General features: G+C 44.2%; 2 protein-coding genes across 3 annotated transcripts; both read left to right on the top strand.

The window, feature by feature from the left end:
• Positions 1-9,929: 9,929 nt before the first annotated feature.
• LOC133423541 (guanine nucleotide-binding protein G(olf) subunit alpha-like) lies at positions 9,930-46,807 on the top strand. Its single transcript, XM_061713751.1, has 13 exons — positions 9,930-10,158; positions 27,555-27,704; positions 27,829-27,901; positions 28,107-28,161; positions 31,229-31,348; positions 37,407-37,504; positions 37,721-37,775; positions 39,116-39,189; positions 41,902-41,960; positions 42,051-42,171; positions 42,267-42,397; positions 42,484-42,551; positions 46,451-46,807. The coding sequence occupies exons 2-13, from the start codon at positions 27,569-27,571 to the stop codon at positions 46,595-46,597; spliced, it is 1,137 nt and encodes a 378-aa protein (XP_061569735.1). The 5' UTR covers positions 9,930-10,158; positions 27,555-27,568; the 3' UTR covers positions 46,598-46,807.
• A 2,440-nt stretch (positions 46,808-49,247) lies between these two features.
• On the top strand, positions 49,248-65,305 carry zbtb14 (zinc finger and BTB domain containing 14). Of its 2 annotated transcripts, none has more exons than XM_061713748.1 (10): positions 49,248-49,465; positions 52,838-53,026; positions 53,105-53,275; positions 53,951-54,046; positions 55,865-56,008; positions 58,268-58,512; positions 59,588-59,673; positions 59,805-59,944; positions 60,362-60,457; positions 64,683-65,305. In XM_061713748.1, exons 1-10 carry the CDS (start codon positions 49,262-49,264, stop codon positions 64,821-64,823), a joined length of 1,512 nt encoding a protein of 503 aa, XP_061569732.1. In that variant the 5' UTR covers positions 49,248-49,261; the 3' UTR covers positions 64,824-65,305. The 2 variants fall into 2 exon arrangements, with proteins under 2 accessions (XP_061569732.1, XP_061569733.1); XM_061713749.1 differs by having other exon boundaries at positions 49,336-49,465; positions 52,831-53,026.
• The last annotated feature ends 700 nt before the right edge of the window (positions 65,306-66,005 follow it).

Genomic DNA, 66,005 nt, shown 5'->3' with positions numbered 1-66,005 from the left:
CTCAAAAGTAAAGATACCATTTGATTCTAGACAACCTCAGGTTTCCAATGAGACCAACCATGTCATGTTACCTCATTGGAAAGGGGGCTACATACCTAATTATTCAAAGTTAAGACGATTTTTTGGGGAGGGAAATATGGCCATCACCATTTTTCAAATGGTCCCTTGGCCTTCTACCTCAATATATGTTAATGGAAATGGGTTACATGGGTACCTACAAGCCTCCCCTATACAGACATACCAAATTTATGTTAAGCCCATGTAGTTTTGTGCAAGAATCATGTAGTGTTTTGTATGCTGTACAAATATGTAATTTCCGCCTATTATAAAAACTGTGTATTTGCCCATTTCTGCATACTGGCAGTCAGGAATGTCATTGCATAAATTGGTATTTCTTGACAGCTGAGACTCTTGTGCATCCAATGAGCCCAGATGTAAGCTATTCATTTGTGCAGCTTTACTGGAAATTTTATGAACCCAAAAATGGTCATCAATATAAACTAATGATAGGAATGTTAATTATTACATTCACTCTCACCACCATCGGAAAAGCTGCAGAGGTATAGATGTGAGGTAACATTAACTCTCAAAAATAAAGATAATAATCAGATGTAGATTTTCCTTTCATTTTAAATTTACTATACACAGGAATTATATACTTTGTTTCACACAGTACTGTATTGCTTTATGGCTGTGGCTGCTTTCCATGCCTGCCTGTGCAGAAGTCAACCAGGCAATGAAAGCACTCACAGGGGTCAACTTTAATACTGGAGAGCAGAACCGAGACATGACCGAAGCAAGGCAAGCCCGTGACTGGAAGGATACACTGAGCGTTCTTGCCATTGCAACTGCAACATAACAAGATCAAGATGGCTGACATGTAAACCATCCCAACAGCTTTGAAATATTTATCCATTTCCTATAAAGTCAGAGACCCTTGCAGGTAAAAAAAAATATATATATATACATCAAGTAACATATAATAAGCATTATAGATGTGAACATTTCAAAGTATTGTTTAATATAAGATTTAGTCAGTTAGCTATTAACCATGCTAGCTAACATTACTGTGATAGTTATTGCAATGTACAGAATAGCTTAAATAATGTTGATGACTGTGTGTACTGAACTGTGTCAGTATCACTCTTGACTCTTGACTCTCTTGACTTGTAGTAAATGTTACATTAACCACTTAAACCCCAGATGGGTAACCGGACTCAGGGCTGAATGCTAGTGTTGTTTCTGTTTTCTGTAATTGTGGGGAAAGCTTCCACTGACAATAGCTAATGGTGATCATCCCGGAAAGTCGAGCGTTATGTTCCTGCCCATGATTGATCTGAATCCTGGGGATAGAAGATGCATCTTCTCCACTCTGACCTATATTTGTGACCATGCGAGACGTCACAACGTCACTCCGATAATCACCTTTGATCAGCCACTCTGGTGGAAGGCCCTTGGGATTGTCAACTCCCAACCCAAGGACAGTGAACTGAGACAAATAGTCTTACGTTTGGGTGGCTTCCATGCAGAGATGAGCTTCCTCGGTTGCATCGGACACCTGATGGCCTCATCTGGCCTCCAAGAAGTGCTGGAGTTGATCTACGCTCCAAACGCTGTTATCCACATGATGTCTGGCAAGGCTGTTGCAAGAGCGGTTCGTGGACACTCAATCGTTGATGCAGCCTTGAATGGACTGATGCTGGCCGATATGTTCAATGTCCATCTACCAACGAAAACTGGAGTTCCAGACAACAGAGTGGAGGGAGACTCTGCCACATCGATGGATACAAATCCTCAGGTGACTGATGTGAGCAGTGTTACTGACCTAGACAAAGCTATGGAGATCTATGAGCAAGTAATGGATGGGACTATATCTTCTGAAGAGGCCTCTCAGTCTGATGTTCTAGTCAGGATCAAAGACTGCCTTAAGAAGCACATCACGTCCACCAAGATGACCTCCAGAACTTCAGCCCTCTGGTATCAATACATGGATATGCAAGACATCCTGCGAAAGTACATCTGTGCAGAATGCACCGGAAACTGGTCTTTACATTTGCAGGCTATACAGGACATGCTCCCTTATCTGGCAGCATCAGGACATAACTTGTACACCAAATCTGCCAGACTTTATCTTCAGCAGATGCTCAACCTCAGGACTGAACATCCAGATGTACATCAACACTTCGAAGAAGGGTTCCATGTCATCCGGCGGAGTGATCGCTTGTGGGCAGGTCTCTCAGCTGACCTTGTCATCGAGCAGGTTCTGATGAGAAGCATGAAAACCAGTGGTGGGCTTACCCGGGGGCGAGGGATGACTGAGCAACAACGTCTGCTGTGGCTGCTTTCCATGTCTGCCTGTGCAGAAGTCAACCAGGCAATGGAAGCACTCACAGGGGTCAACTTTAATACTGGAGAGCAGAACCGAGACATGACCGAAGCAAGGCAAGCCCGTGACTGGAAGGATACACTGAGCGTTCTCACATATCTACAGGAGCGAAATCCCTTTGACAAGGACCCAAGTCTTCGCAATATAGCCACTGGAGAGCATGCCCTTTCCATTGTCAATGTAGATACTGCACAGGCTGTCTGCACATCAATCCTGAGCTCTATGGATGGTCACACACCTGCAGAGTACACTTTCAAGAGGAAAGATCAAGCTGTCACTCTCGGCATGAAGTCATCTGTAAAAATAGATGGAGATCAAATCCAAGTTGATCCGCAGCTCCTCTTCCAGAGACTGATGATAGTGGCACAGAAGTGTGATGAACTGGAGTCAGCCCTGAAGTATGAGCTCTGTAGCTATCCGCCAGCTCTTTTTGATTCCTCTCTGCTCCTTCGAGAAGCAAAAAAGCCTGCCCTTGCTGATGCCATCAGGAAACACATTGGGCCAGATGTTCCAGCAGACAATGTGGTTGATGGCAGCCAGTACGTCCTGGATGGGGGAGCACTCCTACAATGTATCCCGTGGTCCATTGGATCCACTTACACATACATATTCCACCAATACACACAGTATGTGGTAAAGAAGTATTGAAAGGCCATAGTGGTGTTTGATGGATATCGATCTAACAACACAAAGGATATGACACACCAGAGACGTTCTAAAGGAAGGATCGGAGCCACAGTGACGTTTACAGCTGATATGACACTTACCATGAAGAAAGACGAGTTCTTGACCAACAGAGATAACAAGCAGAATTTCATTTTCATGCTAAGTGCAGAGCTACAGAAGGCAAACTGTGAAACCTACCATGCCTCAGGAGATGCTGACCTGCTGATTGTGCAGAAAGCTGTGCAGTGTGCTACCACCAACAAGACCGTGCTCATAGGAGATGACACAGACCTGTTGGTGCTTCTATGCCACCATGCCAGTCTGAAGTCTTGTGATCTATTCTTCTGTTCTGAAACAAGACAGAACACAAAAAAGACCCACATGTGGAACATCAAGGCCACAAAACGACTGCTCGGCCCAGATATATGTAAGCACATCTTGTTCTTACATGCAGTTCTCGGATGTGACACAACATCTCGTCTTCATGGGGTCGGGAAGGGAACCTCCTTAAAAAAATTCAAGGAGAGTGCCCTGTTTCGAGAGCAAGCCAACATCTTCTTTGACAGTTCATCTTCTAAAGATGATGTAGCAAGGGCAGGAGAGAAAGCCTTGGTGATACTGTACAATGGCAAGCCAGCAGACACCCTGGACTCCCTCCGATACCATCGGTTCTGTGAGAAAGTGGCATCAAGCTCCACTCATATTGAGCCACAGGCCTTACCACCTACATCAGGGGCAGCAAAATACCACAGCCTGAGAGTGTACCTACAAGTACAGGAATGGAAGGCATCAGCCTCCGGTACATTTGCATTTTTACTGTTCTTGCACTGATCATGTATATACCTACATTTAAGTGTGTCAATATAACAATAATCTTGTTTCTCATTCCTGCTCGGACAGTACCAAATACTCATGATGAATGACAAAGTGCATCTTTTCTTACAGACGAACGTAGTCCGACGGACTGGGGTTGGCTCAAGTCTGGCGAGGGATTTGTGCCAGTCAAGACCACCCTACCCCCTGCACCTGAGAAGCTCTTGAGGGTCATAAGATGCAACTGCCAGTCTGACTGCAGCACCCTAAGATGCAGTTGCAAAAGAAACACCATGGAGTTCAGTCCGGCCTGTGGACACTGCAGAGGATCCAGCTGCATGAACTCAAAACAGATGGCCTGTGATGAGGATGAAGATTAGATTGTGTAGTGTTGTATTGTGTAAGTGATTTAATTATTTGACCAGTCTAGCCATTTTTGTACTTTACCTTATTTTTTTCTCTGTCCTTACTAACCGTCTCCTGTTCATCCCTCAGCCTTATCTCCTGCCCTGCCAAGACACCAGAGCCCCCATCTCCATGGACCTATCCCCACGGACATAAACCCTTGAGCCCCATCCCTTGTGGACTGAGCTCCACAGAGCCTATCTACTAATATTCCAAGAAGAAAAAAATGTCTTTATCAAATGTTTTGATTATTTCTGGCGTGTATGCTAATTGGTGCATATCAAATAAGATAATGTGTGATTTGCATGAGTAAACAGAATAATTCAATTAAGTTGTGATTTACTTTTTTCCTTGTCTTTGTGTGTGTAATCAGCCTGTGAGTTTTTATAGTGATATCTAAAAGTAAAATTTTGAACCCCATTCACAACTATGTTATAACAGGCATTTTTCGATATGAATATATATAGGTCGTTTTCAAAACTTTCCCATGATGGGATTCCTTGGGACTTTTTTTCCCTCACTAAGGACATAATGAGGATACAAAATCAGTTGAGTTTGCTACTGTTGCAATTTGTCCTAGGTTTTTTCATATAATGACTGGACTAGTATCGGGATATTGGATTATTAATATTAATAGCCTATATTGTGTTGACTAGCTACGCACATCCGACCACGCGTGCCGACCACGCCTCGACCCGCGGACCAAAATCTTCCTCCGCTCAGAAGAAACTAGTACCGTTTTGGTCCCGATCACGGGACTCTTGCAGGGTTTTGAGCTCTGAACTTTTACTTATGTAAGGCTGGTGTAGAGTTAAGCCTTACCTTATTAAATTAAACCTTTTTGGGGTGGTGAGTAGGATAAACACGGGGACAACTTCTGCTGAGTTCCAGTGTACTTTAATGTCCCTCAACAGTGTAGGATTTTAGAACATCAACACAGCACCTAGTGCCGTACTGTGGCGTATCACTCCGCCCAATCTAAAACAGACTAATCACTACAGATAAACTGACTAGTGTCATTATAGTCCCTGATTTACATCACAATATAAAGAATATATTTATACAATAATGAACCCTGAATTACCAAAATAACCTTCTTAACAAAAATAAATCTCCTCTTACACTTATAAGGTGAGCATGAATCAATCTTTTTATGATGTAAAATTGTATGGATTTATTTACTTTTATTTATTTATTTAATTTTAGTTGTTACATTTCTGGAAAAGAAAAAAGTCAAATCTTACATGAGAGAAACTATTCAGTTTGTGGCTAAATATTTGTACTTGTATGAAACTGAAGATGCATAATGCAAACCTGACATTTACTTTTAGTTCAGTTTGTGGAAAATGGTTGGCCTGGCTTTCTCTTTAAAACTTAAACAGTTATAAAGCATTACAAACTGTAACAATAGGGCAAACGCACAGCATTTTGTATTTTGTGTCTATCAAATAAAAGACAATTTTTTCCAGTCATATGTTCTTCATTCAAGGTTATTAAAAAAATACTGCTATAATATCGTATCGTATCGTTATCGTGACCTCAATATCGTATCGTACCGTATCGTGAGATTAGTGTTTCGTTACACCCCTACTATTTACTGATACTTGTACTACTAAAGTGATGCTCAAATACTACAGGAAGTACAAATTATTTTTTACATAAACTTCACTACATCTACACCTGTAAACCTAACCCGGCTCCAGGACTCACATCTAATCCAGTTTCAGGTTTCTAACTCAGGACCGTGTCTGCTTTTCTTCCAGAGCTTCTTCCAAGTGACGACACAGCAACTGGGCTCCATCTGTGAGGAACACCTGCAGAAGTCAGTCTGGTTTGATTCACACCTGTTATTAATTAGGTTAGAAGACCTGGTTGTCATGGGATTTTTCATTGCCCTGTTTAAACTATTTAATCGCTCAGGGTCTGGTTTGGTTCTGTTTAAGATATGACCTTCAGAATCTGTTTCTTCAGGGTCCGGTTGTAGACTTGTCCAGAACCTCAGGGTCCGGTTGTAGACTTGTCCAGAACTTTAGGGTCCGGTTGTAGACTTGTCCAGAACTTTAGGGTCCGGTTGTAGACTTGTCCAGAACTTCAGGGTCCGGTTGTAGACTTGTCCAGAACTTTAGGGTCCGGTTGTAGACTTGTCCAGAACTTTAGGGTCCGGTTGTAGACTTGTCCAGAACTTCAGGGTCCGGTTGTAGACTTGTTCAGAACTTCAGGGTCCGGTTGTAGACTTGTCCAGAACTTCAGGGTCCGGTTGTAGACTTGTCCAGAACTTCAGGGTCCGGTTGTAGACTTGTCCAGAACTTCAGGGTCCGGTTGTAGACTTGTCCAGAACTTCAGGGTCCGAGACTTAAGATCTGGTTTAGACATTTCTGCTTTTCTGTTCTGGACATGCAGGATCGGTTCTGAATGTCGTTTGAACACGCGCAGCAGACATTCAGGATCTCTGCTTTTGTCACCTCAGGTTGAAGTCTTTGGAGCCCGGACAATCGGACTATCCCTCTAGCCAATGAAGAACAAGTAAAGAACCATCACATCTCTAACAGCATCTGGACCCAACCCACCCACAACCAGCTGCTGTTGTCTTCATTTAACTTTCAGGGAGTTTTGATTCCACTTTTTCAGTTTATAGGGGCATTTTCTAAATCAAACCAATAAAAGAAGCAGACAGAAAAGGTTCTGAACCGAGTTTGTCATTATTGTTGTCTATAGCTCATTACTGTGGAGACAGGGCTGCAGTAATTGAAGACGGCCACCAGATGGAGATGGATCCACGGTTGGTCACAATACAAAAATGTGAAGATCCTTAACCCAGATTGGAACCAACTTCCAATCTGGGTTAAGGGGGCTGACACCACCTCCACCTTTTAAAACTAAACTTAAAACCTTTCTGTTTAGTAAAGCCTATAGTTAGTGTTAGTAAACCTCTAGCTGGTGTTGGTAAATCTCTAGGTAGTGTAAACCCTAGTGTGTTAGAGTCAGTAGTCATAGTTGCAGCTATAGAACAAGACTATAATAGTTAGTCTCAAATATAGCTTGGTGGTAGATATGCTGCTATAGGCTTATGCTGCAGGGGGGACCGACATGATCCACTGGGCGGTGCCTCTCACCCTTCTTCTCCTCTCCTCTTCCCTTCCTCTCTTCTCCATTTCCATTTTTATTTAATATAAATATCTCATAGCTATCGTTTTTGTCCATCATTCCTGTAGTTTCTTGTGCTGGCCCCCCTTTTTTCTCTTTTGTGCATGTTTGCAGGCCGGAGCTTCGGGAGCTGCGTGCTGGCCTGCAGAGGTGGAAAAAGTACAAAAATATTGTACTTAAGTAAAAGTACAAATTTTCTGCTTGAAAATTACTTAAGTAAAAGTAAAAAGTACCCATTAAGAAAATTACTTAAGTAAAAGTATAAAAGTACCTCAAATTAAATATAATAAAGTAGGCCTACCAAAAGTACATGGTGTAAAATGTACTTAAGTACAAAAGTAAAAAGTACAAAGTACAAAATTCAAAGTACAAAATTATTTTCAAAAGGATTGCAAAGAAATGAAGAATCCAAGAATTTGCTTACAACTCTAAATAATGGTGATATTATTCTGACCCCTTTAGCGTTTGTTTCCATTTACCCATTTTAATTTCGTCGGCTTGAGCGTCGGCTGCCGCTCAAGGCTGATTTATGGTTCCGCGTTACACCAACGCAGAGCCTGCTGCGTAGGGTACGCGGCGACACGCACCGTACGGTGCGCTTCGCCGCGTACCCTACGCCGTACCTTACGGCGTAGGCTCTGCGTCGATTTAACGCGGACCGATAATTCAGGCTTCAGTCTTCATCGGTACTCGACGCGACGGCGGTTCCTCCGGCCTTTCCGGCCCGCCTCTGCGGCGCAACTCTCCCGGGGGCTGCGGCTCCTTCTCGGGGAGGCCGAGTCTCCCCGTCTGCCCCAGGTGTCTCGCATGGATCTTTAATATTAACGGTATTAAAGGTGTCTCGTCACGGGCAATTCACTCGCCCCCCTTCCTTCCCGTCCGCTTATGGTTCCGCGTTAAATCGACGCACACCTACGCCGTAGGCTACGGCGTAGGGTGTGCGTCGCCGCGTACCCTACGCCGTAGCTCTGCGCCGGTGTAACGCGGAACCATAAATCAGCCCCTGCTGTGCTGTTCTCATGGCTTTAATTTGTAGCGAGTAACGACGTGTCCAATTTTAAATGTAGCGGATTAAAAGTACGATTTTTTTCCTTGAAAATGTAACGAAGTAAAAGTAAAAGTACAGAAAAATGAAAGTATCAATAAAAGTACAAATTCTCAAAAATCTTACTTAAGTACAATAACGAAGTACTTGTACTTCGTTACTTTACACCACTGCTGGCCTGCGACCCCCCCACCTCCCCCCACCCTCCTTTGGTCATCCCGCTGCTGCTGCTTCCACCTGCCTGTTTGAAGACGAGGTGACTAAAGGCTGATTTATGGTTCCGCGTTACACCAACGCAGAGACTACGGCGTAGGGTACGTGTCGATTTAACGCAGAACCGTGGACACGCTTTGCTACGCAGCCGCTGCTCTTCTGCCCGGAGCAACGCTTTGTCTCCTCCCCTGCTACACGTCATTCAAGCAGCCAATCAGCGCCTTTAGGAATGGGACAGCCCTGAACCCTTAACGACTTTAGGAATGGAGAACGTGCCCCAAAAGTCATCAAATTTTGCATGCAAGCCAAGCCTGGCAAAAATTTTTATATTTAATGGTTTGTATTAATGGGCGTGGCAAAATGGCTCAACAGCGCCCCCTAGACCACAATACAGTTTGACGTGCATGCACGAAAATCGCTACACACCTGTATCATGTCGCAACTTAAAAAAAAATGTTGGCGCCATGGCCGAAACCCAACAGGAAGTCGGCCATTTTGAATTAATCGTGTAATTTTGGCGAAAGTTATGCCATTCCTTCGGCAGTTAATACGGCCTGACCATAACGCGCACCCAGGTGTGTTATACATCAAAATGTGCGTCTCCATCCTGCGACGACGCGCATTACTTTTCTCTTTCAAAAGCGTAACCGTGGCGCGCCCCCCCCCCCCCCCCCCCTTCATCTGATTGGTCCATATCTGATAGTTCCTACTTTCTGCCATAACTTTTGAATGGTTTGATATAGAGAGTCGTGGGTGGTGTCATCTGCTAAATGTCATGGCCTGAAGAATCTACATGAAGTCATACAAGCTTGCACTGCAGCCTGAACATGCACAAGGGTGGAGGACCGTTCATCGCTGCTTGCAGCTTAAATTTTAGTTGTTTTTGCACAAAAAAGACCAACACACACAAACCCACCCGTCTTGATTTTGTCTTTGTCCGGTGGAAGTGACACGGAGGAGTCTGGTTGGTTTCAGTTCCACTCTGACTTGCTCTGCTGATTTGGGTTTTGGACCCGGTTCTGGTCCAGCAGGGTTCTGAAACCAGGACGACGCCTGTTTGTTTGTGAAGCAGGCGGCTGCCGGTTGTCAGGCAGCAGAGTGACACGAGAGAAAAACCGAGGAATCCCCTGAAGAAAAGGAGTGGGAGGAAGACGACTAATGAGGTGCCGTTAGAGACCGGGGAGGGGAGGGGAGGGGGGACAGGTGGGAGACGGAGCTGCTCAGGTGTGTCTCTGATCCACAACAGGAAACGTCCGGAAACCAGCAGGAGCCCCACTCCTGTCCTCCTGAACCGCTGCCGGAGCCTCCGTACGGGGACTGAACCGGGACGGATTTGGACTAGGATTGGGCTGCAGGCGGGGGATGCTGATTGGCTGAGGAGCCTCTGATCCTGGTTTTTACGTGTGTTTGGACTTTGATGGACGTCAGGACGGACTGATCTGGACCTGCTGGGAGGTGACGGGTCTGCGGTCTCCAACAGCTTCAGGTCAGTGAACCGGACCGGGGCCGGGACTGGGGCCGGGGCCGGGGCCGGGGCCGGGGCCGGGGCCGGGGGGGGCCGGGGCCGGGGCCGGGGCCGGGGCCGGGGCCGGCTGGTGTTACTGCAGCCTCGCTGGTTTCAGGAGCGGTTCAGGGAGACACAGAGGTGTCTTCAGTATTCACAATCATTACTCAGGTAGAAGTATAGATACTAGAGTTTAAAAATACTCCTGTACAAGTTGAAGTATCAACTCCAGTTTTTTACTCAAGTAAAAGTATAAAAGTACTGGTTTCAAAACTACTTAAAGTATAAAATTAAAAGTAATGTAAGGGGGAAAAAAGCCATTGACCAGTTTTTGGGTCAAAATGACCTAATTCTCCTGTCCTTTCCTCCTACTCTCTCCTTCCTTCCTTCCTTCCTTCCTTCCTTCCTTCCTTCCGTTCTTCCTTCCTTATTCCCTTCCTCTTTTCTTCCTTCCTTCCTTCCTTCCTTCCTTCTTCCCTTCCTCTTTTCTCCCTTCCTTCCTTCCTTCTTTCCTCCTGCTCTCTCCTTCCTTCCTTCCTTCCGTTCTTCCTTCCTTCTTCTCTTCCTCTTTTCTCCCTTCCTTCCTTCCTTCTTTCCTTCCTTTCTTCCTTCCTTCTTCCCTTCCTCTTTTCTCCCTTCCTTCCTTCCTTCCTTCTTTCCTCCTGCTCTCTCCTTCCTTCCTCCCTTCCTTCCTTCCTTCCATTCTTCCTTCCTTCTTCTCTTCCTCTTTTCTCCCTTCCTTCTTTCCTTCCTTTCTTCCTTCCTTCTTCCCTTCCTCTTTTCTTCCTTCCTTCCTTCCTTCCTTCCTTCCTTCCTTCTTCCCTTCCTCTTTTCTCCCTTCCTTCCATTCTTCCTTCCTTCCTTCCTTCTTTTCACCCTTCCTTCTATCCTTCTTTCCTCCCTTCTTCTTCTCTTCCTTCCTTGACCTGAAGACAGCACAAGGGTTAAGGACAAACGCCATTGAAAATGAATGTATCTTAGTATAATGTAAATATATTAAAGAACCATATATGTGTACTATTGAGCATTAACGTGTGTTTCAGAGAGCAGCAGATATGATGACTAGTTGCCTATAAGTATTGTAATGGTGCAAAAAGTCAAACTTCAGAGGCATGTTATCATTTATCCTAACCTTTATTGGAATGTACATCCAAGTTTAGTTGCAGGAATCTGAGGGAACGGATGTAAGAACAAAACTGGACAAGAACATCTGAAACAACCACAACCAAATTCACTCTATCCGGATGGAGCAATTTAACTGGATAGTTTTTTTTTAAAGGCTGAAATGAAATAGAGTAACGAGGCTGTTTTTAAAATGTAAGGAGTAAAAAGTACAGATAATTGCGTGAAAATGGAAGGGGTAAAAGTAAAAAGTCGTCTGAAAAATAATTACTCCAGTGAAGTATAGATAACCAAAATTTCTACTTAAGTAAGGTAACGAAGTATTTGTACTTTGTTACTTGACACCTCTGGGGATACAGGTGAACGTGTGTGAAAGTGCACGGCTGGCTGGAGCCCACGTTTGTTTCTGAACCTGCAAACACGATTCTTCTTCTTCGTGTCTGGCCATCTTCTATATCATGTCCTCCCAGTGGGGGGCGCAGGCGAGTGCAGCGGCGTTGGGTTTGGCCAGGTCATCTCCAGTGCATTGTGGGGCAGATATGCATCTCATTATTGGTCCATTGTTTGTGGTTCCCCACACACGCATGCATCAGGAGCCGCAAAAAATGAAAAGTCTTGTATCAGCCTTAGAATGAAGGCAAACACATGCTGCATGTTTCTATATTAGTTAGAACTGGGGGAAGATTTTTTTTTTCATTATGCACTTCGAGAAAAAAGTCGAAATGTCCAGAAAAAAGTTGAAATGTCAAGATTAATGTTGAAGTACAATCTCGAGAAAAAAGTCGAAATGTCGAGAAAAAAGTCAAAATTTCGAGAAAAAAGTTGAAATGTCGAGATTAAAAAAGGAAGAAAAAAAGGAAAAAGAAGAGAAAAAAAGAAAGAAGAAAAAAAGGAAAAGCTCTGGGGAGCCACTAGGGCGGCGCTAAAGAGCGGGTTGCCGACCCCTGGTTTAGGGTTTTCCAGATAGCCCATGGTTGGTCATGGCCAGTTGCAAGACATTCATCTGGGATGATGCCTTTCTCTGTCCATTGGCTGTCCAGACAAACACGCTGAATCTGTCTTTTCCCGCTGCGTCTCAGGTTTCGTCCTTGAACCCTTCTTGCTTTTCCAACTCAGTCCTCTGTCAAGCTTTACTACTGAAGTCTATAGGGGGAGTGGTAGCCTAGTGGTTACAGAGGTGGGCTTAGGTCTGGAGGACCCCGGTTCAAGCCCCCAGGATGGCAACCAAGATGATCCACCGTGGGCCCCTGAGCAAGGCCCTTCACCCTAATTGCTCCCCGGACGCCAGAATAATGGCAGCTCACTGCTAGCGCACTGCAAAAACTCAAAATCTTAACAAAAATATTTGTCTTATTTCTAGTTAAAATGTCTCATTTTTAGTAAAAAAAACTCATTACACTTAAAACAAGACTCATCACTGAAGATAAATCTTGTCCCACTGGCAGATTTTTCTACTTATTTCAAGTGAAAATTTACTTGAAACAGGTGAAAATGGTCAAATAACAAGTTATTTTTCTGGCAATGACTCTTGTTTTAAGTGTAATGAGATTTTTTTGACTAAAAATTAGACATTTTAACTAGAAATTAAAGCTGCAAGCAGCGATGAACGGGCCCTCGCACTCACGGCCACCGCCCACCATAAGCATATCAGAAATGACACCACCCACGACTTCCTATGTCAAACCATTCAAAAGTTATAGCAGAAAAAAGGGACAACCAATCAGAAGAAGGGGCGGGGCTAATTCAGGCCAATGAAGCTCAAGGACTCATTACAGAATCCCATGACACCACCCACGACTCTTTATGTCAAAACATTCAAATGTTATAGCAGGAAATAGGGACAACCAATCAGAAGAAGGGGCGGGGCTAATTTTCGCCAATTATGGTCAAGGACTCAATACCGAGTCCGATGACACCACCCACGACTCTGTATGTCAAACCTTTCAAAAGTTATGGGAGAGAAAGGTATTCTAGTGGGCGCTGTTGAGCCGTTAGGCCACGCCCATTAATGCAAACCATGAAATATCAAATGTATCGACAGGCCTGGCTTTTCTTTAAGTTGCGACATGATACAGGTGTGTACCGATTTTCGTTCATGTACGTCAAACCGTATTATGGGGCTTGAGGCGCAAAGTTTTTTCTGTCTGAACCAATCAGATGAAGGGTGGGTGCGCTTTTTGCCGTCTAGCGTCGCCACGGTAACGCTTTTGAAAGAGAAAAGTAATGCGTGGTGTCGGAGGATGGAGACGCACGTTTTGATGTATAACACACCTGGGTGCACGTTATGGTTCGGGCTGAATTAATGACCGAAGAAAGGGCATAAATTGCGCCAAAATTACACGATTAATTCAAAATGTTCAAAATGGCTGACTTCCTGTTCGGTTTCGGCCATGGCGCCAAGAAACTTTCCTTTAAGTTGCGACATGATACAGGTGTGTACCGATTTTTGTGCATGTACGTCAAACCGTATTGTGGGGCTTGAGGCACAAAGTTTTATCTGTATGGACCAATCAGATGAATTGGGGGCGCGCTTTTTGGCGTCTATCATCGCCACGGTAACGCTTTTGACTGAGAAAAGTTATGCACGTTATTGCAGGATGGAGACGCACATTTTGATGTATAACACACCTGGGTGCACGTTACGGTTCTGGCGAAGAAGCGGCTGAAGGAATGGCATAAATTGCGCCAAAATTACATGATTAATTCAAACTGGCCGACTTCCTGTTGGGTTTCGGCCATGGCGCCAGGAGACTTTTCTTTAAGTTGTGCTATGATACAGGTGTGTAACGATAAAGGAAGCTCTGAAAACCTTAACAAACCATGGTTTACTATAGAACTTAGGAAATCTGCAAATTCAAAATTTAATGTCTATGAGTTTTGGTTCAAATATAAATCATTGGTATAGTATGCATAAATGGCTTTATGAGGGTGACACTTCCATTATACATAAAATGTATTTCAAAATGGTTTTCAAAAATGAAAGGACACATGAGTCTATCTTTCTTGAAAAGTTAATTTAATTACTGATACTTATTAAAATATACATTTTGTTAAGGAAATCTATTAATTTTGAGATAAATAACGGTCGCCCCCAATTACTTTTTTAAGGTCGTTGCCCTATTAATGTAGGTTTAAAAACACTAAAATACCTTTGTTTTAAGTTTTCACATATATGCACACTACATTCCAAATGTTTGGAAAATGGCCAAATACATCTTTATTTTAAGTATTTTAAAAATAGGCCTCTCAAAGGCCTTATACATCATTGACCCACAATTGTGATTCAGGCTTAAAGCTCCCCTGCTACACGTCATTCAGGCAGCCAATCAGCACAGAGCCTCATTAACATAGCCCCCCCTCCCCTCAGAATCCCTCATAGACCAGGTTAGAAACGGTAAAAATAAAGACATGGCCCAGAGGCTGAATTTCTCATTTATGTAGAAAAAACCTTCAAAAGCTTGTTTTTAAGACATTCAATGCCTGTTTAAAATATACATTAAATGCCATAATAGGTCACCTTTAAATAATTTTTAAGCAAATGAAGCAACGGTAAATTCTCGCCAAATACAGTAAATTCCAGTTGTCCCTGAACGCACCAGGAGGATAATCGGCTTTTTAGAATTCCGACCGGTCCCTGAATGCACCTCCTCCGCGGCGCGGCGCGGTCCCGACCAGATCTCGGCTGAGGGCCGATAATAATATAATAAAATTGCAAAGCTGCTGTGAAATAAGGTGTAATACATGCACTGTAATTATTTTCTGTATAAAAATTGAATGTAAAAAGACGGGTTTGACTCAAAATCAGTGTGGTTTTATTTAAGTGGTCTCTGTCTCGGTAGAAGACAGAGACATGAAAGACATGAAAAAGCGAGCTGCATTACAGACATGCGCCGCCGAAATACATCGGTGAAAACTATTCCACAGGAATATTTCACCATAGATGTCTTAAGACGACTCTACAATTATGCACACAATAAAAAAATACTTACAGATTAGGTTGGGACTCGTGTGAAAACACTGGAGGACTCATGTCGTGTGAGGAACGTCAATACGGTGCGCACGCAACGTTCCCCCGCTCCCCCCCTCCTCCCTCCCCCTCGGCCTCCGCTCCGCTGCAGGAGCCAGCTTGCTTTAAATCCAATGGATTTAAATAAATATTCATTACCAATCGTGCGTTTTACGCACCTTAATGCCAAAAATATATTTTCACATTACAGTAAACAATATTTTTACGAAGTTTACGAAGTTAATTGGACATGGCATGACAAAAATATGATTTAATTGTATATGAATACATTTTTGGAAAAAGAGAGTTACAAAGTTCTTCAAAAGCGATATGTACCAGCGTATGATTTTTTAGTCATGTCGAAATGTATCTAAATCTGACATTTTATTGTCTTAAGACCAAGCCTATGATTTTAAATTATTATTTTACCAAAAAATTCAGAGTGACGTAAAATGGCAGTTCCCTTCAAGTTATGACCACGATACTCAACACAGTTAATAAGGACGCTTATGACAATAATATGTGTCGATTTCATTGTGATTGGATGAATGAAACAGCAATGACAGCACATAATTTGATGAAAAATGTATACCTGACCAAAAGGTGGCGCTATGGAATTCATCCAAGATTGTCATATCCACTTGTTCAGAATGGAAGCCTGATTACATGTATTGATTTTGGGTCAATTTGGACCAAGTATGTTTAAGTTACAACAACTTTTATGTTCATGGCGAGACACAGAAATTTGACAACCTCTAACGGCCACGCCCTTCGATAAGAACGTACAGTTTTCTCTGTCAGTCATCGTCAATGTCTTACCTATTATCTGACCAACTTTGAGATCATTAAACTGATCTCGCTTGGAGCACAGATGCAAACTAGAAGACATGACAATTCCTGGTGCCAACAGGTGGCGCTACAACCGATCCTGAATATTCCACCATAGATGTCTTCAGGCTCAGCCTACAATCATGCACATACGTTTTCAACCACATCAAATCATGTATTGCTGAATTACAGCCAATTGATGTTTGATGGCGAGGCTTAAAAATGACCTCAAACTTCGCCGAATCACTACGGTCAAGCCCTCTGGCAGAAACTTAAAAGCTTCGCAATTTAGCGTCGGCCATGTGTCTAGATTGTACAAACCAAGTTGTGAGCCAATCTGATAAAATCTCTAGGAGGAGTTCGTTAAAGTACGAGGCCTAGAAATGATCAGAATTCATCAAAAATGACATTTTCTATTCAAAATGACGGACTTCCTGTGTAACTTAGAACATGGGTCCAAGAGACTTTTTTGTAGGGCTTTGTCCGATATAATAGACACATAAAGGACATTGCTGTAAGTCAAACCATATTATGGGGCTCGTCGAAAAACATAAAATAGGTGGCGCTATAGAGCCCATTCTTGTGGACCCATGCCTGTCGCCCATAAAATACGTAATTTTACGCGACTCTGGAAGCGTGTGCAAAATTTGGTGAGTTTTTGAGCATTTTAAGGCCTCCAAAAAGGCAATTCATTTACGGCGAGAATAATAATAATAATAATAATAATAATAATAATAATAATAATAATAAACATCACAGATACAATAGGGTCCTCGCACTTTCAGTGCTCGGGCCCTAATAAGACAAATATTGCTGGTAAGATTTTGAGTTTTTGCTGTGTGTAACTAGTGATGGGTTAAAAGCAGAGGACAAATTTTGGTGTATTTCCATGAATACTGAAAAATAAAGAGATTATTATCTCACTGAGAGACACCCTAACCCTCCCAACGAAGCCTCCGTAAATACAGACGTGATGGAGGTGCACGGATCAGAGAGGACACCCAGCTCAGACGGCTGTGGAATCACACACGTTCAATTAATGATGTATAACAGCCGTCCTCCCCGGGTCGGGCGAGAGACCAGACCCGGAGAAACCAGGGCTGTCTCTGCTATGACAGGAGTTAGTGGTTTGAATCTTCTTAGAACTTAAGAACACCTGAAGGCCGGCTGCTTCTCCTGAGAACTGCTGTACTCTGCACATGTTTGATTTGATTTCAGCAGGAAAATCTGGCACAGTTACTTTTTAAGTTGTTCTTATCACAGTTATGTACCTCTACGGAAGAGTGTTAGGGCCAGACAGGAGAAAAATAAAAATAATATTTTAGAGGAGGAAGATTTTATTTTTTTTTTTTCATTATGCACTTCGAGAAAAAAGTCGCAATGTCGAGATTAATGTTGAAGTACAATTTTGAGAATAAAGTCGAAATGTTGAGTGGAACTACGTAACATGACGGCCCACCGTCTGCTCGGTGGATCTCGCTGGCTTCGTCAGCATCAGCAGAGTTGGCTGGCGCAGGAGATGGAGCGGCTGGACGATCAATGCTGAATAACAGTTGGATTAATCTAGCGACTCGCCCAAATCGTGTTGCACCAATGACAAGCAGTCTCCCTCTGACAATCCTACTGCTGTGTTGATTGCAAAGAACATTTTTCTGAAAGCAATGTTTGAACTATTTTTTCTGCAGGCCTGTTTTATTTTCAATTCAGCTTTATATTTTTGTTAATGCTGTGTTCATCACTGATGTGCAGAACTTAATTTCAGTGTCAAGAAGTCAAACTCTCCTCACTGCTGCCCACCCCCTACAGGTAGACCAGAGCTGCTGCTGCTTCACTTCACTTATAGTAAAGATGAGTCGTGATCACGTCGTACCATTATGGCGCTTTTCCACCAGCACCTACTCAGCTCTACTCATCTCAGCTTGGCCTGGTTTCTTTTCCATAACAATTCAGCACCTGGAGCAGAAGTAGGCGGGTTGGAGCGAAGCTCCTGTGACGTATTTGATTGTGTGATCTAAAGGAAGAAGACAACAACACTAAAGATGTAGAACCTGGAGGAGATGATATATGTGCTGCTGGGTCTGTGTTCGATATCAAGTTAAAAAATGTGATGAGAGAAGCTTCAAGCGGCAATGCTTTTTTTTTTGTTTCTTTGTCTCGGCGCTGCTGAAAAGTCAGCGGAATGACCAAAAGGGGGGGGGGGTTGGGGCGCAGGCAGGTGGAAGCAGCGGCGGGATGACCGGGGATGGGGGGGTGACCGCAGGCCAGCACGCAGCTCCCGAGGCTCCAGCCTGCAAACATGCACAAAAGGGAAAAAAGGGGGCCAGCACAAGAAACTACAGGAACGATAGACAAAAATGATGGCTATGAGATACTTATAATGAATAAAAATGGAAAAGGAGAAGAGAGGAAGGGAAGAGGAGAGGAGAAGAAGGGCGAGAGGTACCGCCCAGTGGATCATGTCGGTGCCCCCCTGCAGCATAGGCCTATAGCAGCATATCTACCACCAAGCTATATTTGAGACTAACTATTATAGTTTTGTTCTATAGCTGCAGCTATGACTACTGAGTCTAACACACTAGAGTTTACACTAACTAGAGATTTACTAACACCAGCTAGAGGTTTACTAAACACTAACTATAGGCTTTACTAAACAGAAAGGTTTTAAGTTTAGTTTTAAAGGTGGAGGTGGTGTCAGCCTCCTTAACACAGATTGGAAGTTGGTTCCATAGTAACGGTGCCTGATAGCAGAACGCCCGCCCTCCAAATCTACATTTGGATACTCTAGGAACTACGAGTAAACCTGCACTCCGAGAACAGAGAGCTCTGCCAGGAACATAAGGCACTATCAGGTCTTGCAAATAATGCGGAGCTAAGCCGTTTTGGGCTTTATACGCAAGTAATACAATTTTTAATTGGATTGTAAATTTTCCGGGTAGCCAATGGAGCGACGCTAACACTGGAGAGACGTGGTTTCTCCTGCTGATTCCTGTCAGTACTCGTGCTGCTGCATTTTGGATCAGCTGGAGCCTTTTCAGCAAATTACTTGGACATCCTGCTAATAACACATTAGAGTAATCTAGTCAAGAACGCATGAACAAGTTTTTCTGCATCACTTTGCGAGAGGATTTTCTTAATCTTTGCAATATTACGGAGATGTAAAAAGGCTATTTTACAAACCTGATTAACATATGGTTTAAACGACAAATCCTGATCGAAAACAACACCAAGATTCTCACAGTTGCACTGGAAGCCATCGCAACACCATCTAATCCCTTCCTAAGATGCTCTGGACCAAGAATGATAACCTCTGTTTTATCTGAATTTAGAAGCAAGAAATTTCTGGACATCCAGTCCTTGATGTCCCTCAGACATGCCTGAAGTTTAACTAATGGTTCTGTTTCATCCGGCTTCATAGACAAATAGAGCTGCGTACCATCAGAATAACAATGAAAGTGTATGTCGTGATTCTGGATTATACCTCCCAATGGCTGCATGTATAAACTGAACAAGATTGGCCCTAGCACTGAACGCTGCGGAACACCATAGCAGACCTTCGACTGTTCTGAAGAAACCTCATGTACATGAACAAACTGGAACCTGTCAGATAGGTATGATTTAAACCAACATAGAGCTGTCCCTTTAATCCCAACAACATGCTCTAACCTGTGCAGTAAAATGCTGATCTACAGTGTCAAAAGCAGCACTGAGGTCTAGTAGAACCAGTATGGACACTAATCCCTTATCTGAGGTCCAGTAGAACCAGTATGGACACTAATCCCTTATCTGAGGTCCAGTAGAACCAGTATGGACACTAATCCCTTATCTGGGGTCCAGTAGAATCAGTATGGACACTAATCCCTTATCTGAGGCCATAAGAGGGTCATTCGTGACTCGAACCAGTGCTGTCTCTGATGATGCATTCTGAACCCTGACTGAAAAACTTCAAACAGATCATTTCTATTCAAATAGTCACATAACTGGCTTGAAACTGCCTTTTCCAGAATTTTAGATAGAAACATGAACAGAAAACGTGGGATACTTTTGTTATCCTCTATCAACGATGAATAATATGCTGTTCTGGCTTTGCCAGTGTTCACAAGCCTATCATGATGACAAGTAAATCGAGGACCGTTACGTCGCCCGGATCGGCGTCACCGGGGCCCCGCCCTGGAGCCAGGCCTGGGGTTGGGGCTCGTAGGCGAGCGCCTGGTGGCCGGGTCTTTGCCCGTGGGACCCGGCCGGGCTCAGCCCGAAACGGCGACGCGGGTCCACCTTCCAGTAGGCCCACCACCCGCAGGAAGGACCATGGCAGGCCGGTGCATTGTGGGCTGGGTAGCAGTCGTGGCGGGGTGCCTCGACGACCCAATCCCTGGACATCAACCCTCACAGTGGGGACATGGAATGTCACCTCGCTGGGGGGGAAGGAGCCGGAGCTTGTGCGTGAGGTTGAGAGATACCGGCTAGAGATAGTCGGGCTCACCTCCACACATAGCTTGGGCTCTGGAACCCAGCTCCTCGAAGGGGGCTGGACCCTCCACTACTCTGGAGTTGCCCAGGGTGAGAGGCGGCGGGCTGGTGTGGGCTTGGTTATAGCCCCCCAGCTCAGCCGCCATGTGTTGGAGTTCACCCCGGTGAACGAGAGGGTCGCTTCCCTGCGCCTTCGGGTCGGGGATAGGTCTCTCACTGTTGTTTGTGCCTACGGGCCGAACAGCAGTGGGGAGTACCCGGCCTTCTTGGAGTCCCTGGGAGGAGTACTTGATAGTGCTCCAACTGGGGACTCCATTGTTCTACTGGGGGACTTCAACGCTCACGTGGGCAATGACAGTGATACCTGGAGAGGCGTGATTGGGAGGAACGGCCTCCCCGATCTGAACCCGAGTGGTGTTTTGTTGTTGGACTTCTGTGCGAGTCGCAGTTTGTCCATCACGAACACCATGTTCAGGCATAAGGGTGTCCATCAGTGCACGTGGCACCAGGACACCCTAGGCCGGAGGTCAATGATCGACTTTGTTGTCGTTTCATCTGACCTTCGGCCGCATGTCTTGGACACTCGGGTGAAGAGAGGGGCTGAGCTGTCAACTGATCACCACCTGGTGGTGAGTTGGATGCGCTGGCGGAGGAGGAGGTTGGACAGACCGGGCAGACCCAAACGGATTGTGAGGGTCTGTTGGGAACGTCTGGCTGAGCCCTCTGTCAGGGACATCTTCAACTCCCACCTCCGGGAGAGCTTCTCTCGGATCCCGGGGGAGGCGGGGGACATCGAGTCTGAGTGGACCATGTTCTCTGCCTCCATTGTCAACGCGGCGGCTCGAAGCTGTGGACGCAAGGTCTCCGGTGCCTGTCGTGGCGGCAATCCTAGAACCCGGTGGTGGACACCGGAAGTACAGGATGCCGTCAGACTGAAGAAGGAGTCCTACCGGGCTATGTTGGCCGGTGGGACTCCTGACGCAGTAGATAGGTACCGGCAGGCCAAGCGGGCCGCGGCTCGGGCAGTCTTGGAGGCAAAAACTCGGGTCTGGGAGGAGTTCGGGGAGGCCATGGAGGAGGACTTTCGGTCGGCCTCGAGGAAATTCTGGAGGACCGTTCGGCGCCTCAGAAGGGGGAAGCAGTACTCTGCCGGCACCATTTATGGTGCTGGTGGGGAGCTGTTGACCTCGACTGGGGACATTGTCGGACGGTGGAAGGAATACTTTGAGGATCTCCTTAACCCGACTGACATGCCTTCCACTGAGGAAGCAGAGGGTTGGGGCTCGGAGGCGTGCTCATCCATCACCCAAGCCGAGGTCACCGAGGTGGTTCGTAAGCTCCTCGGTGGCCGGGCACCGGGGGTGGATGAGATTCGCCCTGAGTACCTCAAGTCTCTGGATGTCGTAGGGCTGTCTTGGCTGACACGCCTCTGCGACATTGCATGGAGGAAGGGGACAGTACCGCTGGGGTGGCAAACTGGGGTGGTGGTCCCTCTGTTTAAAAAGGGGGACCGGAGAGTGTGTTCCAACTACAGGGGGATCACACTTCTCAGCCTCCCGGGGAAAGTCTACGCCAGGGTACTGGAGAGGAGATTACGGCCGATAGTCGAACCTCGGATTCAGGAGGAACAATGCGGTTTTCGTCCCGGTCGTGGAACACTGGACCAGCTCTATACCCTCCGCAGGGTGCTCGAGGGTTCATGGGAATTTGCCCAACCAGTCTACATGTGTTTTGTGGATCTGGAGAAGGCATTTGACCGTGTCCCTCGTGCCATTCTGTGGGGGGTGCTGAGTGAGTATGGAGTCCGGGGCCCTCTACTAAGGGCTGTCCGGTCTCTGTATGATCGAAGCAGGAGTCTGGTTCGCATTGCCGGCAGTAAGTCAGACTTGTTCCCGGTGCATGTTGGACTCCGGCAGGGCTGCCCTTTGTCACCGGTCCTGTTCATAATTTTTATGGACAGGATTTCTAGGCGCAGCCAGGGGCCGGAGGGGATCCGGTTTGGGAACCTCAGGATTTCATCTCTGCTTTTTGCAGATGATGTTGTCCTGTTGGCTTCATCAGACCGGGACCTCCAGCATGTGCTGGGGCGGTTTGCGGCCGAGTGCGACGCGGCAGGGATGAGAATCAGCACCTCCAAGACCGAGGCCATGGTTCTCGACCGGAAAAGGGTGGCATGCCTTCTCCGGGTGGGTGGAGAAGTCCTGCCTCAGGTGGAGGAGTTTAAGTATCTCGGGATCTTGTTCACGAGTGAGGGAACAATGGAGCGTGAGATTGACAGGCGGATCGGTGCAGCGTCCGCAGTAATGCGGTCGATGTACTGGACCGTCGTGGTAAAGAGGGAGCTGAGTCGAAAGGCGAAGCTCTCGATTTACCGGTCAATCTACGCCCCTACCCTCACCTATGGTCATGAACTTTGGGTAGTGACCGAAAGGACAAGATCGCGGATACAAGCGGCCGAGATGAGTTTCCTCCGCAGGGTGGCTGGACGCTCCCTTAGAGATAGGGTGAGGAGTTCGGTCACCCGGGAGGAGCTCGGAGTCGAGCCGCTACTCCTCCACATTGAGAGGAGTCAGCTGAGGTGGCTTGGGCATCTGTACCGGATGCCTCCTGGACGCCTCCCTAGGGAGGTGTTCCAGGCATGTCCCACCGGGAGGAGACCCCGGGGAAGACCCAGGACACGCTGGAGAGACTATGTCTCTCGGCTGGCCTGGGAACGCCTCGGACTCCCCCCGGAAGAGCTGGAGGAGGTGTCTGGGGTGAGGGAAGTCTGGGCATCCCTGCTGAGGCTGCTGCCCCCGCGACCCGGTAACGGATAAAGCGGGAGAAGATGAGTGAGTGAGTGAGGGGGTAACGCGTTACAAAAGTAACGCAATTACAGTAATGTATTACTATTTGCTGTAACGCAGTAATATAACGCATTACTAATACATTTTCGGTAATATTTTACTCGTTACAATCTAAGTAACGCGCGTTACAACGCATTTTAACCCGTTTAGCTGTTGTTTTTTAAAGAATTCACCAACACCGCGTCCGCGAGACATCCCGACAACAGAAAAAAGCGTTGGGAACGCGGCGCGGCGGAACGTAGTGCCGCTGGACACTGTTTGTGTGGGGACTGTTCAGTGAGCAGAGCCGGCAGGGAAAAGTCAACAGTGCGGCGTGTCCGCGTGTAACTTAAATCTACCATGGTCTCAGCGTTAGAGCTCGGCCAAGTGAGGCTTTATTAATATATGGGCTTTATACATTTATTAAATATATATGAGCGCGGAGTCGGCGAGGAGCTGCGCCCGGCGAGGAGCACGAGCCGGGCTCACAGTCAGTCGCGCTGTGAGAGCGGATTTATGGTTCCGCGTTAAATTGACGCAGGGCTTTCGCCTTAGGGTACGCAGTAGTTCGCGTAACCCACGGCGTATGGCCTGCGTTGGTGTAACGCGGAACCATAAATCAGCCTTAAACCACACCTGCAGCCCATCAGGAGGAGAGGTTAAAACAGCTGCGAGTTGTTGATTGCTGGTACGTTTTGTTAACTCTGAGAGAAATATTGGTTTGTTTGTTAGCTTGCTGGTGTTTTTTTTCTCTCTGGGAGTTATTTATGAAGAAGTTCTGAGTTCCGTGTGAGCAGTATTCGAGTTGAGGGGGGATGAGGGGTGATGTGATGGCACCCCCCCTGAAATTAAAACGGTCCAAATCACCCCCCCCCTGAAGTAAAAACGGTCCAAATCACCCCCCCCTGAAATTAAAACGGTCCAAATCATCCCCCCTGAAATAAAAACGGTCCAAATCATCCCCCCTGAAATAAAAACAGTCCAAATCATCCCCCCTGAAATAAAAACGGTCCAAATCATCCCCCCTGAAATAAAAACGGTCCGAATCATCCCCCCCCTGAAATAAAAACGGTCCAAATCATCCCCCCTGAAATAAAAACAGTCCAAATCATCCCCCCTGAAATAAAAACGGTCCAAATCATCCCCCCTGAAATAAAAACAGTCCAAATCATCCCCCCTGAAATAAAAACGGTCCAAATCATCCCCCCCCTGAAATAAAAACGGTCCAAATCACCCCCCCCGAAATAAAAACGGTCCAAATCATCCCCCCTGTAAAACTGCCATCCCTCCTTTCCATCCCTTATGTCATTTCATCAATGAATGTGGTTTTACTGCTATTTCAACATTTAGAGTCATCACCAGAAAAATAACACCAGAAAAATAACTTATTTGACAATTTTCACCTGTTTCAAGTAAATTTTCACTTGAAATAAGTAGAAAAATCTGCCAGTGGGACAAGATTTATCTTTTTTTGCTATTTTGTTGAAAGTAACTCAAAAGTAATACACAAGTAGTGTAACGCATTACAATTCAGATATAGTAATATTGTAATGTAACTAATTACTTTCAAATGACAGTAACTAGTAATATATAATGTATTATATTTTGGATGTAACTTGCCCAACACTGGGCTTTGCGAATGGCTTTTTTATATACTATTAGAATATCTTTCCATTCACGATAGGAGTCTACAGACCTACAAGAGTACCAATTCCTTTCCATTTTACACACGTTTTGTTTCAACATGCGGATATCTGAATTATACCAGGGAGTTAAGCTCCTATGGTTGGAAACCCTCCTTTTCAAAGGAGCAACTTCATCTAAAGCTGAATGCAACAAATCAGCAGTGTTACTAGCAAGGAAATGAACATCTGCAGAGGTAGAACCCAGGTCACTGGCCTCGACTACTTCACTATTTTCCACTGTCGCAAGATGAGCAATGGCCTCCCTAAATTTAGCAATAGCTTCATCAGACAAACATCTGCTAAAATAATACCTCTGATTTTGCACTTCAACATCGACAATATTAAATTCTAACGTTATTAAATAATGGTCGGATAAAAGGGAGTTTACAGGGGACACCAACAGATCATCAGTTTCAACACCGTAGGTGAGAACGACATCCAGAGTATGATTAAAACAGTGCGTCGGTTTGTCCACTTTTTGTGAGATACCCATTGATTCTAGAAGAGAATTGAAAGCTAATTTAAGATTATCGCTTTCAACATCCATATGAATATTAAAGTCACCCACTATGATGAATTTATCTGTACTGATCAATAATCCAGATAGGAAATCTGAAAATTCTGACAGAAAGGGGCCGGTACACTACCACTAACACAACTGGCTTCTCTGATTTCCAGGTCGGGAATTTCAGACTAAGCATGAGGCTTTCAAATGTATTATAATTGCACTTAGGTTCAGTTTTTGTTTGGAGACTGGAGTTATAAATTGCTGCGACTCCTCCGCCTCGGCCCGTGCTTCAATTAATACGATGATTTACGTAGCCGGGCGGAGTCGATTCATTCAAACTAACGCCGTTTTCCTCCTGTAGCCATGTTTCTGTTAAACATATCACTCCTGCTCTCTGTAATTATATTGTTTACTAACAGAGACTTGGAGCTTAACGATCGTATATTTAGTAGTCCGCATCTAGTTTTTCAGTCTCTTATTGGTACCAAATGCGCATTGGTTTTAATTTTTACAAGGTTATTTTGGTTAACGCCTCTATAACGCCGCACCTGGTGAACTTTTGGAGGGCGGGGAACTGCAACCACTTCTATTTTGCTAGGCACCTGGTTAGAGTTGCCAATTACATAATGCAATCCTACAGTTTTAGAGTCGCCAATTACTGTACATCATTTAATCCTACAGTTTTATTGGCAGGCGTTGGTCCTCGAGAAGCAGCAGAGAAGTGTGTTAAACTGCAGCTCTGCATCCTGGCCTGGACCCTGCATTGTCAGGGGGAGTGTCTAATAAAACTGGCCAAATTACTAGAAATAAGAGCTGCACCATCCGGGGTGGGATGAATGCCGTCTCTTCCAATCAGACCGGGCTTTCCCCAAAACGTCTTCCAATTGTCAATAAAGGCCATGTTGTTTTCTGAACACCACCGATACAACCAGCGGCGGAGCGAGAGCATGCGGCTAAACATTTCATCGCTGGTCAGATTGGGGAGGGGACCAGAGAAACCTACGGAGTCCGACATGGTTTTGGCGTAGTTACATACCGAGACAATATTCATTTTAGTTACTTCCGACTGGCGTAGACGGGAGTCATTAGCTCCGACATTGATGATAACTTTACCAAATTTACGATTACTCTTTGCCAGCAGCTTCAAATTTGCTTCAATGTCGCCCGCTCTGGCCCCCGGGATGCACCTAACTATGGTCGCTGGAGTCGGCCTCACATGCCTGACTATGGAGTCTCCAATCACCAGGGTCGGCTTCTCAACGGGTGTGTCGCTGAGTGGGGAAAATCGGTGAAGCGAGTGGTGGACACATGAAGCGAGTGGTGGTGTTCAGTGCGCCCTTTAGAACTACGCTTCCTCCAAACCGTCACCCAGCCGCCCTGCCTGCCCGGCTGCTCGGGAGCTGCAGGGGAGCGGCTACCAGCAGCTACTACAGGCCGGTCCGCCGCTAACTTAGCCTGGCTAGCTAACGAGTCTACCGGACTATGGTCAAGTTGGCGGAACCGCACCTCTAACTGACTGAGCCTCGCCTCCATTCCTGCAAATAAACTACTACCCAATCAGGAAGTGCACACACACAACCTCCAACTTGTCAGCTGTGAATAAAATGAACAATAAGCTGCCGTCAGAGTCGCTTTTTCGCTGATTTCCTGTAGAGTGATGACGTCAGATACAGCTGACTCAGCCGCTTAGAACCTCGGCAGAATAGATACAGAAAAGTATCTACTCGGCACGTTAGACCTCTAGTGGGAAAGAACCAAACCGAGGCGGGTCGGGCTGAGTAGGTACTAGTGGAAAAGCACCATTAGTGTCTTGTATTATACCAGAAGCAGAGTTTGATTGTTATGAATTGCAGATAGTGTGTCCGGTGTGTCCGTTGGTTTCACTGGTGTATGTTAGTTTCACTGGTGTCTGTTGGTTTCACTGGTGTCCGTTTCAGTCGTTCCAGCTGAGATGGGCTGTCTGGGAGGACAGACGGATGAAGAACGGTTGGATGAAAAAGCAAAGAGAGAAGCCAACAAGAAGATTGAGAAACAGCTGCAGAAGGAGAGACAGGCCTACAAAGCTACACACAGACTGCTGCTGTTAGGTCAGGCACCTGTTCACCTAGATACTCACCGGTATATCTTTCTCTGTAATGTGTGATGTGATTCTAAAACCATAAGCTGATGGAACTTCACATCCTATGTTGTCCACCATCTGTCCGTCTGCAGGTGCAGGAGAATCAGGTAAGAGCACCATTGTGAAACAGATGAGGATTCTCCACGTGGATGGCTTCAATGCTGAGTGAGTAAAACCCGACTTCTCCTGCTGTTTCTAGTTCACTGTGGTCTCTTGGAGAGTTTGGGAGTCCAGAAATGTTCTGTCTGGTGGAGGTGATGACTTTAAATGCTACTCCGTCGGTTTAAGATTAAGATGCTGGAAAAAAAACCTACAACAAGAAGTTACAAAGTGCTTCTACATCAACTCAAACTCCACATTTGTTTTCCAGAGAGAAACAGCAGAAGGTTCAGGACATCAGAAAAAACGTAAAGGACGCCATAGTGGTAGGTCACATGACTGTAGCAGGCATCACCTGTGACATTTATAACTTCTGTCTCTTCTGTTATCAGCTGTCATGGTGGAATAGAGTAGAAATAGAAAGCCTTTTTTCTTATTGAACAATGACATTTGAGAGCTTGTTCTCTTCTCTGGTTTCAGTGGTTCTAGTCCTGGTTTCAGTGGTTCTTGTCCTGGTTTTTCAGTGGTTCTAGTCTGGGTTTTAGTGGTTCTGGTCGTGGTGTCAGTGGTTCTATTCCTGGTTGCAGTTCTTCTGGTCCTGGTTTCAGTGGTTCTAGTCCGGGTTTCACGTGAGGAGTAAGATGCTTCTCTGTCAACTAGTGAGGCAGAAAACTTTGTTAACAGGAGCATAGTGAGAAGTCCAAAATAGAATCAAATGTATTCTTTGATTGAAGGAGAGGAACAGTACAAGTCAAGATAATCTTGTCTCTTCTGCTTTAAAGCTGGACCAGACATGCACACACATAACTAATCTAGAAAAGATAAAAACTATCAAGGTAGAACCTGGTTTAGATCAGGTCTCATCAGTAGCTGCAACATGGTGCCGCTGTCCTTGATGGAAAGACGTCACGTCGGTCCAGAGTCTAGCCAAGGTCACTATCGTTCTAGTTCTGGTTTCAGTTCTTCTGGTCCTGGTTTCAGTGGTTGTAGTCCTGGTTTCAGTGGTTGTAGTCCTGGTTTCAGTGGTTCTAGTCCTGGTTTCAGTGGTTGTAGTCCTGGTTTCAGTGGTTCTAGTCCTGGTTTCAGTGGTTGTAGTCCTGGTTTCAGTGGTTGTAGTCCTGGTTTCAGTGGTTCTAGTCCTGGTTTCAGTGGTCTAGCCAAGGTCACTATCGTTAACAAAAACAAACTACTCCTTCATCTGCACTTTTATACTCTGTTAGCTGTACTTATCATAGTCAAGCACTCATTTTACATCAAGCATACAGAAAGAATGTATATTAAAGGTTAATTCAGGTTATACTATAAATGTCCATTACTTTAGAAACCCTCATCAGCAGTCATGTGGTTCAGTAACTTCAACACATAATATTCTCCATCATTTCTTTTTTTTTTTGTGATCAAATGTTTTTATTTATTTTTCATGATTTTCTTATCAATGGTGGCATCCACAATGATGTTAAACAAGAATTAATTCAATTCAATTCAATTTTATTTATATAGCGTCTAATACAACAGAGTTGTCTCTAGACGCTTTCCAGAGACCCATACCCAGAACATGACCCCCGAGCAGTTATTACATAAACAATGGCAGGTAAAAACTCCCCTAGTGGGAGAAAAACCTTAAGCCAAACAGTGGCAAGGAAAAACTCCCCTTTAGGAGGGAAGAAACCTTGAGCAGGACCAGGCTCGTAAGGGGGGACCCTCCTGCCGAGGGCCAGACTGGTGGGTCAGGGACGGCAACAGCACAGCAGGCAGGTGGAAGCAGCAACGGGATGACCAGGGGTGGGGACCGCAGGCCAGCACGCAGCTCCCGAAGCTCCGGCCCAATCAGCAAGTCCCAGGTTGGGGTGCAGGGTCAGGGAAAGACTTGTGCTCCGTAATGCAAGCTACAAGCCACCCACGACCACCTGCAGGACAAAAGAGAGAAAAGGGAGGAGAAGGGGGGGCCAGCAACGGGATGACCAGGGGTGGGGACCGCAGGCCAGCACGCAGCTTCCGAAGCTCCGGCCCAATCAACAAGTCCCAGGTTGGGGTGCAGGGTCAGGGAAAGACTTGTGCTCCGTAATGCAAGCTACAAGCCACCCACGACCACCTGCAGGTTCCGGTGTCCGGCAAAGGATGCTGCAACATGGACAAAAGGGAGAAAAGGGAGGAGTAGGGGGGGCCAGCACAAGAAACTACAGGAGCGACTCTGACACACTAAAGTTTACACTACCTAGAGATTTACCAACACCAGCTAGAGGTTTACTAAACACTAACTATAGGCTTTACTAAACAGAAATGTTTTAAGTTTAGTTTTAAAGGTGGAGGTGGTGTCAGCCCCCTTAACCCAGATTGGAAGTTGGTTCCATAGTAGTGGTGTCTGATAGCAGAACGCCCGCCCTCCAAATCTACATTTAGACACTCTAGGAACTACGAGTAAACCTGCACTCTGAGAACGGAGAATTAACACATATTCTCAGCCCGTTCCAAACCCACCCCTTGGACCTAAGCATTCGATGAAAAAAAAATAAAAAAAAATTATAATAATAATAGAACAAAGGACAAAATAAAACAAAGGCAAAACATAATATCAAAAACTGGACAAGAATAGCTGCACCAAGGTAGCCTATGTCAATTTTAAATACATATTTCAAGTTTAGCCTTAATTGTATCTGCTGCCATAAACCAAAATAAAATATTTAGTTGTTTTGCATTATGGATTCGAGCTGTAGAAAATTCCAGGTAGATAATTTCAAGGAAGGTCAGATACCAATGGGAGATCTTAAGTGTGTGTGGTGGTTTCCATCTTACTGTTATTGGCCCGGTTTCCCAGATCAGTTAAGTAGTTCTTAACAGTTAAGTAGTTCTTTCACAGGCTCCTTAAGATGGTTTGAAAGAAGTCTTTCGCTGTTAAGAACTACTTAACTGATCTGGGAAACCGGGCCATTATCTTTTTTGCTGCTGTTAGGCCAGCAAGCAAAATTCATTTTTGACATTGTGAAGTATTGATTGTTGATAAATTATTTAAAATAAGTGTTTGAGGGTTTATTGGAATATTCTGTGCTGTTATCGAGGATAATGCAGTTGTAACCTGTTGCCAGAGGTTTGCAACAGGTTGTCATTCCCAGACCATGTGCATGAAGGTTCCTAGTTTATTCTGAGAGCATCATGTACATAAAGAGATAACCAAGATCTTCATATGGTAACGCTTGCGAGGTGTTAAATAAGTTCTATGTACAAATTGAAAATGAATAAGCTGATGATTTGGGTTTCTGGAAGATGATATTATATTGGTCCATACTTCATTCCAGTTAAAATCTGGGTCCCAGTCAGGTATATCCCTTCTCCATATCGCATTTAGGGCTAAGCCCTATATTCTCCATAATTTGTTGTGCTTTTTTTCCTTCTCAGACCATTGTCACGGCCATGAGCACGCTGACTCCACCCGTCCCTCTGGGTAACCCTGATAACCAGTTCAGGATGGACTACATCAGGGGCATCGCGCCGCTGTCTGACTTTGAGTACACAGAGGTAACGCACACACTCCTCCCCCACAGGTGAGGTAAGGGAGCAGTGATGTCACTTCCCATCAACCTTAACAGCGTCTCAAAGATCCGGATGGATGATGGAAGTTAATGAACTGACCTGAAAAGAGAAGTGACAGTATTGAAGAACAAACTGGCGATTAAAAAAATGAAGAGGTAAAAAAGTAAATCATTCCAAAAATGGATAGAAATACGGCAGAGAGATTGAAACCTCCAGAGATCTCTGATTTTGGTGTTTGCAACCTGGTGACATCTGGTAGTAGTAGTTTATTTTGTTTTGGTCATTTACATTAAAGATATTTGCATATACACACTGTATATGCATACACACAGGTGTATATCTATACAGGACTGTCTCAGAAAATTAGAATATTTTGATAAAGTCCTTTATTTTCTGTAATGCAAAAATGTCATACATTCTGGATTCATTACAAACTAACTGAAATATTGCAAGCCTTTTATTATTTTAATATTGCTGATCATTGCTTACAGCTTAAGAAAACTCAAATATCTTATCTCAAGTTAAGCTGTAAACCATAATGCTGACTGGGAAATGCTTTGCACACACAATAGATCTGGCCACACAGAAAGCCTTCAAAGTGGACACAGTGGTAACTTTGCTGGGGAGGGTAAGGAGAGTGGTTGGCTTTTTTCACCGCAGTGTCAGGGCAGCAGAAATTCTACAAGAAAAAACAGAGACAACTGGCTTTGCCCATCCACAAACTCATCCAAGACGTGTCCACCCGGTGGAACAGTACCCAGAGTATGCTGGAACGTGTACTGGAACAACAGCCTGCCACTCCCGCTGCACTTATGTCCAGGGATCTCAGAAGAGGAGAAGAGATTAACACTCTTAACGACAAAGACTTTTGCGACATTGAAGATATTGTCAAGCTGATGGCGCCGGTCAAACTTGTGACCACCAGCATGTGTGAAGATAAGCGGGGTCTCCTCCCGGTGGGACTTGCCTGGAACACCTCCCTAGGGAGGAGGGACATGTCTGGAACACCTCCCTAGGGAGGAGGGACATGTCTGGAACACCTCCTTAGGGAGGAGGGACATGCCTGGAACACCTCCCTAGGGAGGAGGGACATGCCTGGAACACCTCCCTAGGGAGGAGGGACATGCCTGGAACACCTCCCTAGGGAGGAGGGACATGCCTGGAACACCTCCCTAGGGAGGAGGGACATGCCTGGAACACCTCCCTAGGGAGGAGGGACATGCCTGGAACACCTCCCTAGGGAGGGGGGACATACCTGGAACACCTCCCTAGGGAGGGGGGACATACCTGGAACACCTCCATAGGGAGGAGGGACATGCCTGGAACACCCCCCTAGGGAGGTGGGACATGCCCGGAACACCTCCCTAGGGAGGAGGGACATGCCTGGAACACCTCCATAGGGAGGTGGGACATGCCTGGAACACCTCCCTAGGGAGGCGTCCAGGAGGATCCGGTACAGTTGTCCAAGCCACCTCAGCTGACTCCTCTCAATGTGAAGGAGCAGCGGCTGGACTCCGAGCTCCTCTCGGGTGACCGAACTCCTCACCCTATCTCAAAGGGAGCGTCCAGGTGAGGGTAGATTCGTAGATTGACCGGTAAATCGAGAGCTTCGCCTTTCAACTCAGCTCCTTCTTCACCACGACGGTCCGGTACACCGACCGCATAACTGCGGACGCTGCACCGATCCGTCTGTCAATCTCCAGCTCCATCGTTCCCTCACTCGTGAATGATTTATTTTACGCATTACACATTTTACTTTATCTTTTACACAAAGCACTGTGTGCATTGTTGCCACATTTTGAGATGTTAGGTGTATAACTTGTTTACATTGAAATGTTGCACCTTTGTTACCTACCTGTAGTGTTCCCATCCAATGATTCAGCCAGACTTTTTTGTTCCATTTTGTTTCAAAAATAAATACATTGACATGTGATTTTGTTGTTCTGTTTCGTTTTTTTTTTTTGCCAGTGCCATAAAGCCACAATGCTTGGGGATTTGTGGACTTGAATATTAACCGTCGAATCGAATCCAATCGGTCTGTAATAATAGGATATCGTTTTTGAATCGAATTGTAACCTGTGTATCTAGATTCATATCGAATCGTTTATCACAGAGAGATGTGCAACCCTACTGTCAACGTTTTCCGAATTTGTCGATATGCCAGGTAACCGCCAGCACCAAAAAGCAGAAAATCCAATATGTACACATCTTGGACGTTCTCGACTGACAGACACACGATTGTCCACTTCTGGCAGGAGTCCATTGTGTATTTGAACGCACACGTCCCGTTGGGGCAACAGGGCTCCCCTCTGCTCTGTCTTCTCATCAAGAAAACTCGGTCAATCGTGTTTAGAGAACAGGGGCCTCATGTACAAAGAGTGCGGCACACAAAAAAGGTGCGTACGCCACTTTCTACGCTCACGGTCGGATGTTCAAAAAGTTCAAAAAATGAACATATGAAGGCAGGAGCTCAATGATGGAACCTGTCAATCACAACGATGGAACCTGTCAATCACAATGATGGAACCTGTCAATCACAATGACGGTTTGGTTCTGCTAGAGGAACCTGCTAATGCAGGATCAGGAGCAAGTCTTCAGGGATCACACCGATCTGCTGGTCCAGGACTAAGACTGGACCATCAGCTGGTTTAGTCTGGATCTGCTGGTCCAGGACTAAGACTGGACGATCAGCTGGTTTAGTCTGGATCTGCTGGTCCAGGACTAAGACTGGACCATCAGCTGGTTTAGTCTGGATCTGCTGGTCCAGGACTAAGACTGGACCATCAGCTGGTTTAGTCTGGACCTGCTGGTCCAGGACTAAGACTGGACCATCAGCTGGTTTAGTCTGGACCTGCTGGTCCAGGACTAAGACTGGACCATCAGCTGGTTTAGTCTGGATCTGCTGGTCCAGGACTAAGACTGGACCATCAGCTGGTTTAGTCTGGACCTGCTGGTCAAGGACTAAGACTGGACCATCAGCTGGTTTAGGTACCAAGAGGATCCTCCTGGATCTCTGCCCTGAACTGGACCAGCTGCTCCGGTTCAGACCAACATGATCTTTCAGAGCTGCTACAGGTCAGACATCTCTGTCACCATGACGACCGTATGAGACGACTACTAGAGATAAAATCCAGATCCTTAAAATATCCCATAACTGTATCTGAATAGACAAACATTAAAACACAATTTGTAGCAAAGAACCGGTTCTGTAAAGTTGTCTTTTTAAAATAAGACTAGCATGTCACTGAAATGTTGGTTGGTACGAACTGATGTGACTCAGCAATTAATGAATAAAGTTGTTATTGAATGTTTAGGCGACTTTCAGAGTCTGATATCGAGTCGGCTGCAGGTGCTGTAGGACTCCAGAAAGTGTTTGTCCGGCGATTGAGGCCGGGACCTAGACCGGTCTCTCCTCCCAGTGACGGAGGCCGGGACCTAGACCGGTCTCTCCTCCCTCTCTCCTCCTGGCAGAAAGGAGGGGGAGCAGAGAGGGCAGGCAGGATTTGACCACAGCTGAGGGGAGGGGATCCAGCTGACATTCTGGAGGGTTGGGATTTCGTGAAGAGCAATATAACCAAGTGCATGTTCAATATTGGCTGTAAATGAGTGGAACGAATTGAACATGAATCACTGTTAACTTTATTATCAAGTCAATTATAAATGGAAATTTGCTATAAGAATGGTACAACTGTATGTTGCTAAAAATGTTTTTTTGGTTTAAATTGGAGCTTTTTCTTGGTTGTTTTATTTTATTAACAGATTTTGTTAATGGGACCAGCCTTCTGGCTGGTTCCCTTCTGGCTGGTACCCTTTTGGCTGGCCCCCTTCTGGCCGGTTCCCTTATAGCCAGCCCCCTTCTAGCCAGTCACCTTCTGGCTGGTCCCTTTCTTGCCGGTCCCGCTCTGGCTGGTCCCGTTGTCACTGGTCCTCTTCTGGCTGGTATTTTTCTGGTATTTTCTTTAAAACATGCTTTTTATGTATGTTTTCATGTCTTTTTAAAGCACTATAAATCACCTTGTTGTTGAATTGTACTATAGAAATAAACTTGCCTTGCCATACACGGTCAGGTGAGCTGGAGTCTGGGCTGTGATGAACAGGTGAGAAGGTGAAGTGCTCCCTTACAGCAGCGCCAGGAGACCTGCTTAAGATCTTGTTTGTTGTAATGATGTTAATGACATGATGTAACTGTTCACCTGAGGCCACCTGAGGGCTCATTACCCAGCAGTTCCGTCTCCGAGGACGACAGACTCTAAACACGGATGTTCTTCTGTCGTCTGTGATGCTGCAGGAGATTGGCGATGCCGTCCCACTGCCTGCTGTCACAGAAAGCAGCTTCCTAGAGAAATGCTGGCATTCTGCAGTTGTCTTTAACATGTTTGACTCAGTAAGGCATTGTGATGATGTCATCAAACGCTCGGCAGCGAGCGGGATGACAACGGAACCTTGCATGTAGTACAGGTACATGGCAGGGGCCTCAGTGGGGCTCCACTCTGAATGACTAAGAAAAAGTTAGAATAAAATCCAAAGAACCAACAAAAAGCTCCAATTTCATCCTAAAAACCATTTTTAGCAACATACAGTTGTACCAATGTTGTAGAAAATTTACATTTATAATGGACTTCATAATAAAGGTAACAGTTCAAGTCGTTCCACTCATTTGTAGTCAATATTGAACATGCACTTGGTTATATTGTTTGTGGTGAATACATTCATGCATGTGCCGTAATGTGTATATATATATATATATATATATATATATATATATATATATATATATATATATATATATATATATGTGTGTATGTGTGTATGTATATGTGTGTATGTATGTATGTATATATGTGTGTGTGTGTATGTATGTATGTGTGTATGTATGTGTATATATGTGTGTATATATGTGTGTATGTATGTATGTATGTATGTATGTATGTATGTATGTATGTATGTATGTTTTGTATGTTCACGATTTTTGTGCAGCGCACTCTGTACATGAGGCCCCAGCTCTGACCTCCGTCAGAGCTGGGGCGTACGTACGTACGTACGTACGTACGTACCTACCTACCTCCCGGGGTTGGTAGAGGGAGCAATGCCCAGGACTGACTTAGGTAGGAGCACTGGGTGATGAAAATGGGAAAAAATCAGGGATAAAAACATAACTAAAAAAAAGCAAGAGCAAGAGGCACGTTTTTTGTGCAGCGCACTCTGTACATGAGGCCCCAGCTCTGACCTCCGTCTTGTGTTTAATATTTCACCAGCAGAAATGAAACGGTCTTCCTGAAGGGATGTGGATTTGTGAACTGTTCATTGACTGACACCCCATCTTTGTTGCTGAGATATGTCCTGAGATACGGGTTCCCGGATTGGAATCACTCAGAGACAACTAAAACTGCTTTCTCCTTCACGGTTTTGCAACTTCCAATATATTGCCTGCAGAAATCTGAAGAAAAACCAGTGTGTCTCTCGCAGGGTTTCTCCCAGCGAGAGACTGTGGATTTGGACCAGTTGACAGAGTAGTCAGATAGAGATGAAAATCATTTATATGAGTGCAATTGTCTGTGATAGGGAGGTTTGTGAGTTCTGGAGGAAGAGTAGTACATCATCAGCATAAAGACTTATCTTGAGATCTAATGTTTTGCATTGTATGCCTTTAATATTTTGGTTTTGCCTGATAGCAGCTGCTAATGGCTCAATAAATATCGCAAATAGTAAGGGAGAAAGAGGACAACCCGGTCTGGTACCTCTTTGTAAGTTAAAGCTTGTTGAAATCTGATAATTTGTCCTTACACATGCCTTGCTACATAATATCTTTATCCAGTCGATAAAAGATTTGCCAAATCCAAATGTGTGTGTGGTTGCCAATAGAAATTTCCACTTTACCCGATCAAATGCTTTTTCTGCATCTAGAGATATAATTGTAGTTTCCTGTTTATTGATATTCGAATGATCTATAATATTAAGTAGTCTACGAGTGTTAGTAGAAGAGATGAGTATTAGTAGAAGAGTTGTGTATGTATTCCAACTGACAAAGCTCTATCTCTTTCAGGACTTTTTTGAGCATACTCAGAAGCTGTGGGAGGACGAGGGTGTGAAAGCATGCTTTGAACGATCAAATGAATATCAGCTGATTGACTGCGCTCAGTAGTAAGACACGCGCACACACACACACACACACACACAAAAATTACAAAAATGTGGACACTGCAGATGTGTCACTGACTACTACAGATGAGTAGAAACACTGGATGCGTCCATCCCATTCCGCTCCTCTCTGATAATGTTTTACTCATTCCCAAAAATAAGTCAGGACGGAAAGGTTGAGGAGATGGTGATGAGCCGTCTCTTATTCTTCTTCTCCAGCTTCCTGAACCAGTTGGAGTCTGTCAGGAAGACGGACTACACGCCTACAGACCAGGTAATGTCCCGAGAGACAAGTGGCACTTTTCCACCAGCACCAACTCAGCTCTACTCATCTCAACTCGGCCTGGTTTCTGTTCCACTACAATTCAGCATCTGGAGCAGAAGTAGGAGGTTGTAGTGAAGCTGCTGTGACGTATTTGATTGTGTGATCTAAATGAAGAAGACAACAATAAAGATGTAGAACCTGGAGGAGATGATAGATGTGCTGCTGGGTCTGTGGCTTGTGTTTGATATCAAGTTAAAAAATGAGAGTGAGAGAAGCTTCAAGTAGCGACACTTTTTGTTTGTTAGTTTGTCTCTGTGCTGCTGAAAAGTCAGCTGGAGCCGTGAGCAGCTATGAAGAGACAGAGCTCCTGATAGATCTGGTCGTTCTTTATCTCCCGTCTAGATCCCTTTTTAATTCTCTCGTCAGCCACCAGGTTTATGAACATCTGCACCTCAGAGTTGGATCACCAAACAGACTTTAGCGCTGCCGCGAGTCTCTCTCTCTGATTTCGTCCTCCTGACGCAGACATCTGACTCCAACCCCCCGATCAATCGGGGGCCTGTAGTGTGATGATGTCAGATACAGCCGACTCAGCCGCTTAGAACCTCGGCAGAGTAGTTACAGAAAAAGTATCTACTCTGCACTTAATGGCTTTTTTCCACTAGTACCTACTCAGCGCTTCTACCCGCCACGCCCCTGTCTTGCGCTTTTCCACAACGGGCCGAGGCGGGTGGAGCCGTGCCAAGCAGATACTTTTTCTGTACTTATTCTGCCGAGGTTCTAACCGGGCTGAGCTGGCACTATATCCGACATCACCACCCTCTACGCCACTGATTGGTTGGGGGGGCGGGGCCGTCAGACGTTTGAATCAGGAAGCGGGAGTCAGCGCGAGAATGACTGGCGGCTCGCGGCGATTTTATTATACAGCGCAAACGTCAGTTTGGTGATCCAACTCTGAGGTGCAGATGTTCATAAACCTGGTGCTGAGGAGAAAATTAAAAAAGGGATGTAGACGGGCGATAAGGAACGATCAGATCCACCAGGAGCTCTGTTTTACTCTCAGCCGCTCGCGGCTCCAGCTGATTTCTCATCAGCGCCGACACGAACAAAGAGGTTGCGCAATCAAGTATGTCACAGCAGCTTCACCCCAACCTGCCCACTTCTCACCTGACTGTGGAAAAACAAACGAGGACAAAGCGGGTGGAGCCGGGACGAGGCGTGACGAGCCGTACCGAGTGGAGTCGGGCTGAGTAGGTACTAGTGGAAAAGCGCCATAGGTGACGCCCCTGCAGGACAGGTGAAGTGCTACAGACTGACTACACCAGTCATTTCTTCCTCTTCTCCTGCAGGATTTGCTGCGCTGCAGAGTTCTAACTTCGGGGATTTTTGAAACCAGGTTCCAGGTGGACAAAGTCAACTTCCAGTGAGTTTTCAGACTGCCTGGTCCTCCCCTCAAGACTAAGATCTGGAAACATTTATGTTCAGTTTCAGTTCTTAGCTCTGCACTGCAAAAACTCAAAATATTACCAGGAATATTTGTCTTATTTCTAGTTAAAAGGTCTCATTTTTAGTCAAAAAATCTCATTACACTTAAAACAAGAGTCATTACCAGAAAAATAACTTATTTGACAATTTTCACCTGTTTAATGTAAATTTTCACTTGAAATAAGTAGAAAAGTCAGTAACCCTTTCTTTTACAGTACAGTAATAACCAGGTAATACCATGGTAATTACACTGTGATTACCTAGTAGTACCTTGTATTTACAAGGTAATTACATGGTAACTACCAGGTAATTTACCAAGTAAGTACTAGGTAATTATTAAGTATTTTCTTGTACCATGTAATTATGTGTATTTACCATGTAATAACATGGTAAATACCTGGTTGTTTAAACTAAACATTACTAGGTAATTACAAAGACATTAGACGGGAACTATGAGGGAAATTACAGGTATTTACTAGGTTAATATTGGTAACTACCAGTCAATTTACCATGTAATTACTCTAAATTTACATGAATTATTTCTAAGTAAGTACCAGGTAATTACTAAGTATTTTTCTGCAAACTACCAGGAAATTATAACCTATATTTGAGGTAGTTACCAGCTAATTACACTTCAATGACCATGTAGTTACCTTGTATTTACTATACATTTCATGGATAACTACCGGGTATTTACCCATTCATTATTGATTTATGTATTATCAATGGATTGGTGCATGTACCCCCGAGGGGTGTAAAAGACTCTATTGACCTTGTAATTAACCTGATAGTTACCATGTTTTACCTGGCAATTGGCAGGTACTTACCTTGTAGTTACTTGCCCAGTAATTCTATTTCCTAAGTATTTACCCAATAAGTACAGAAATCCTTACCTGGCTTTTACTCAGTAATTAAAGTGAAACTGGACTGTAAAAGAAAGCGTGTGTTGTTTCCATAATATTACCTGGTAATTGTAGATTATAATTATAAAGATTTGAACAATTGGCAAAAGGTCTGATAATTACCTCCCCTTTACCCCGCAATTAGAAAGTTGGACCACACCCCCTCACATATACCTCCTCACATATACCTCCTCACACACACCCCCTCACACACACCCCCTCACATATACCCCCTCACACACACCCCCTCACATATACCTCCTCACACACACCCCCTCACACACACCCCCTCACACACACCCCCTCACACACACCCCCTCACATATACCTCCTCACACACACCACCACCTTGTAACAAATACGCCAAAACAGGTGATCTGTCAGATACTTTTTTTTCTTCAAAAGGATAAAGAAAAAAATACAAAGTTCTGTATAAAAACATATTGTACAGTGTAAAACATATTGCATAGTGTAAAACATAAAACTAGGCACAGTGTTGAAAATATAGGAACATTCAGTCAATCAATGCAACAAATAAAAAATACAGTGCATTCAATAACGATATAACAACATATTTAGATCTCAAACTGGCATGTCAAGGACCCCAGTATTATCTGCATTTGGCCATCACCCTTAATCTCAATTTGTTTTTCCAGAGACCCTAAAAAGAAGCAGATTTGAGACATGTAAACAACAAAAACACGGGGCGAACCACAATAAAATAACTTTTCATAAATTTCAACACAAAATATGACAAGTTAATCATTTGCTTGCATATTTTACCAACTCTGGAGCAGCGTTAGCATGCTCGGAGGGGAACAGGAAGTTAAGCTTTGTCAATAACGGAAGTAACAGAGGAAGAACGGTGCTCTTCAAAATAAAAGCATAAAAAAAACATAAAATGACAGAAGTGCTTAATTCACTCTGCACGTAACCTTCTGCCATTTACACGCACCACCAGCTGAAAAATAGCAGATCTACAAACTTATAGCGCAGCACTCTGCCCTGAGTGCAGCGATATGAGCTTGTAGATCTTGTAGATCTGCTATTTTTTAACACCTACTTTAAATATTGTAAAGTAGCTGTTTTAAAATAGCAAACCTACAAGCTTTTAGCACTGAGTGAAAAATACTTAATAATTACCTGGTACTTACTTAAAAATAATTCATGTAATTTCAGAGTAATTACATGGTAAATTGACTGGTAGTTACCAATATTAACCTAGTAAATACCTGTAATTTCCCTCATAGTTCCCATCTAATGTCTTTGTAATTACCTAGTAATGTTTAGTTTAAACAACCAGGTATTTACCATGTTATGGTAAATACACATAATTACATGGTACAAGAAAATACGTAATAAGTACCTAGTACTTACTGGGTAAATTACCCGGTAGTTACCATGTAATTACCTTGTAAATACAACGTACTACTAGGTAATTACAGTGTAATTACCATGGTATTACCTGGTTATTACTGTACTGTAAAAGAAAGGGTTACCAAAAATCTGCCAGTGGGACAAGATTTTTTTTCTTGTAATGAGAAAATAAATCTTGTTCCACTGGCAGATTTTTCTACTTATTTTAAGTGAAAATCACTTTTTTGACTAAAAATGAGACATTTTAAATAAGAAATAAGACAAATATTCTTGTTAAGATTTTGAGTTTTTGCAGTGTGACAGTGATCCAGAAGCCCATGTAGAACATGTGACACTTGAACAAACCTTCCTCATACCTGTTTGTACCTTAGTATGTTTGATGTAGGTGGACAGAGGGATGAACGCAGGAAGTGGATTCAGTGTTTTAACGGTGGGAAATCATTCAATCAGTGACAGATCAGAGAAAATGATCAGATCAGAGATTTTGATCATTATCAGATGATGATGTTTCCGTGTTCAGATGTGACAGCCATCATCTTCGTCGCTGCCAGCAGCAGCTACAACATGGTGATCAGAGAGGACAACTCAACCAACCGACTGCGAGAATCACTAGATCTCTATAAATCCATCTGGACCAACCGGTACCTGACTGATTTGTGATCGATTCATCCTTTCTGAGCTCTAATTAGCTGCCGTTATCCCCTCTGTGATTGGTTGTCATTAACCCTGTCTGCAGGTTTCTGAAGACGATCTCGGTCATCTTGTTCCTGAACAAACAGGACGTGCTGGCGGATAAGATTCTGGCAGGAAAATCTAAACTAGAAGACTATTTTCCTGAATATCAGAACTATCAAGTTCCTCCTGATGGTAAAAGCACACAGCAGAATCAGCACGTGCATGTGCAGAAAACCCCGTCAGACATGTGACCTCCTGATGTCCATGTGTGATTCCAGCTGTTCCAGATGCTGAAGAAGATCCTAAAGTGACCAGAGCCAAGTTCTTCATCAGGGACGAGTTTTTGGTAAAAGCACACGTGTGGTTTCGGCCAACAGAGATCATAGATACTGACGCCTTTACGTGTCAAACGCGTTAAACTGACGCATTCACATGTTTAACACTTAACGCTTCCACCTGCCTGCTGTGTGCTGTTGACGTCCCTTACCCCCAGTCTGGCCTTCGGCAGGAGGGTCCCCCCTTATGAGCCTGGTCCTGCTCAAGGTTTCTTCCCTCCTAAAGGGGAGTTTTTCCTTGCCACTGTTTGGCTTAAGGTAGGCTCTCCAGAAAAACGCGATTACGCGATCGCAGAATTCATTGCATAATCAGCCAAATGGCGCAGATTACGCGGGGATACATTTATTCCTGAAAGGGCGCATATTTCCCGCGATGATCGCATATGTCCGCGCTGAATATGCGAATTATGGGAGGATTATGCGGGGCTCGCTTGATTTCACCGCATCATCGCCGCACATTCTCGCATAAAGTTTGGAAAAAGGGGGGAGTGTTGTGAGTGACATGTTGGGACGCCTGGTTGCGACGTGCGGGACCCGCCCGGGGACCTCCGCACCCCTCGCCACTCCCCAAACAGCAGCTCTCACCCGTGGGGGTGAGGGGAAAAAGAGAGTGCCGTTGCGCGGGGGGCGCGGCTGCCGGGGGACTCAGGATCCGCGCTGACCGCGTACCACTGCGCCTGCGGAGGCGGACGCATCCGCCGGCCAAGCTCCCATCCACTTGGGGGATCTTGACGGCGGACGCATGGGGTGACTGAGCTCTGGTTCGTCCCCTCGTCGCGCCGGTGCGCCCGGCAATCACCCGAGCACTGAGCCGCGGGCTGGAAGGAGAGAGGCGGCCGACCCCCGGGCTGCGACCGCCCCTCTCCACCTGCGCTCTCCTTTTTTTTTCTCCTCGACCTCAGATCAGACGAGACAGCCCGCTGAATTTAAGAGGGAAGAGCTCAGCGCCGAATCCGCAACTTCCTGCATATTTCGCATATTTTGCAACTTCCCGCGTATTCCGCAACTTCCAGCATATTCCGCAATTTCACCGCATAAAAGCACATAAAAACCCCGCAAAATCAAGGATTTTAGCCCGCAGAATCAAGGATTTTTGCCCGCGTTTTTCTGGAGGGTCTATTAAGGCTTTTCTCCCACTATGGGAGTTTTTACCTGCCATTGTTTATATAATAATTGCTCGGGGGTTTATGTTTATGTTTATGTTTATGTTCATGTTCTGGATCTCTGTAAAGCGTCTAGAGACAACATCTGTTGTATTAGACGCTATATAAATAAAATTGAATTGAATTGAAAATTGAATTGAACACGTTAAACTGATGTGTTTACTGGTTTAACGTGTTAAACTGACACGTTTATGTGTTTAACATGTTAAACTGACGCATTTATCTGTTAAACTGATGTTTATCTGACGCGTTTACGTGTTTAACATGTGAAACTCACGCATTCACTTGTTTAACACATTAAACTGATATGTTAACCTGACAAGTTTACATGTTTAACGTGTTAAACTGACGTGTTTGACGTGTTTAACTAACGCATTAAAATGACGCGTTTACGTGTTTAATGTATTAAACTGATGCTTTTACATGTTTAACGTGTTAAACTGACGCGTTTACGTGTTTAATGTATTAAACTGACACGTTTATGTGTTTAACGTGTAAAACTGGTGTATTAAAGTGGCGCGTTTACGGGTTTAACGTGTTTAACTAACGTATAAAACTGACGCGTTTGTGTTTAACCTGTCTAACTGACGTATTAAACTGATGCATTTACGTGTTTAACTGGCATGTTAAACTGACGCGTTTACATGTGTAACGTGTTAAAAGGACGTGTTTCCCTGATTCAATTCAATTCAATTCAATTTTATTTGTATAGCGTCTAATACAACAGAAGTTGTCTCTAGACACTTTCCAGAGACCCAGAACATAAACCCCCGAGCAGTTATTACATAAACAATGGCAGGTAAAAACTCCCCTAGTGGGAGAAAAACCTTAAGCCAAACAGTGGCAAGAAAAACTCCCCTTTAGGAGGGAAGAAACCTGGAGCAGGACCAGGCTCATAAGGGGGGACCCTCCTGCCGAGGGCCAGACTGGGGGATCGGGGACGTCAGCACCACACAGCAGCTCCCGAAGCTCCGGCCTGCAAACATGCACAAAAGAGAAAAAAAGGGGGGCAGGCCAGCACAAGAAACTACAGGAGCGATGGACAAAAATGATAGCTATGAGATACTTATAATAAATAAAAAATGGAAATGGAGAAGAGAGGAAGGAAAGAGGAGAAGAAGGGTGAGAGGCACCGCCCAGCGGATCATGTCGGTGCCCCCCTGCAGCATAGGCCTATAGCAGCATATCTACCACAAGGCTATATTTGAGACTAACTATTATAGTCTTGTTCTATAGCTGCAGCTATGACTACTGAGTCTAACACACTAGAGTTTAACCTACCTAGAGATTTACCAACACCAGCTAGAGGTTTACCAAACACTAACTATAGGCTTTACTAAACAGAAAGGTTTTACGTTTAGTTTTAAAGGTGGAGGTGGTGTCAGCCTCCTTAACCCAGATTGGAAGTTGGTTCCATAGTAATGGTGCCTTTACTGCCTATGCCACGGGCTGGCTCTGCATAAGACTTACTCGTCCAAGTAATTTGCTGAAGTCCAAGTAATTTGCTGAATAGGCTCCAGCTGATCCAGAATGCAGCAGCACGAGTGCTGACAGGAATCAGCAGGAGAGACCACGTCTCTCCAGTGTTAGCGTCGCTCCATTGGCTACCTGTAAAATTCAGAATCCAATTTAAAATTTTATTACTTGCATATAAAGCCCAAAACGGCTTAGCTCTGCAGTATTTACAAGATTTGATAGTGCCTTATGTTCCTGGCAGAGCTCTCCGCTCCCAGGGTGCAGGTTTACTCGTAGTTCCTAGAGTATCTAAATGTAGATTTGGAGGGCGGGCGTTCTGCTATCAGGCACCATTACTTTGGAACCAACTTCCAATCTGGGTTAAGGAGGCTGACACTACCTCCACCTTTAAAACTAAACTTAAAACCTTTCTGTTTAGTAAAGCTTATAGTTAGTGTTTAGTAAACCTCTAGCTGGTGTTGGTAAATCTCTAGGTAGTGTAAACTCTAGTGTGTTAGAGTCAGTAGTCATAGTTGCAGCTATAGAACAAAACTATAATAGTTAGTCTCAAATATAGCTTCGCGGTAGATATGCTGCTATAGGCTTATGCTGCAGGGGGGCACCGACATGATCCGCTGGGCGGTGCCTCTCACCCTTCTTCTCCTCTTTCCTTCCTCTCTTCTCCATTACCATTTTTATTTATTATAAATATCATAGCTATCATTTTTGTCCATCGTTCCTGTAGTTTCTTGTGCCGGCCCCCCTTTTTTCTCTTTTGTGCATGTTTGCAGGCTGGAGCCTCGGGAGCTGCGTTCTGGCCTGTGTTCCCGCCCCCCGCCCCCCATCCCCGGTCATCCCGCTGCTGCTTCCACATGCCTGCTGTGTGCTGCTGACGTCCCTGACTCCCCCGGTCTGGCCTTCGGCTTGAGCAGGACCTTATGATCCTGGTCCTGCTCAAGGTTTCTTCCCTCCTAAAGGGGAGTTTTTCTTGCCACTGTTTGGCTTAAGGCTTTTCTCCCACTATGGGAGTTTTTACCTGCCATTGTTTATATAATAATTGCTCGGGGGTTTATGTTTATGTTTATGTTCATGTTCTGGATCTCTGGAAAGCGTCTAGAGATGACATCTGTTGTATTAGACACTATATACATAAAATTGAATTGAATTGAATAAAATTGAATAAGGCACTATCAGGTCTTGCAAGTTATGTGGAGCTAAGCGGTTTTGGGCTTTATATGCAAGTAATACAATTTTAAATTGGATTCTGAATTGTGTTCCATCTTGGTCTTCAGCGGATCAGCACGTCGAGCGGTGATGGGAAACATTACTGCTATCCTCACTTCACCTGCGCCGTGGACACGGAGAACATCCGCCGTGTCTTCAACGATTGTCGTGACATCATCCAGCGCATGCACCTGCGGCAGTACGAGCTGCTCTGATTGGCTGCTGGCCCTGGCACTGTCCATCCTGGAACAACCCAAGGAGCCATCTGAAGAAGTTAGCTGGCTTGTGACATCTATTCAGGGCTCATAGTTGATCAACACAGCCAGACCCTCAGAATTCATATTTTTGTGATTGGTTACATGTGTTATTAGTGATTTGCATTTGCGTATGTCTGTTTGTTTGCATGTCATTCCTTCTTTACCGCTGTGTCGTCTAAGGGATTTTGGGTAGTGTAGTCTTGATGTTTCGCAGGGTCTGGATCTTCTGCACTGCAAAAACTCAAAATCTTAACAAGAATATTTGTCTTATTTCTAGTTAAAATGTCTTATTTTTAGTCAAAAAATGTCATTACACTTAAAACCAGAGTCATTACCAGAAAAATAACGTGTTATTTGACAATTTTCACCTGTTTCAAGTAAATTTTCACTTAAAATAAGTAGAAAAATCTGCCAGTGGAACAAGATTTTTTTGCTTGTAATGAGAAGATAAATCTTGTCCCACTGGCAGATTTTCTACTTATTTCAAGTGAAAATTTACTTGAAAAAGGTGAAAATTGTCAAATAAGTTATTTTTCTGGTAATGACTCTTGTTTTAAGTGTAATGAGATTTTTTTGACTAAAAATTAGACATTTTAACTAGAAATAAGACAAATATTCTCGGTAAGATTTTGAGTTTTTGCAGTGTGTTGTTGCCATGACAACACTGATATATTTGAAAGAGGGAGGGGTTTATGGAAAAGATTTAAAACAAGTATATTTTGTCTGTGTTCGGGAAGTTGTGTAGTGTAGATTAGAAGCTGTTCCTGATTGGTTGTTTCAGGCCATGATGTCACGTCCCTGAAACATTAGAATTGGTCGGTGTCTTTCTTGCATTTAACAGCTGAATCTGAACATGTATATGAACTGGAAACTTTTTGACATTAAAGAATGGTTGTTGGCTGTTTTGTGGACCTGAGTCCTTCTTTCTTGTTCTTTTTAGACAGAAGAGGGTTTTTTTTTTTAGATACTCATCCAAACAGACTAAACAAGTTCTTCATCAGGGACGAATTTCTGGTCAAAGCACTCCTGTGGCTTACGGTTCCCAGCGGTTTGTAACCTGGTCAAAATGTTAACAAGGTGCTGGTTTTCAACACAACAAATATTGATTTGGATTTTTTTAAATGTTAAAGCAGACATGATAGAATTAGTTTACACGTGAACCTCGTGAGACAAAAAGCCTATGTGTGGACATTGCTGTTTATTCTGACATGTTTAACAAATGTGTGTCCAACCTAGGGGTGAAACGCAGAGGTGGGTAGTAACCAGTTACATTTACTCCGTTACATTTACTTAAGTTTTGGGAAATGTTGTACTTTCAGGAGTAGTTTTGAATCACTATACTTTTTACTTTTACTTGAGTAGATTTGTGAAGAAGAAACTGTTCCTCTTACTCCGCTACATTAGGCTACGTTGAGCTGTTACTTTTCTTTTATTCCTTTTATCCACGTACGTGTCAATCTCATGACATCACTGGGTGATTATTTGGGAAAAATGTTAGTTTTTGCATGTTTTGTCACATTTACACAGACTCAAACAAACACAGAGTTTCTATGAGTTCATGTTTGTTCTAGTTCTGCCTGGTTAAAAAAGAAAAGTACAAAGGCTTGAAATTTTGTGCTACTTATGCTTAATTTATTTTTTTATTCTGTTATTTTTGTATTTATTAAAGTACTTGAATTTACTTTAAGATTATCTTAATTTAAGCTATTTTTTTATTTTTTATTGATTTGACTTAATTTGCCTGAAGATGATTATTTTGTACTTTTGTCTGTTTGAAAGGTTGTGTTAAAAAAAATAAATCACACGATACTCAACAGTTACTCAGTACTTGAGTAGTTTTTTCACCAAGTACTTTTTTACTTTTACTCAAGTAATTATTTGGATGACTACTTTTTACTTCTACGGAGCCCCTAAAAGGGACACAGATTTTTCTTTTTTATATAATGAGTTTTACGCGCACGCGTAAAACCTTTAAGTGAGCACGTAAAACGTTTATGCACTCACTAAAAAGTTTCACGCGCTCTCGCAAAACTTATAAGTGAGCGCCTAAAAGTTGTTCTACGTGAGCGCGTAAAAACAAGTACATGGGAGTTTTGCTGGAACTGGAGACTAATCAGAATCAGAATCAGAATCATCTTTATTGGCCAGGTTCGAACATTGCCCAACAAGGAATTTGACTCCGGTAGTTTCGCTCTCTATGGTAAAGGTAACAATAAACAAATGAACAATAGACAAATAGACAAATCCAGTTGCGCCCTGCTCTGTTTATGAATGGAAATGACATTACAGGATTTAGCTGAGCTATATTTTAACCTGGGACTCCATTATAAGGACATTACCACTTTGCTTGCAAGTAAACAACTTTACGTGCTCACTTAAAGGTTTCATGTGTGCGGGTAAAACTCATAAAAAAAATAAATCTGTGTCCCTTTTACGGGCTCCGTATACTTATACTTGAGTCATATTATTATTCTCAACTGTAACAGTACTTTTACTTGAGTACAATTTTTGGCTACTCTACCCAGCTCTGCTGATATCTGGTCTGGCCCCTGGACTAACCAGGGACCTTCACACTCTCCTGGACCATGTCCGCCTGAGGCCCCATTCCCGGCCGCAGTGCGCATGCGCGCCACAGCATGTTTGGCGCGCCGCCGCAGTGTGTGCGTGCAGGCGCAAAGCGCGGCCTTTGGCTCCGTGCTCGTCCTCGTCTTCATCACCATCACCAACAAAAACAACAACATCCACCACCAAAACAGAGCCGGGTACGGTCGAGGTCCCGCTCCCGCAGCGCGGACGCTCCCCCCCACTCTCCCTCTCCGTGTCACGGTAAGAGCTCGCTCCCGGCCCGGCCCGGCCCCGCTGCTCGCTCCCCGCTCAGCGCCGTGTCCGCGGGGATGTCTGCGCGCTCTCGAGCCGCTCCAGCAGGCTCGTGTCACCACCGCCCGGCCGCGTGCCTGCGTGTCCGCGGCTCCGCGGCCGCGAGCCCCGCGGAGCCGCCGCTCGCGGCCGCGCGGACCGGGACGGCGGCGAGCGGGAACTGCGAGGACCGAGCTCGAGTTCAGGCACTAAAAAAAACACGCCATTTTGAGCTGTTTCTCCGCAGCTGGGCCGCCATTTTCACCGGGGAATAACAGCTCTGGGGCCAAAACACAAACACCTTTTCACACCGAGACGGTGAAAAGACTCGGAACTCAAGGCTCGGAACTCGAGCCGTGGGTCTGGCACGGACTCTTTTATTTAGCAGCTTTTATTTAGCGGTTTCCCTGCGTCCTGACGCCGGTACGCCCCGCTGGGGGCCCGGCCTCGGTTCCCGGGCCCAGTTCCCGGGCCTCGGTCCCGGTTCCCGGTTCTCGGTTCCAGTCCCGTCCTCCGCTGCTGCTCTGGTTCTGCGATGCGGGGCAGCGTGCACGCGCGCCGGTGCTCGCGCCCGCCTGCAGAAACAGTGTATTAACCGCCGCTGACGTCACGGCCCTCCGTGCACTTTTTACGAGCACGCGCCGAAAAGCGTGCACGAGCACGGCTGGAGACGAGACGGCAAAAGCACGCGCTCAGAGGCTTCTGTCAGAGTCCTGCACGGGATCGATGGCTCTGATCAGTAATAGCTCTGATCGATAATAGCTCTGATCAATAGCTCTGATCGAGCCTCCTTAACAGCCTGACAGGGATCACACCTGGTTCAGGTGAGGCCGAGCCAGGGCTCAGCCTCACCTGCAGACAGACACGGCTCTGGGACAGTTTCAACACTTTGAACTGGTTAGGGATCTGACACCACCCAGACCAGTAACCAGACCAGTAACTAGACCAGTAACTGGACCGGTAACTAGACCAGTAACTATACCATTAACCAGACCAGTAACTATACCATTAACCAGACCAGTAACTAGACCAGACCAGTAAGTTAACCATTAACCAGACCAGTAACTAGACTGGTAACTGGACCAGACCGGTAACTGGACCAGACCAGTAACTAGACCAGTAACTAGACCAGACCAGTAACTGGACCAGACCAGTAACCAGACCAGTAACTGGACCAGTAATTATACCATTAATCAGACCAGTAACTACACCAGTACGCTCACCGCTAGTCCTGCATCTGTTCAATCTGAAAAAAAGACTTTATAAAGCCACTTTTTTTTGTTATATATCAATGTTTTGATCTGCCAGAATAATGGAATGAATTTAAGGAAAATACCTCAAGTTGAGGGCTTTTCTCAGCAATTTTTAGGTGAGATTGAAAAAAAAGCCTTATTAGATCTCCGGTACGTTCCAGTTGGGATAATTACTCTTCCAGTCTGTTGATACCCAATCATGTCTTGATCAAATGGTCAAATGTCTGTCTGTCAGGCTGTTTATGGTCAAAGGGGGATAAAATGAGTTTTTGAGGTTTGAAAATCATTGCATTTAGTTTTTATATATGTTTTACACAGTCACATAAAAGTGCAGTGAAAATGACATCCAGAGCTGAAATGAGAAGTAGCAGAGCTCTACTGGCACACGTGGCCACAGGTGGCCAACCATGTCCAACCCGTGAGGTCTGGGTAGCTGCTTCAGACTGCTCTCTCATGAACTAGTTCAAAGTTCAGTTCACATAGTCTAAAAATGAACAGTTCACATGATAAATTCCTATTCAGTGGACTGATAGCATTTGAAACGGGTGTCATTTCAATATTTTTAGGTGAGAAGTAGGAATGAAACGCCACCCTATTCTAAAACTGTTCACTGTATACAATCATGTTTGTCCTAGTGGCTCTTCAACTTTATTCAAATCTCCAGCAATGTAGTCCATTATCAATGTGTCTCCCTGTTGCTGGTAAATCCTGTCTTTCCTGATCATTTTGTTTGATTGTTAAGGACTCGCACACTGAACAGATGCTTTAACTCCACATGATGTTTCCAATGTGCAGTTGACGAGGCAGACACTCAGATTTGTTTTCTCAGCGCAGGTGGACATAATTTTCACAGAAAGGTTAAATTTTCACCGCCTGACTATTTGGGAGACAATGTGTAAAATTCCAGCAGATAATGATAAGGATCATCATCTGACGTCTCGCTGACGCTTCGTCTGCAACGTCTCTCTCTTCACTGGTCATGTAAAGATGCACCAGGCTCGGGCTGCCGTTGCCATGGAGATGGTACCCGTTGTTATGTTAGTGTGTGCACTGCATTGTGGGTAATGTAGTGTGAAGTCGTCGTTTCGTCCCGCTGGTGAAATGTATTCCGTAATAATTGGACCTAAACAGTGAAGCTGAAACTCACATAATCTGAACAGTTAAAGTTCCAGTTCATGATCTGCAGAATGAACAACTTCACGTTCAAGTTCTTTATTTGCAAATATGTTGCGTTCAGTTCAACGTTCTCACAGAAATGAACGCGTTCATTTGAACTCGTTCATGCACAACACTGATGTACACACACCTGTAATCTGTACCTGTACTAGGGATGGGCGGTATGGACTAAAAAATTAATCACGATCATTTCTGGCATTTCTTATCCCGATAACGATAAAAATTACGATTAAAAAAATACCGATTCAACTCCATCTTTTTAACTATAAATCTATCACCACATTCAGTCTTTGGAGCCCCCAAAACACTGCTCTAAAAGATACTAAATGCTACTAAACTACACCAATTATTACACCACTCTGGTGGAGACCTCAGCAGCAGCTGTGATATATAATGTTATATATAATAATATATATTATATAATGTAAAATATATAATAAATTGCCATCCTTTGCACTCACTGTTTTTTTGCAGACTCTGCATATAATAGATGATGTTTGCTCCTCGTCACTCTTTTTAAATCCAAACCAGTTCCAGAGCTGGAGCTGGAGCCTCATTTAACAACGAGCTCCTCGCTCTCATATCCGCCTTCCGCCATGTTTGTTAAGCCTGATTTATGGTTCTGCGTTAAATCGACGCAGAGCCTACGGCGTAGGGTACGCAGCGACACGCACCGTACGTTGAGCGTCGCCGTGTAACCTACGCTGTAGGATCTGCGTCGATTTAACACAGAACCATAAATCAGCTTTACACAAAAACACATCTACGGGAATTTATCGTTTTTACCGCGAGATGACAAATTTTTACCGTGGGGAATTTTTTTTTACGTTATATTATGAACAGTAAAATATCGCCCATTCCTAACCTGTACACACCTGTAATCACGCCTGACCTGTCTTCCCCGAGTCCTCAGATGACAGAAACGGTCAAGTACGTGGACGACGAACACAGGAGCATCTTCCTGAAGCTGCTGAACGAGCAGCGCTTGGAGGGCGACCACTGCGACATCGCCGTGGTGGTGGAGGACGTCAAGTTTCGAGCTCATCGCTGTGTGCTAGCCGCTTGCTCCAACTACTTCAAAAAGCTCTTCAAGAAACACGAGGTAGCCACCCCAGCCTCGCTCTGAGCCCAGGTGAGCCTGCAGGCGCAGCAGCTCTCACCTGTACCTGCCTGTCTTCAGGTGGACAACTCATCCGTGATCGAGATCGACTTCATCCGCTCAGACATCTTCGAGGAGGTGCTGAATTATATGTACACGGCAAGGATCTCCATCAGGAAGAGAGATATCAACCTCATGATGTCGTCGGGACAGATCCTCGGCATCCGCTTCCTCGACAAGCTCTGCTCCCAAGTAATGTTTTATTGTTGGCTTTATCTCGAACAACAACAAATCAACATCAAATTAAAAGTGTCAAAATATAAAAAAGCAAAACAATTTAACGGTCTCATCCAGAAATAAAGAACAACAGCAAAATAATGTGTTGGAGAGGAAACGGGAAGAAGCAGAACGCTGATTTAGTCCTGTCCCTTCCTCACAGTATCATATCATATGCCATAGAAAATATAAAAATGTAAATTAAATAAATAAGAAAAGATAGAAAAATAAATAAATAAATAAATATTACAAAAAAATAATAAACAAAGATCAAGGCATAATTAAACGAGCCTCCTACAATATCCTAAACTCAAAAATCAAAAAATGTAATTTCCCTGTCACTTGATCCATGACCAGCCATGAATGCAGGGAGTTACATTTGTATCATATAGGATGTATCACATAAGGAACAGAATAATAATGAAAGAATTACATACAGAAGGTAAATTGAGTTCTTTAGAGGTCCTTATTTTTATATTTGTCAAGAATGGTTTTCTTGTATGTATTTTTAAACTGTATAGAGTTCGTGCTTCGTTTGATTTCTCAAGACCATTCCACAAAGTTCCCCCACAGACTGATATGTGCAGGCAACATGCTGGTGGTATGCAGAGGTGGCCTCCTCATTGATGAGATGATTGTTTGTGTCCTCAGAAACGAGACCTGTCAGCGGAAGAGAAAGAGAAGTTCCCGTATGACATTGTGAAGATGGCGCTGCCTCCCGAAGCTCAGCTGGCTGCTGACGCTGCGGTACGCTAGTCTCTAGGCACTCACTCCCTAGGCACCCACTCACTAGGCACCCGCTCTCTAGGCACTCTCTCTCTAGCCACCCACTCCCTAGCCACCCACTCCCTAGGCACCCACTCACTAGGCACCCACTCCCTAGGCACCCACTCCCTAGGCACCCACTCTCTAGGCACTCACTCTCTAGGCACCCACTCCCTAGGCACTCACTCTCTAGGCACCCACTCCCTAGGCACTCACTCCCTAGGCACCCACTCACTAGGCAGTCACTCCCTAGGCACCCACTCACTAGGCACCCACTCTCTAGGCACCCACTCTCTAGGCACTCACTCTCTAGGCACCCACTCCCTAGGCACTCACTCTCTAGGCACCCACTCCCTAGGCACTCACTCTCTAGGCACCCACTCCCTAGGCACTCACTCTCTAGGCACCCACTCTCTAGGCACTCACTCCCTAGGCACCCACTCACTAGGCACCCACTCACTAGGCAGTCACTCCCTAGGCACCCACTCCCTAGGCACCCACTCTCTAGGCACCCACTCTCTAGGCACCCACTCCCTAGGCACCCACTCCCTAGGCACCCACTCTCTAGGCACCCACTCTCTAGGCACCCACTCACTAGGCACCCACTCACTAGGCACCCACTCACTAGGCACCCACTCACTAGACACCCGCTCACTAGACACCCGCTCTCTAGCCACCCACTCCCTAGGCACCCACTCACTAGGCACTCACTCTCTAGGCACCCACTCCCTAGGCACCCACTCCCTAGGCACTCACTCTGTAGGCACCCACTCCCTAGGCACTCACTCTCTAGGCACTCACTCTCTAGGCACCCACTCCCTAGGCACCCACTCTCTAGGTACCCACTCCCTAGGCACCCGCTCACTAGGCACCCGCTCTCTAGGCACCCACTCTCTAGGCACTCACTCTCTAGGCACCCACTCCCTAGGCACCCACTCCCTAGGCACCCACTCTCTAGGCACCCACTCTCTAGGCACCCACTCCCTAGGCACCCACTCCCTAGGCACCCACTCTCTAGGCACCCACTCTCTAGGCACCCACTCACTAGGCACCCACTCACTAGGCACCCACTCACTAGGCACCCACTCACTAGACACCCGCTCACTAGACACCCGCTCTCTAGCCACCCACTCCCTAGGCACCCACTCACTAGGCACTCACTCTCTAGGCACCCACTCCCTAGGCACCCACTCCCTAGGCACTCACTCTGTAGGCACCCACTCCCTAGGCACTCACTCTCTAGGCACTCACTCTCTAGGCACCCACTCCCTAGGCACCCACTCTCTAGGTACCCACTCCCTAGGCACCCGCTCACTAGGCACCCGCTCTCTAGGCACCCACTCTCTAGGCACTCACTCTCTAGGCACCCACTCCCTAGGCATTCACTCTCTAGGCATTCACTCCCTAGGCACCCACTCCCTAGGCACTCACTCCCTAGGCACCCACTCTCTAGGCACTCACTCCCTAGGCATTCACTCCCTAGGCATTCACTCTCTAGGCGCTCACTCTCATCACTCACTCACTAGGCATTCACTCTCTAGGCACCCACTCACTAGGCACCCACTCACTAGGCACCCACTCTCTAGGCACTCACTCCCTAGGCATTCACTCCCTAGGCACCCACTCTCTAGGCACTCACTCTCTAGGCACTCACTCCCTAGGCATTCACTCTCTAGGCACTCACTCTCATCACTCACTCACACGCTGCCTTTCAGTTTGCTGTCTCTATCCGTGAGATGTCCCGTTTGGGTGGAGACAGATTGAGACTGTCTCCTTCTCAATCTGGGTTTCTGTACGCAGGATCTCGATGAGCACGATGACACGCCCACAGCCGATGACCTCGTTGAAGCGTCGGCCAATCAGGAGATGGATAAGTCTCCAAGTGCAGCGCTCCACGTCCAAGAAGCCATCCTGAAAGAGCTGGCAAACGAAGACGTTCACAAGGTGAGCACATCTGGCCATTGGCATGTTAATCCACAACGTCTGAAAACACCTGAATACAGCTGCACCACCTGTGTGACTCCTTCAGGTTTATCTGTTTATTTGTAAGGATCCCCATTAGCTATGCCCTTAAACACAGCTAGTCTTACTGGGGTCCACATTCAAAAACAATACATCTAAAACATACAGTTAAAAACAAGACATAAAGAAAGTAAATGAAATAACACGACAAACCTACATTAAACTTTACCGTTCGTGTAAATCATTATCTTAAAGCAAAAAAACATACATGAAACATTCCAATATACAGTAAATCATCTAGGCCAGGGGTCGGCAACCCACGGCTCTAGAGCCGCATGCGGCTCTTTAGCGCCGCCGTAGTGGCTCCTGGAGCTTTTTCAAAATGTTCAACCTTTTTTTTCTTATTTTTCTTGTTTTTTTTCTCTTTTTTTCCCTTTTTTTCTTTTTTTTTCCTTTTTCTTTTCTTCCTTTTTTTTCCTTTTTTTCTTGTTTTTTTTTCTTTTCTCTCTTTTTCTTTTTTTTCTTTTTTCCTTTCCTTTTTAATCTCGACATTTCGACTTTTTTCTCTACATTTCGACTTTTTTCTCGACATTTCACCTTTTTTCTCGAGATTGTACTTCAACATTAATCTCGACATTCTAACTTTTTTCTCTACATTTCGACTTTTTTCTCGAAGTGCATAATGAAAAAAAAAAATCTTCCCCCAGTTCTAACTAATATAGAAACATGCAGAATGTGTTGCCTTCATTCTAAGGCTGATACAAGACTTTTCATTTTTTGCGGCTCCATACATGTTTGTTTTTTGTGTTTTTTGGTCCAATATGTCTCTTTCAACATTTTGGGTTGCCGACCGCTGATCTAGGCCATGAAAATCAGATGGAAAAATACACCTTACCCTGTCCAGTATGTATATTTATCTGTATGTATGTGTGTGTGAGTGTATGGTTCCAAGGTGTTTCTTCATTTGCTTTTTGAATATTGATTTCTTTGTTAATTTAGTCATAGACAGTGGTAAAGAATTCAATGATTTCATTGATCTATATTCTACTGTATGCTTCAGGAAATTAGTGTTTGGCTTAGGAAGTGAAAAGGGTAAGTGGGGGGGGGGGGATTGAAAAGGCTTGGTCACCCCAGCGCTTGAACTTTGACCTGGGCACTTCCAACAACAGTTGGTTTGAGGATCTCAGCTCCTGCCAGGCTCACGCACCGATAAAAGCTCTGATAAATAGGTTGGGGCAAGGCCGTTGAGGGCTTTAAAAACAAACATTAAAAGTTTAAAATCAATTCTAAAATGGACAGGAAGCCAATGGAGTGACTAGAGGACCGGGGTGATGTGGTCACGTCTTTTAGTGTCAGTTAAAAGACGGGCAGCTGCACTCTGCACTAGTTGAAGGCGGCCAATAGAGGATAATGGAGTTGAAACCAAAAGTGCAGCATTCATTCTGTCCTCAACTTTGAACCATTGTAGACAGAAGTACATGCTGTTGATACTGGTATTATGTCCTGTCCAGTAGGGATGGGCGATATGGACTAAAACATTTACCACGATAATTTCTGGCATTTATCCCGATAACGATAAAAAAATACCAATACAAAAACGTCATCAACGGGAATCTTTCTTTCTTTCTTTCTTTCTTTCTTTCTTTCTTTCTTTCTTTCTTTCTTTCTTTCTTTCTTTCTTTCTTTCTTTCTTTCTTTCTTTCTTTCTTTCTTTCTTTCTTTCTTTCTTTCTTTCTTTCTTTCTTTCTTTCTTTCTTTCTTTCAGGCTCCTTTCTTTCTTTCTTTCTTTCTTTCTTTCTTTCTTTCAGGCTCCTTTCTTTCTTTCTTTCTTTCTTTCTTTCTTTCTTTCAGGCTCATTTCTCTCTCTCTTTCTTTCTTTTTTTCTGTTTCTTTTAGGCTCCTTTCTTTCTTTCTTTCTTTCTTTCTTTCTTTCTTTCTTTCTTTCTTTCTTTCTTTCTTTCTTTCTTTCTTTCTTTCTTTCTTTCTTTCTTTCTTTCTTTCTTTCTTTCTTTCTTTCTTTCTTTCTTTCTTTCTTTCTTTCTTTCTTTCTTTCTTTCTTTCTTTCTTTTAGGCTTCCCGTACGTTGTGTGTGGATTTAACACAGAACCATAAATCAGTTTTACACAAAAACACATCAACGTGAATTTATCGTTTTTACCGTGAGATACAAATTCTTACCGTGGGGAATTTTTTTGACGGTATATCGTGAACGGTAAAATATCGCCCATTCCTACTGTCCAGGTGTCCTGCTACGACCAGGATGTGGTTACAGAGATGGACGGAGAGGCCAAGGAGCTGGGAACAGAGCACCACGCCACGCAGACGCTGGCCTTCGCAGACAGTATAGGCGAGGTGAAGGACGAGCAGGCGCCCAGCTGGTCCCAGGCCACCACCGACATGAAGTTTGAATACCTGCTGTATGGACACAGAGAGCATCTCGCCTGCCAGGTGTGTGGGAAGACCTTCCTTGACGAGAGCAGACTCAGGTACATGCACACCTAAACACGAGTGGCGCTTTTCCACTAGTACCTACTCGGTTCTACTCATCTCAGCTTGGTTTCTTTTCCACTACAATCCAGCACCTGGAGCAGAAGTAGGAGGTTGGAGAAGCTGCTGTGACGTATTTGATTGTGTATCTAAACCAAGAAGACAACAACACTAAAAATGTAGAACCTGGAGGAGATGATAGATGTGCTGCTGGATCTGTGGCTTGTGTTTGATACCAAGTTAAAAGATGAGAGTGAGAGAAGCTTCAAGCAGCGACACTTTTTAATTTTATTTAATTTGTCTCTGCGCTGCTGAAAAGTCAGCTGGAGCCGTGAGCAGCTATGAAGAGACAGAGCTCCTGGTAGATCTGGTCGTTCCTTATCTCCGTCTAGATCCCTTTTTAATTCTCTCCTCAGCACCAGGTTTATGAATATTTATTCTATTTTGTTTTATTTTGTTTTATTTTATTTTATTTATTTATTTAAAGGACAATGTGCAGGTACATTAAAAAGATGTCTGCACCAGAGTTAGCCACAAGCTAATTTCCATCTGAAAGAAACAGACTACTGTACAATGTCCTGAAACCACAACAAGAGGTTAACATTTAAAGCACTTAGTGCAAGTACAAAATACAGACTGATTAAAATAACATAGATTAGAATAATTGAACATAAAATAAGGTTGGGTCAAGATAAATAAATCAGAAAATCCAAATCTGACCCTCAGAGTTGGATCACCAAACAGACTTTTGCTGCCGTTGCCTGTTGAATAAAATGAACAAGAATCCGTCAGAGTCTCTTTCTCTAATTTCCTCCTCCTGACTCAGACGTCTGACTCCAACCCCCCGACCAATCGGTGGCCTGTATTGTGATGATGTCAGATACAGCCGACTCAGCAGCTTAGAACCTCAGCAGAATAGTTACAGAAAAGTATCTACTCGGCACGTTAGACCCCTGGTGGAAAAGCGCAAAACCGAGACGAGTCGAGTCGGGCTGAGTAGGTGCTAGTGGAAAAGCACCATAGAATACACACCTAATAAGCACACCTCATGCAAACAGCTGATTTTCCCTGCAGGAAACATGAGAAGCTCCACTCAGCGGAGCGTCCGTTCACCTGTGAGATCTGCACCAAAGCTTTCACCACTCACGCTCACCTGAAAGGTAGAAGCAGCCGTCACCACACACCCACCTGAGCACCTATGTCATCACATGGGCTGATCTTAGCTGACGGCAGGATGCCGGTCATATCCTGAATCATAACTGGATCCTAACTCTGCCTCCACCTGTTCCAGAACACCTGAAGATCCACACGGGCTTCAAACCGTACAGATGTGACGTGTGTGGAAAGTCGTTTATCCGAGCCCCGGACCTGAAGAAGCACGAGAGAGTTCACAGCAACGAAAGACCTTTCGCCTGCCAGATGTGTGAAAAGGTTGGCTCACTTGTGACTCACCTGTTCCACATGTATCTCACTTTTGTCTACTACTACTACCGTCATTTAGCAGACGCTTTTATCCAAAGCGACTTACATCTGAGACACACACCATGGAGCAATTAGGGTTAAGACCTTGCTCAGGGGCCCAAGGCAAGTTTATTAGTATAGCACAATTCAACACAAGGTCATTCAAAGTGCTTTACATCAACATTAAAATGTAACATTTTAATGTTACATGTTACATGTTTCACATGTATCTCAGCTGTATTTGTTGTGTCACCTGTTTCACATATTTCTCACCTGTAACTCACCTGTATTTCTTCAGCTCACTGTTTCACGTGTATCTCACCTGTATCTGTTCTGTCTCCTGCATCTAACGTGTGTCCAAACCGTGTCCCACTTGTGTGTCTGCAGGCATTCAAACACAAGTCTCACCTGAAGGACCACGAGAGGAGACACCGAGGGGAAAAACCGTTCGTCTGTCCATCCTGCACCAAGGCCTTTGCCAAGGTACTACTGATCCTCCTAATTATTTCCAGGTCCTCCAAGCTATTTATTAAATAAATGGTCTCTGCTCTTGACCACCGTTTACTGCGTGCTGCCATCTTGAAACTTTGTTTGGAAAACCAGCCCAGCGCGGAATATAAGCATCATGGAAACAGACGGGCGAGGGAACGAGCAGAAAGAAAGACCGGAATTAATTTAAAGAGGAATGAGTGGATACATGATCTGGAATTATTCTATTCAGATTTAAAATCAGAATAAACCAGCCACTTACTAGGAATTAAGTTTAATTCAGAATGGCCATTTTCATTCGGAATTAGGTGTTTACATGGTCATTTTTACTCATTTTAAATCGGATTTAATTCTGAATTAAAGAGGAATTAAACTTCCCATGTAAACGCACTCAAGGACCAGCAGGAGGAGAGAGAGGGCCGTCAGCAGGTTTTTATTGTTTGTACAGTAAAGGGAGAACATGTAATAACCAAGGCCTTTGCCAAGGTACTACTGATCCTACTGAGAGTCATACTGATACTACTGAATATTGAGTGAAACGAGGAAACAACAAAAGTTACATTCAGTGTCATTTCCATGAAATTATATTCAAAACAAGTGCAGATAATTTAATTATAACAAGTTAAAGTGCATTTACACACACACACACACACACACACACACACGAATTCGATTTATTTATTTATTTTACCCAATTATTTATATAATTACTACAACACATCAAATTACATTGTAGTTGATTAAATGAATGAATGCATTTTTATTTCCTAACATGTTCCTAACAAAAGATAAACATTTACATCTTCATATTCACATATGTTGGAGTAGGAAGAAGTGTACACTTTTTCCTAGATCCTTCCCCTTTATAACTCTATGGATTTACATTATTGCTATTATTATATCTACACAATATCCATATAAATATAATCTATATAAATACTACGTAAACATGCCTATTATTACATAGTTATCCATATAAGTATATAGACAATATAAATATTACACAAATATTATATCAATATCTAGAAAATACAACTATTATATACATCTATATAATTATACACTATATAAACTACATAAATATCCCTATAAATATATATGTGCTACATACCCAATAAATATATAACATATATTAAATCATTTTAACTATCCCTCTCAACAGATAATATATAAATAAGGTCCAAGTGAGATTAAGTTTGACCAATGTTTTTGGGAACTAACTAGAGAAAGGATCTTTCTGTGTGGAGTTTGCATGTTCTCCCCGTGTTCCCTTGGGTAGCTAATGTTCTCTACCCTCACGAAAACATGCAACAGTCCTGGGCTATACTGCCCCCTCTGGCCAACCGGGGAACAGATGGGGTGGGGGGGATCTACGGAATAACGTGATCCTTCCACGCTACGTCCAGCCAGAGAGGCCCCACCCTGCAGGAGAAGTGACCTGCTCATTCCTCAGGTTAAGGAGGAGACCTGAGCTCAGTGTAGGTCCTCCCTGGGTTGGTAGAGGGAGCAACGCCCAGGACTGTTACTTAGGTAGGAGCACGGGGTGGGGAAAAATCGGGGATAAAAATAAAAAAAATAAAAAATAAAAAACTAGAGAGCAGACACAGGGGAGCATGCAAACTCCACACAGACAGACCCACCTGAATCCAGACCCACCTGAATCCAGACCCACCTGAATCCAGACCCACCTGAACCCAAGTGAAGAATCATTCAGGTCTTCACATCTGTGATGCATTCATCCAATAAGGCTGATGGTTTAGCTTCATGTGGTCACAAGGACAAATTCAGTGGTGCGTTCACGTCCCTCAGATTATTCAGCGTCTGTGGTGCGTTCAGAGCTGAGAAACGTCACCTAGTGTTGCTTAAATGTGGCCACATGAAATCAATCACTATCATCGAAACAAAGTCAAACAAGACCATATGACGTCATATTTCTAAAAGTAAGTGAAAGTGATGCAAAGTAAAGGAGGAGAGGATGAAACATTGCAGTCCCTACACCTACATTAGTCTGAATATAAAGGTGCTGTAAAGCAGTGATTCTTAACCATAGGTCCGCGGCCCAAAGTTGGGCCGTGAGCGCCACCTAGAGGGCCGCAAAAAAAATTAAGTTTTGTACATGTGGGCCGCGGGGACTGCATAGCAACTCCCGACCAAATGAGGAGAAGAAGACACTCAGCTAGCTGTACGTGTAATAGTAAGAGAAATGGTGTGTATTTACAGAAAAAATCCTTTATTTTGCACAGAGTACGTTTAGAACGGCCTGGATCAGGGATCCTACGGCGTGGTGTCGATTTAACGCGGAACCATAATTCAGGCTTAAGGCGGACGTATTGAAGCCACCATGAGAAGTTAAGGGGGGCGCATGAATTGCCAGCGATTGCCCGGCAGCGTCTCCGTGGCGGGACACCTGGGGTGGACGGGGAGATCTGGGGCTCGCTGCCGAGAAGGAGACGAGACTCCCGGGGGACCTGCGCCGCAGAGGCGGGCCGGAAGGCCGGAGGAACCGCCCAGCTGAGCAGGAGCGGACGCATCCCCGCGGGCGGGGGAGGTTACTCAAGTCTGAACTGAAGTCACAGAAAAATAAACTGACCATCTTAAAACATCCTGCCCATGTTTGGGTCCACATACAGCTGTGAGGCAGCTTTCTCCACAATGAACATAATTAAAACTAAATATCATTCCAGGCTCATCAATGAGCACCTTCTCATGTGCATGAGAACCTGACACCATCCAGCCCAGATTTAAAGTCCTGACAGGAGAAATTAGAGCTCAGTTCTCTCACTGAACGACAGAAAGTGGGGGCATAAGACGAAGGGGAAGAAAGAAAAACTGCAAAACTGTTCAATTGTTAAGATGTGTTTATATTCATTTATTATAAAAATGTGTTGAGACAATTAAAAAAGAAAAGGGGGAAATTCAAACTGCTGGTAGAGAAATAAAATAAAATGTATTTTTTATAATTGCAGTCCTTCTTTAACCTAATAAGATAAAAAAAATGTGTAATTCAAGTTACACATGTTAAGTGGCAAATATTTTTGAAATGTACTTTGTTTAATGTAACAGTCAAATGCAGATGTTGATACAACTATGAGGCTACTTGAATATATACACACACATTATATATATATATATATATATATATATATATATATATATATATATATATATATATATATATATATATATATTATGATGTTCTGGACCTTCGCTTGAGTACATTTTCTCTAAATGGACCTCTTAAAGACCCCTGCTATACAGTTAATATTTAATGGGCCCTGGGCCACTCTGTACTGAAAAAATTGGGCCTCAAGGTCAGAAAGGTTAAGAACCCCTGCTCTAAAGGCCCTCCTGCTCAGAGCAGCTCAACCTGGTAAAACCAGGTAAAACCAGGACCAGAACATGTTCTTAGCAGATGTTCTTCAGACGGGGAGTCAGAGAGATGCAACGTGCACTTTCTGTTTTGAAATGACACTTTTTATGTTTGTGCCACTCACTGCTTAGTAACTGTTTAATAAATACAGTTTTGGTAAATTTGACTTAGTTGTGATTTCCCCCTTTTTGTATGAAAGTTTAAAATGAGCATGTATTAATGCAGTATGAAATGTTTTAATGTAGACATATAGAATCATCATACTGGTGTGATTGTATGCATCAAAGTGTTAATTCAAGGCTAAGGCAAAATATCGAGATATAGTGTATCGTGACACGGCCTAAAAATATCGAGATATTAATAAAATCAATCAAATTTTATTTGTATAGCACCTTTCATCCAGGTACATGCAATACAAAGTACTTTGACATTTTGACTGAAAAATAAGCATAATAAAAACCAAAATAAAAACTGGGAGACCAATGCGCACTGACATACAATATAGTTAATTATAATGAAATAATGATCAAAGTTCAAGGATTAAGGCTAAAAAATAATCAGTCCACAACAATAAAATATAATAATAAAAACATTACAAAAAAATAGATAAATAAATAAAACAAATACCTTTAAAAAATGTTAAACAGAATAAAACTATAAAATGTGATGCTACATAAAAGCCAGACCAAAGAGATGAGTTTTTAGTCTACGTTTAAAAATGTCCACATTTGCAGCTCCTTTGCAGCCGTATCGCCCAGCACCACGTCTGTGGTGCGTTCAGGTCTGAGATTATTCAGCGTCTGTGGTGCGTTCACTTCCCTGGGACTAATTCAGCTTCTGTTCTTGCAGGCGTCGGATCTGAAGCGTCACGAGAACAACATGCACAACGAGAGGAAGCAGCTGAATCCTCTCCAGAGCGACACAGAGACTCTGCAGGCGGCTGCCATGGCAGCAGAGGAGCAGCAGCTGGACAGCATGAGCTGCTCCTAATGCCTGGACCACATCTGGACAGCAGCTCCTCGCATCCACCTCTGGATCTCATCACCCATTTTCATCCAAACTTTTAATCAAGTTGCGCTTGTCAAGATTTTTTTCAAGTTTTTTCGATTTTTTTCGAGTCGAGTGCAAAGAAACTTGCCGCTCACGTGCAGCAGTGACCTCATCATTTAGGTGGTAAACGTGTTACATGTGACTGTGCCCCCGCCGGGGCTTCATGTATGACTTGTAAACTGTTGTAAAGACGAGGAAGTGAACTCCGCTGAGGGAACGTGGGGACTCTGGAGCTGCCACGTCGTCGTATATGAAACGGTTCTGCTCAGTTTCATGAGCGGAGCTGCCATGTTGTAAAGCACACGTCTGTTTGGCTTCACTGTTGCATCATGACTGAACCGCCGGAGCCACAACGGACACACAGACTGCAGCTACTGTTGCCTCTAATAATAAAATAAACCTTTTTAAAACATCTTTTCAAATATTGGAATTTGCTGCGTGACTATTGATCTTTGATAGTTCAGCATCATTTCACGTGCAATTACTAGTAGCGGCCACGGTTACATTTTTTTTAATTCGGAATTAATTATTCCAAATTAAATGATTCAGAATTAAACTATTTTCCTTTGAGTTTACATGGAAATAGTAATTCTGAATTGAGGTTTACATGGAAAACACGTCTGATCGGCTTTATCCAATTCCTCTCCAGGTCTGGGGGTTGGGAAGGTTCTGATTGGATAGGGGGGGGACCGGAAGTTAAACTACCGGAAGAAAAACTAACTTAGCCGCTACAACTTTGAAAATCTCACAATTTTTATGTTTCCTGTTTCCATCTGTTCTTTTAATGATTTCTGGTCCTCCAAGCTATTTATTAAATAAATGGTCTCTGCTCTTGACCAGCGTTTACTGCTGCTGCATCTTGAAACTTTGTTTGGAAAACCAGCCCAGTGCAGAATCTACAGGACTGTCTCAGAAAATTAGAATATTGTGATTTTCTGTAATGCAATTACAAAAACAAAAATGTCATACATTCCGGATTCATTACAAATCAACTGAAATATTGCAAGCCTTTTATTATTTTAATATTGCTGATCATGGTTTACAGTTTAAGAAAACTCAAATATCCTATCTAAAAAAAATTTGAATATTCTGGCAATCTTAATCTTATTGTAATGAATCCAG

This window comes from Cololabis saira, chromosome 22, assembly GCF_033807715.1.
Source record: "Cololabis saira isolate AMF1-May2022 chromosome 22, fColSai1.1, whole genome shotgun sequence".
Lineage (NCBI taxonomy): Eukaryota > Metazoa > Chordata > Actinopteri > Beloniformes > Belonidae > Cololabis > Cololabis saira.
Note: the sequence above shows the minus strand (reverse complement) of the source record. Positions and strands in the feature narration are given on the sequence as shown.

Excerpts from the sequence above, each read along its gene's own strand:
- zbtb14 (XM_061713748.1), top strand. The coding sequence starts at position 49,262 with ATGCGCGCCACAGCATGTTTGGCGCGCCGCCGCAGTGTGTGCGTGCAG. Across the intron at positions 53,027-53,104 it reads AGCTCTTCAAGAAACACGAG|GTGGACAACTCATCCGTGAT; the intron begins GTAGCCACCCCA and ends GCCTGTCTTCAG. Across the intron at positions 56,009-58,267 it reads CAAACGAAGACGTTCACAAG|GTGTCCTGCTACGACCAGGA; the intron begins GTGAGCACATCT and ends CCTACTGTCCAG.
- LOC133423541 (XM_061713751.1), top strand. The coding sequence starts at position 27,569 with ATGGGCTGTCTGGGAGGACAGACGGATGAAGAACGGTTGGATGAAAAA. Across the intron at positions 27,705-27,828 it reads ACACAGACTGCTGCTGTTAG|GTGCAGGAGAATCAGGTAAG; the intron begins GTCAGGCACCTG and ends GTCCGTCTGCAG. Across the intron at positions 28,162-31,228 it reads ACGTAAAGGACGCCATAGTG|ACCATTGTCACGGCCATGAG; the intron begins GTAGGTCACATG and ends TTTCCTTCTCAG.